Raw genomic sequence first — 70,790 nt, forward strand, 5'->3', positions numbered from 1 at the left:
AAAGGCCTCTGGCACCATAATAGTAGGAGAGTAAAGGTCCCATCTTTTTGAAGAGCAACTGGCAGGATTTAACAAAATTTAAAATATGCATAATCCTATTTCTAATAATATCCAACAAAAAAACACTAGCAAAAATAATATGTATAGGAATGTTAACTGCAGCATTATTCACTACCCATCAATGTGAAATCATTAAATTATGGTATATTGATACTCTACATCAATTTCAGGTAGCTCTCTATATAATTCCGTTTTGAAAAGAACAAATATACATGTGTCTGTGCAAGTGTGTGCGTTTGTATCTGAACAGAGGGAAAATCCGGAAGGGTATATACCTAAGTATTATTAACACTGCTTATCTCTGGGGAATAGGAATGGCTTGAAAGTTGGAGGGGGAGGACTAGAAATTTTATAAATCTCTGTTTTGTTTGAATTTCTACAAGAGGCACATATTCTTTTTATAATTAGAAAAAAACAAATAAGCTATTAAAAAAATTGAGTCGATCAGAAGGAACACAGTGGGCTGCAGAAGGGAAGCACCTAACAGCAGAATCTCAGGGATGACCTTAGAGACAGAGGCAGACAGGTTAGAGACACGCACAAATCACTGTCAAATCTGATGTACGTGTGAAGGCTGTCATGAGATAAATAGCTCCTTTGAATGTGACGAAGATTTTTCTTTAAGCTTTCAAATATATTTGAAATAGAACTTTTCAGTTTTTAAAAGCCCTTAACAATTTTCAGTATGTATGAATTTTCCTGTTTCATTACCTAAGCTTTTTTGTATCTTGCCACAGTTGGGCTCTTATAGTGGTCCCCTGAGTAAACTTGGTAACGTTCTGGGAGTAGAAAACTTCTTCCCTGCAATAACAGAGACTGCCACGAAGTGGCAGGACGGCAACACAAGCATTTCAAAGCTGGGTAGACGTACCAAAGTTTAAAAATCACTCTCTTCATTTAACATCAGACAATTGTGTGTATATAAAACTATAATAAAAGAGCAGACATTTGTACCATGAAGACATTTGCTGACTTGTGATCATGTAGTTCAAACGACATGAAACTTCAAATCAGGTCTGAGTTTCAGTCTAGACCTTCACAAACTAGCCATGGATCTGTGGTCAAGTCAGCCACACACATTTTCTGGGCCACAGCTGCCTTACCTAGAAGATGAAGACAACTAGACTAGATGGTCTTTTCTTAAACACCATCCCAGCACTTAGGTTCTGTGAATTTCAGTCACTGTAACCTCTGTATCCAATCCAAGCAGGGAGGTCTACCTCCAAAATACATATGAAATCTGCCTATCTGCCGTCCCCAGTCACCTCCTAGTTCAAGCCACCTCCTGTCTACACAACTACAATAACCTCATGACTGGGCTCCCTACTTCCAATCTTGTCCTTCTCTTATCCAGCGTCCACAGAGAAGCCAGCATAATCTTCTAAAGACCAGTCAGATCATGTCAGTCCCCTGCTTAAGATTCTCCATTGGTTTCCCGCATCACTAAGAAAATTCAAACACCTTGCGGTCCAACATAACCCCCCTCTTGTCTGCATCTCCCAGCTCGTGCTGCTTTCCCCCTTGCTCGTGATGCTCCAGGTGTACAGGTCTTTCAGTTCCATTGACAGGTCCTGCTCTTCCCAGCCTCACGGTCTTTGAATTTGCTATCCGCTGCCTGGGATGTTCTTCCCACAGTTCCTCAGATGGCTGATTCCTCATCCATCAAGTCTCAACTGAAATGTCATCTCCTCAGAGGAGGCTACCGTGTTCCCTTATTAAAGCCCGCGTCGCTTCTCTGGCATGGCACTATCCTTCTTTCACAGCACATATCATTATCTGCGGTCATTTACTTGTCCGTGGTGTGCCTCTCACCCCCACCCCAGCCAGACTGTAAGCCCCATGGTCTTTTCACCACTGTCTGCCCAGTGCTGAGTCTGGTACTGTAGTACAGCAAGTGACACAAAACAGGTGGTTCAAGAAATACTGAGTATCTGTTAAATGAGTTAATAGCAATGAAGGGATTAGCTCCCAGAGTCACAGACTAAACATTGGCTTGAGGGAAAGAAGAGCTGTGCCTGGAAGCCTCTTCCAGGCAGAGTTTGCTCCCTGAAGCTTAGGATGCTATTCTCTTTCTCTGTTCTCTTTTTCTCTCCAACCACCAATGACTCCATTAAAGACAACTTCTGCTCTGAAAGATTTTTTTGAGATTCCCTCTGTGAAGATACTAAGACGTAGGTCCATGATCCTCTATCCTATCTGTACACTAGAATCACCTAGTGAATTTTTAAACAATGCTGATGCCAAGGGCCCCACCAACTGAATCAAACACTCGCAGGGGTTGGGGGGTAGTATTGCTTAAAAGTGCTTCCAGGTGTATCCTGAGCCACTGGAGGGGCCCAAGAGGGTGAGCAGAGTGGACTAGGAATTCATCAAAGCAGGTCTCCTGGATGCAGTACTCAGGGGCTCAGATCCTCAGAAAGCATCTAGCACACTGTCTGCAGGGCTCAGGTGTGGGCATAGGATGGGGGATATTTTCCATGGATTTAGGGAACTCCAAACTTTTAAGTCACAGTGCACCCACCTGAGTATGTGCTTGCAATAGGATGGTGGAAACAGAATTGCTCCACCCAAGAGCAACTTAATGTTTTTCTAGCTAACTTGGGGTGGTGTGGAGATGGATAAACCGAGCAGCGATGAAGCAGAGGAGGTGCAGAAAAAGACAGACAACGGGCAATTGTGCCTAATGACCTGACTCCGGAACACCTGGCCAGTCAACCTCATGACATTCAACCCTCCCCAGCGTTACTCTCACCCACTCCCTACCTGTTGGCCCGTTTTTGTTTAATCCTGAAATCCCACCTCTTCCGATTAGTCTTCTCAGTTAGATTAGCTGTAGCAGAGTGACAAGTGACATGGGCTATAGGAATTAGAGGAACTCAGTCCAAGCTTAGCCACTTCCTAGCTTCTGTGACCTTGGGTAAGTGGTCTCACATCTCTGGGCCTCAGCTGCCTCATCCACAAAATGGGGGAAACAGAATCCATTCAACAGGGCTGCTATGGAAATTTAAAAATTACTATACGAAAAATGCTTAGAACTGTCAGTGATGCATAAGTAATCAACACCTGATAGCTATCATTAATATTATGATTATTGCCAAAGGTTGAAGCGTTAAGGGTTATTTTCCCCTTTCATACCTAACTACTTGCCTCAGCCCTCCCCCATAAATTTTTTTGGGGGGTCTTTTGGGGGTTTTTTTTCGGCCGTGCAGTGTAGCATGAGGGATCTTAGTTCCCAGACCAGAGATCGAACCCACGCCCCCTTCAGTGGAAGCGCAGAGTCTTAACCACTAGATCGCCAGGGAAGTCTCATCTATTTTCTCTTCCATTTCTCTGATGGGTCCTTTCAATCTCTTTTGCTGGCTACTAAGCATTGGTGTTTCCCAAGCTTCTCTTCATGCCCCTCTTTTTTTTTACCTTTTATGTGGTCCCTCCCGGAAAATCTAATCAGCTTACTTCTTCTAAGACTTCAAGGGTAGGCTGATGATTCTAATCTAAAATACTGTGTTTCTAGCTTCCTATGCCCCCTGCCTCTTGTCCCTCTTCCTTGGACTTCCTGTCACAGTTACTTTACTCTCAACATGTCCCAAATAAGCACCAGATATCCAGACTGCCGTCCTAGACTCCTCTCTCTCCCCGACCCATCAGTTCCCATTAGTCACAATGTCATTCAGCTCCAGCTCATCATAACTCCATGCCCTCCTCTTCTCCATCACCCCTGCCCTGCACTAATTCAGGCCCTTACTACCTCTTGCTTGAAGTAGTGCAACAGCAGCCCAATTGGTCTTCTCCATTCATCCCCGTGGATGCCACAATGAACTTTCTAAAACAAAAGAACTGATCGTGTCATCTCCTGCCTTAAAATCCTTCAATGATCTCCATTCCCTGGAAGAGAAAGCTCAGTCTTCTCAGTATGGTCAACAAGATCCCCCACAACATGAACCTTGCCTCTGTCCTCAGCCTCAACTCCCACCATCCTCCCTGCCATGCGCTACCCTCCTGAAGCACAGAGCGACCTCTGGTCTTCTTATTTATCACATGCTATTCCACGTTGCCACACTACTGAATATGCTGTTCCCTTGGCCTGAATATCCTCTCCCCTACCTTGCTGTACTCATCCGTCAAGAGTGGACTCACGTTCCACTCCTCTGTGAAGGCGAGCCTCACTCCTGTCTGATCACTCTAACCTCAGACCTTCTGTGTGTTGGTACAAACGTCAATAACTCTCACACACACTGAAATTACAGGACTACATGCTTATGCCCCATACAAGACAAGGCCCATGTCTTTCTCATCAATTTATGTCCAGATTCTAGAACAATGACTAGCAAACAGGAAGCACCGATAAAGGATACTGAATAAAAAACCAAATGTACACTTTCTAGTCTAACTTTGCATCTGTTTCCTGTTTGTAGTCAGCTGATAAAACTGTACAGCATTTCACAGTTTACAGTACACTTTAACTTGTATCATTAAATTCATGTTTTCAACAAGTACTTACTAGATACCAATTCAGATGGAGACCACCGGAGTGACACCGTCAGTAATGGAAGGGGGTGGGGCTACTCTGGAAAGGATGATCAAGGAAGGTCTTCAAGCTAAAGTCTAAAAGGATCTAAAGGATGGAAGGTATGAGTAGAGAGTGAACAGGCTTGAAACAAAAGCAAGAAGGCCAGTGTGGCTGGACCAGAATATGATAAACCGATTTATTTGACTGAAGCTTCTTAACCCATAAGATAAGGCAGAACAGATAATCTCCAAATTCAAACATTAAGTGATTTTCCCAACTGATGAAGGAAGCTAGTAAAATCCAGACTCATCCCTACAAGCCAGGTTTTTCCCAAATCATTAGTTGTCTATGACATCTGTAGGTATAAACCCGTACTGTCCAATACAGCATCTATTAGCCATGTGAGCTCCTGAAATGTGGATAGTCCGAACTAATGTGTGTAAATGTAAAGTACACAGATTTCAAAGACCTATCATGAAAAAAAAAAGGTAAAATATCTCATTGATCATTTTTTATATCAATCAATGTTGAATGAATGTTCATTGCAGCACTATTTACAACAGCCAGAGCATGGAAGCAACCTAAATGTCCATCAACAGAGGAACGGACAAAGATGTGGTACATACGTACAATGGACTATTACTCAGCCATAAAAAGGAACGAAATTGTGCCATTTGCAGAGGCATGGATGGACCTAGAGACTGACATACAGAGTGAAGTAAGTCAGAAAGAAAAAAATAAGTATCGTATATTATTGCATATATGTGGAATCTAGAAAAATAGTATAGATGAACTTATTTTCGAAGCAGAAATAGAGGCATAGACGTAGAGAACAAACGTATGGATACCAAGAGGGTAAGGGGGGTGGGATGAACTGAGAGATTGGAAATGACATATATACACTACTATGTATAAAATAGATAACTAATGAGAACCTACTGTATAGCACAGGGAACTCTACTCGGTGCTCTGTGGTGACCTAAATGGGAAAGAAATCCAAAAAAGAGGGGACAGATGTATCCGTATAGCTGATTCACTTTGCTGTACAGCAAAACCTAACACAACATTGTAAAGCAACTATACTCCAAAATGTATATGTGAAATCACACTATCTGTGCCCATCCAAGTCAGAGAGCAGCTGTAAGAAGAACCTGAGTTCTCCATTTTCTGATTATATTTTGTTTCATTTTCACAATAAAGAGGAAACAGAATGAGCTTTAAGAAAAAAAATCAATGTTGAATGATATTTTTGATAATTGGGTTAAATAAATTATTAAAATTAACATCACCTGTTTCTTTTTACCACTAGAAAAAATTTTAATAACATATGTGGCTCGTATTTTTGTTTCTATTGGACAGCACTGGTGTATAACCTCTCAGGATAACCGTCTTAAACTAGAAGTTCCCGGAAGCCAGTCCCTTGAAAATTCTGCGGTGATGACTGAGCCTTGCACCGGCCCTCCCAATCCCAGTTTTAACTCCAGCTCTGAGATCCGTGAGTAGCTTAACTTTTCTGAGCCTGGTGGGGATAGGATGGGGGTTCATGCTTCCAACGTGAACAGTAAACGTTCCCAGGCAATACCGGCAGCCCCGTAAGGGCCGGCTCACCCGGTAGCTCGCGAAGGCCTCGTCGACGGGGGCCATGGTGTGGGCCTGGTGCTCCTGGGACTCCCTGCACACCAAGCACACGAGCCGCTGATCGTCCTCGCAGAAGAGCCGCAGCGGCTCCCAATGGCGGCCGCATAGGCCGTGGGGCGCGGGTCCCAGGCGCCGGCGCCGCATCCTCTCCGTCAGCCTGGCCAGGGCCCAGTTGGGCCGCATCGCAGCGGGCGCCGACGGCTGCCGGCACTCGGGGCAGGGAACCGGGCTGCCGCTCTGCGCCCAGCTGCGGCGCAGGCAGCCGCGGCAGAAGTTGTGGCCGCACTCGATGGACACCGGGTCCTCGAAATAGTCCAGGCAGATGGAGCAGGTCAGCTCCTCCTGGAAGTCCTCGGCCTCCATGCTGCTCCTCGGCCCCAGAGCCGGAGTCGTGGGTGGTTGGGAGGTCTGCAGGCTGCGGGTGGTGGCCTTTGGACCCGCGGCCACCGCCTCCAGCGGGAGGGAAAAGTGCAGCCTCTTCCGGGGTTCGGCACCCAGCGGAGCCGCGCAACCGCCGGGCGGCGGCCCTTTCCCACGCGTACTGAGGCCGCCAACCCCGCGAACCTCCGGGTTTCCTCGCGAGGGCTGCGCGCTAGGCGTGACGGGACTGCGGGCTGCAACTGGACGAACAGTAGAGATGCGGAAGTCCCCCAAGAAGCCTAGAGAGGCCTCGAGGAGCCCGTAGTTCGGGGGACGCGCCGGAATGCGACGACTGCGCAGCTGCAGCAGCTGCTGGTGAAACAAAACGGTCAGGGGCTCACTAACTTCGTCTGGCCTTCAGGTTTGCGGGGTGAGGTCAATGTTCGCCGTCCGCTCCGGAAGATTTAGGCTCTGGAGTCCTAGGCGAGCTGCTGCCCAGAAGGGCGTTCCAGGCGGGCAGCAGCCTAGCGCCAGAAGGGCCAGAAGAACGAGGCGCATCTGTGCAGCCGGGCCTGGAGTGCGGTTAAGGAGGCGCTGTGCCCCATAGGCTGGCTCTTCTGGAAGTCTCTCCTTTTTCTTTCAGCCTCATTCTCCAGGAGAGGAAGCCGTTCTTGTCCTCCAACCCCAAGGTCCAGTTGAGTTTCTAGAAAGGCAGGATTTCTGGCTCCCCACACGAAGCCCACCAACTCGAAGCCCACAAGCTCTCCTGGAGTTCGAGGATTCAGGCGAACTGGAGAGCCAGTTTTCTACGAGGCGACCAGGGAAGGGAGTGTTTAGCCCCACGACCTAGTGGGGAGCTGTCTGATCACTCTGCACTCTGATTTCCCTCTCTTTCTTCCCCAGCACAAGAGACACACCAGGTAGAGGAAGCCCATTCTTAGAGCAGGGGCCTCACTCACCCAGTGCAGATAGAGGGTCTAATAATTAAGTTAGGGGAAAGAATCTAGGGTTAGATGGTCTTCCCCAGGTTTGAGACTTCCCACCAGTATTTTAGGTGATTCAGTGCGGAGGAGGACTGTGGGCTAAAGGATGCTCTAAGCCAGCTCTGGGTGATCTGCTATGAGCGGCTGTCATCCTATATGCTGGGAAGGAGCAGATCCTGTAGCTGCTGGTGCTGGAGCAGTTCCTGACCGTCCTACCTGAGAAGGTCAACACCAGGGTGTGAGAGCAGTACCTGGAGGGTGGAGTTGAAGCTGTAGTTGTTCTGAGGACATTGTGAATAAACAGATAGGACCGGGAGAGTGGTGGGAAGGAAATCAGGTGTTTTAAGTTAAGATTCAGAAGCACAGATGCATTGCTTTTTGGTACCCAACTTGAAGACGGCAACCGTTTTGCTATCCCAAGGCACATCCATTGAGGTTTTCAACAAGCAGTGTGCTTGCCTGTTTCAGGGAATTATCTGTTCCTCGTCAATGGATTTTTGAGCTTGTGTTTCTGAGGTGCTTGGTTTTTTATTCTTCCCTCTATTCCTTTTCTTATGAAAGAAATTTTTAATTCTTCCTGGGTCCCAAAATCAGATACCACCTTTCCTGTAATATGCTCTGTAAGTGGTCACTGAATGTATGATTAAATGATTTGGAAAGGGGGTTCCTGAGATCACTATTTTGGGGTTTTGGTGAAAGTTCCACAGAATGTCTTTAAATGTTTACAACAGATAGCTGCGTTTTCCTTGTACATCGGAATACTATCTTGAGAAGGAATCTGAGGGCATTCCCTGGCAGTCCAGTGGTTAGGACTCCGTGCTACCACTGCAGGGGACCCGGGTTCGATCCCTGGTCCCTGGTTGGGGGAACTAAGATCCCACGTCTCGCAAGTCACACGGTGCTGCCAAAAGAGAAAAAAAAAAAAAAAAGAGAGAGAGAGAGAAGGAATCTGAGTCTTAAATATGGACCAAGCAGAATGAGGTGCTCTTATCAGTTACTGATGTTTGCCATGAGTATCTGGGTGTGAGTGTCTATGTATCTGTATGTCTGCCTTTGTATTGAACTATATCTCCTTAATGTCTTTGTGTCTTCAATCCTGCCATACTCCTGAAATGAACATCCTTCTTTACTGAAAATATTGAGGCTCCCTGACTTACAATTTTATTCATATGGAATTCCAGGGGATCCCAATTGGCCAAACAATCTTGAAAAAGAAGAACAAACTAGGGGTACTCACACTTCCCAATTTCAAACGTTATTACAAAGCTGCAGTAATCAAAACATGGTACTGCTATAAGGATAGACACGTAGATCAATGGAATCGAATTGAGAGTACAAAAACAATGCCATACATCTACAAGCAATTGATTTTCAACAGTGGTGCCAAAACCATTATATGTAGGGAAAATAGGCCTTTCAACAAATGGTGCTGGGACAACTGGATATCTCCATGCAAAAGAATGAAGTTGGACCCTTATCTCATACCATATACAAAAATTAATTCAAAATCAAAGACCCAAATGTAAAGCTAAAACTAAAATTTTTAGAAGGAAACATAGGTCTAATCTTCATAGTCATGGATTAGGCAATGGTTTCTTAACTATAACACCAAAATCATAAGCAACAAAAGAAAAAATTGATAAACTGGATTTCATCAAAATTAAAACCTTTTGTGCATCAAAGGACACTCAATAAAGTGAAAGACCACCCACTGAATGGGAGAAAATATTTGGAATATCAGATCCTTAAGTCTGATAAGGATCTAGTATCCAGAATATATGAAGAACTCAACAATAAAAATACAAACAGCCCAATTTTAAAATGGACAAAGATTTGAGTAGACATTTCCCCAGAGAAGCTCTACAAATGGCCAATAAGCTCATGAAAAGATGCTCAACATCATTAGTCATTAGGGAAATGCAAATCAGAACCACAATGAAATATCACTTCACCCACTAGGATGGCTAGAATTTAAAAATCAAACAAACAGAGAAAAATAAAAACAAAATACTAAGTGTTGGCAAGGATGCAGATTAAATTGGAATCCATTTGTACATTGCTGCTGGGAATGTGAAATAGTAAATAGTACAGCTGCTGTGGGAAAAAGGTTGGCAGTTCCTCAAAAATTTAAAGTGTTACCATATGCCCCAGCAATTTCACTCCTAGCTATTTACCCAAGAGAACTGAAAACATAAACAGAAACTAGTACATGAATGTTCGTAGCACCATTACTCAGAATAGCCCAAAAGTGGAAACAATCCAAATGTCCAGCTGAAAAATGAGTAAATAAAATGTGGTATAGCCATACAATGAAATAATAATCATAAAAGGAATGAGGTACTGATACATGCTACAACATGGATGAACCTTGATAACATGATGCTAAGTGAAAGAAGCCAGTCACAAAAGACCACATACTGTATGATTCCATTTGTATGAAAAGCCCAACCTAGGAAAATCTGTAGAGACAGAAAGTAGGTTAGTGGTTGCTTATGTTTGGGGGCGTGGGGATTTGCGGGTAACAGCTAAGCACTATAGGGTTTCTTTTTGAATTGTTGAAAATTTTCTAAAATTGTGTCAATGGATACACAACTCTGACTATACTAAAAGCCATTGAGGGCTTCCCAGGTGGTGCAGTGGTTAAGAATCCGCCTGCCAGTGGAAGGGACACGGGTTCGAGCCCTGGCCCGGGAAGATCCCACATGCCATGGAGCAACTAAGCCCGTGTGCCACAACTACAGAGCCTGCGCTCTAGAGCCTGCATGCCACAACTACTGAAGCCCGCGCGCCTAGAGCCCATGCTCCACAACAAGAGACACTGCAATGAGAAGTCGGCACACAACGAAGAGTACCCCCTGCTCGCCACAACTAGAAAGTCCACGCACAGCAACAAAGACCCAGTGCAGCCATAAATAAATAAATTTATTAAAAGCCATTGAATTATATACTTTTAATGGGTGAATTATAGGGTGTGTGAACCATATGTCAATAAAGCTATTTTAGGGACTTCCCTGGTGGGGCAGTAGTTAAGAATCCTCCTGCCAATGCAGGGGACACGGGTTCGAGCCCTGGTCTGGGAAGATCTCACATGCCACGGAGCAACTAAGCCCGTGCGCCACAACTACTGAAGCCCGCGTGCCTAGAGCCCATGCTCCGCAACAAGAGAAGCCACCGCAATGAGAAGCCTGCGCACCACAGCAAAGAGTAGACCCCGCTCGCAGCAACTAAAGAAAGGCTGCGCACAGCAACAAAGACCCAACGCAGCTATAAATAAATAAATTTATTTAAAATAAATTAATTAAGAAATAAAGCTATTTTAAAAGGAACACCATCAAGGAGGAATTCAGAATGATGACATTTGCTTTTTTTCTGTCCTTGGTCACTTGGCTGGGCTCTGGCTATGCTAGATACAGGATTCTTTATGAAACACTGTAGCAGAAAGAAAACTGTTACTTTGGTAGTTGTTGCCAAAGTGTCTTTAGGGAATCAAGTATCTTTCCTTAGGAATGAGCCTTCCTAATTTACTTGGGGATCATCTGAGATTCAGAGGAGACAACCAAACCTGGAAACTGCTCTTTGTTGAGAATTTGAGGGCAAGGAAGAACTGAGAAGGGAAGTGTTTCTGCAGAAAAGGTGGGAGGCTGGGATGCTTTTGGACAGAAATGACTGAGAGACACAAGAAAAGAGAAGCCTGATATTCAGCATTAGATCATCTGCTGAATCACACTGTGATGTAAATGTCCCTTACTGTTAGCCCTGAATCAGCAATAAAACTCTGCTGTCTTTTCTGTGTGATACTGAGAAGTATGAGTTTAAAAAGTAACGACTTGGCCCCTCCCCCCCATATGAAACAATGGAGCAGCTGCAACGTACAAGGCAGAGAATGAGGACTGAGCAGAAATCAGATCTGTCAGTGGTCCAGGGTATGTAAGCCTCTGAATTCACAGGAATCTTCCAGAAGAGTGTGGCTGAGTGTTTGAATACATTGAATCTATATATTAAAGGACCCTGGGTTACATATGCTTGGAAAGCCAGAGTTTCTGAATATGACATATATTGCAGGGCCCAGTGCATTTATAGGTTACAAGATTTTAAACGTGGGGGGAGCACAGATGTGGACAGCAGGAAAGAGGAGTAGACTCATTGAGACAGGAAAGAGGATTGTCCTCAGCAACAGGAATGCCAGCAACAGTGGTCAATATTTATTGCGCAGGACAGAGAGGCACGGTTTTACGGAGGTCTCTGCTGGCTGACTCTGGAACCAAGCCCATGAAAATTGTGATGCTGACACCAGGGAATTCTGGTGAGGAGGCACAAGCAGGAGATCTCCAAGGAAAAGCTTCAGACACCGTGGCCCCCCAAGGCTCTTGGATACGCTTCAACAGCCTTTAATTTACCATGGAGATAGACACCCCACTCACTGGATGTTCAGACAAAGATGCAGTCAGAGGGTTTCCTTCAGAGGTGAGCCAGGTGTCTTCATAATTCTGCAAAGTAGAGGATCAAGCAGAAGCTGAGCCTTTTCCTAAGTGGGAAGAGACCTAAATGGAAGGGCAGGAGGTACGATCAACTGAGCACTTGGGTCCTGGTTCATTGGAAGGAACCATCCAGTTGATGGGGATGCAGCTGGGCGATGGGGTGGGATGAGTGGTTAGGACACATCTGCGTAGAACCTGGTTTTCTACTTTGTAACTTGTGGGAGTTGTACTTCCCGGAGGGTGAGGGGCTTGCCGTGGGGGATCATCAGGACCCATACATCAGGGACAGGTAGAAAGAGGGACATCAGTGCCCCTCTCACCTGCTTCTGCAAACCGTTCTTTTGTTTCCACCACTGGGAAGTTATCAGTCGGTTCCTTGTGTCTTTGGGCGCTCTCTGAAGTTGGGAAGTACTTAGAAGAGGGAGATTTGTGCTTCCAGATCTTCCACCATCTCCCCAGGCCCAGGAGCACAAGCTCCAAAAGCGTGAACAAGAGACAGAGCCCAGTGACCCCAAACATGGTCTTCAGGAAGATGGTCTTCTCAGAGGGGCGAGACAGATTACAGCTTATACTACCAAGGCAAGGCTCTCGACGACACGCAAAGGAGCTGGGCATCTTGAACCCGTACAGATGGTACTGCCCCCCCAAGGCTGCCCCTTCAAGGGCCAGTCGCACCCCCAGCTGTGCCACATAGGCCCAGAGCACCCTGGGGCTTCCAGGCCCCAAGGCATCTCTGCTTTTCTCCCCTTGGCGAATCAGGGTCTCCTCTTCCTTCTTCACCTTTTCAGATTCCTCCCAGTGCCAGATCACATGATACAGAATGAAACCCATGTAGAGGGCACTGGGTACAGCCACCAGGGTGACCTGGAAGGCCCAGAAGCGCAGCGGGGAGAGAGGGTGGAAGGCATCGTAGCAGGCAGCCTTGCAGCCCAGCTGCTGCGTGTGACACACGAACTCGCTCTGCTCGTCGCCGTAGACCCCTGTCCCACTGGCGGCCAGCAGCATGAGGCGGAACCCCAGGAGCACGGGAAGCAGGAGGCGCCCCACGGGGGTGGAGTGCCGGCTCTCCTCCACCACCAGCCGCCTCAGGAACCTGCCGCACATCCTGTTAGGGAGCAGAGGACAGTGGTGAGTGTAGGTGTAATGCTCACTGTCTGGTGGGAGTAGTGCCAGGCCAGCTCTTCACCCCCAATCCAACGGTGGCTAAGGCAGGCTTCCTCGCTCCTCTCCTAGGACCTGGCTGATCGAATACCACGACCTGAGGGCACCCCTTTATAGTTAACGGAATCATCTGTGTAGAATATTAATAGTGAGTGAGTGTGGGTGTGACTTTCTCTCCTGTCCCCCCTCCTGTACTGCTGGAGGGGAGAGGAACTCTCGGCCTGCGGGGAGGCCAGGGTCAGTCTCTGTCTCTCTCTTTCCCTCCCTCCCGCTCCTGCTTCCCAGAGGCTAAATAGTCAGAGACCCGAGTCCTCTGAAGACCATTGCTTCCCTAGGTGATGGCTGCTAGGTCTGGTGCTACTGTCAGTGTCACCTGAACGAAATCAGTGCTGCCCCTGGGAGGGGTGTGCATTGCCTTCTCTGGCTTCAGGCCCCCAGGTGCTCACAGGTGTGTCAGTCTGGCCCCCATCACAGTGGTGAGACTGAGGTGAGGTTAGGTTAAGGGGCTCGGTGGGGATCCAGTGAACAGAGTGAATGTCAAGGCTTGCTCTAGACTGATGTTCTTCAGACCTAACCAGCTTAGGAAAGGAGAATACTTTGAAGAAAACCCAGCAGAATCTACTGGTTAAACGTAATGGTGTTTGGGCCAAAGCCAGAGGTGACTGGATCAAAATTCAAAATTCAACTCTGCTTTGTCATTGCTCCTTGGGTTTACATCTCCCTCGTGGTGAGAGGTGACCATGGTCGAGGACAGGCTTCAGAAATTCTTCTGTTCTCTGGACAAAATGCCATCATGCTACAAGCCCAGTTTGCCATCTTCTCTGTCCTCAGCAGCCCTCCTCAACGCTAAGCTTCTCTTCCTAACCCTTCCCCTTCAGCCCAAACTCTTACATACCTGGTTCCCCTCACTCTCAGAAGACCATGCAAAGCTCTTATTCCAGAGAAAACAGACTCGTTAGTGTGAAACCCTGAAGCTCCTCCTTCTCGTATCTTCACAGTCACGTCCTGCTGTAGCATCTCAGAGAAAGAAGTGTCTTTCCACTTGTGCAAGGCTGCCCTCCCTTTCAACTCTGTGTCCCTGGGGCACAACTTCCAGCTTCTTCAAGAATTTGACCCCCTAATTATCTTTTCTGTAATTCAGACCATCCTTGTTTCTGCTCTGACCTTGAACTTGCTTAGGTTTCTTCCTGTTAAGTCTAATAATAATAACCTGAATTTCTAAGTTAACATGGCAGCGAGACAGGCCTAATTTATCTCACGTCGGCTTCCCTGTTATAATACCCAGCGAGATGCACAAAACAATCTTAAATGAGTATTAGTGTTATAAACTATAGATAAGAATGGACCACATGCCAAAACTTAGGCAGAACGGTCACTTTTGTGCAATCAAAAGAGACGGATTGAGATGCTTCCAAGGAACAGTTCTAAGGGCCTCAGTTGACCAGAGAATTATGTCACCATCCACCAACTGTGAGAAACCATATTTGAGCCACTAAGAATCAGAGCCTGAACTTCTGCCTGCCCCTCAGTCCCTGTCTTTCTTCTTCCTTCATAGACTGTGAAAACTTAGAAGTCTATCAGGCTGCTGAAAATTCTTTTCTATAAAATTGGGTTAAAATTTTTAGAAGAAACTTATTTCCAGTCTCTAGAAAGATGCAGAATTGGTCCCCTGATTAAAGATGGCATATTGAAGATAAAGATTTATCCCTTCTCATCCCTAAGACTCCTCAAAAATGAGAGTCAGTGGATCTTTACATGTGTACACCCACTATAAATAGAGTAGAAGATCATCAGCTTGATCTTTGAAGGCAATAAGAGATTCTGGGGGAAATTAGATCAGGATGCTAGAAAGCACATTGGATAATTCTCCCAGAATTCCAAGGAAGAAGATGAATAATTGAAAATAATAAAAGATAGGGCTTCCCTGGTGGCGCAGTGGTTGAGGGTCCGCCTGCCGATGCAGGGGACGCGGGTTCGTGCCCTGGTCCGGGAGGATCCCGCGTGCTGCAGAGCAGCTGGGCTCGTGGGCCGTGGCCCCTGGGCCTGAGCGTCCGGAGCCTGTGCTCCGCAGCGGGAGAGGCCGCAGCAGTGAGAGGCCCGGGTACAGGGAAAAAAAAAAAAAAAAAAAAAGATAAATAGATAAGGAACAAAATCTGTTTCTAATTTGGAAATCAAGACAACAGTAAAACAAAGTCACTAGCTTACGTATTGGTGAGAAAGCACTTAGTGAAGTGTCTAGGAAAGAAGTGGTTTCTCCATAAATGTTTCAGTTTTGTTTGGTGAAAACTGAGCTCCACAGCAAGTTTCAAGGCTGGTCCTGGGTTTCTCAACCTTGGCACTGTTGATGCTTGGGGACTGATAATTTTTGTTTAGGTGTAGCAGGGGTGCTATCCCATGCTTTGTAAGATGTTTAGCAGCGTTCCTGGCCTCTATCCACTAGATGCCAGTAGCACACTTCTCCCCTCCCACCCACAACTGTCTCCAGATACTGCTAAGTGTCCCCTGGGGTCAAAATCACCCCTGGTTGAGAACCACTGCTTTAGGGTAGCACTGGTCCATCACCTCTCCACTCTTGGCTTCAGTTGCCAGCTCTGTAAAGCAAGATGTCTGCACCAGAGCATCTCAGAGGGCTTCTGTAGGGCATGATAATCAGCCCATTTCCAGGCTGGTTGTACCTCCTCCTGTGAGGATGCCTGCAGCCTCTCCCACCTCATAAGTTCAAAGGGTCCCAGCACTTGGGGTTGGGGGAGAGCCCTGGGCTCTGGGGGTTTCTGCCCTGGCCCTCTTGGCGAGTCACCAGACTAAATGTTAACTTGGTAAATTCTCAGGTCAAGCTCTCCGCCTCGTCTCATTTCCAAGTGCAGGCCCAGCACTGTCTGCACATGTTGCCAGCCCATCCCCAGCAGACCTGGAATTTAACACAGAGCAGCCCTGGCATATTCCAAGTGTCGGGAGTTTGAGTAGCTTCCTGAAGCCCTCTCTCTGGTTCTTCTTTCCCGTGCCCACCCCAGACCTGTAGCCAGACACCCAGATGTCCTCTGAGAGACTCTCAGAACTGAACTGAGGTCTCCAGGGCTCACCACAGAGCTTCGGGGATTCGGAAGGGAGAGAACAGAAAAAGCAGGACAAGAGGGCTTGCTTGAGATCTGTTGGTTTGGAGCACCCTTCCTGCCCTTTGCCCCGCGGCCGTTATAACCAAAACAATGCTCATTCAACACACATTCCAGGGCCTCCTGGAGGGTGCAGTAGCCTGCTCCATCTCCCCAAGGCTGCAGACCAAAGGGAGTTTCCTATAAACCGAAGCTCAAACACAGCTGTCCGTCCTCCCTCCTCCCCTGCTTTCCTGGGACCCAGTGGTCTCCCCATCTGTTCCAGCCGTCCCCAGCCCGCCCCTCTCGTTCTCGGAGACCTGCGTCCTCCTCCCACAAACACGTCTGCAGCTTTGCCCACAGGGGGCCAGAGACCCCAGGCCAAACGTCGAGACCTAGGGAGCTGAGGGATCAGCATTGTTGAGAAAATTCAAGGGACCACGGTTTCTCCAAGAAAAAGAAAGAGTTCGCAAACCAATTTATCCTGGAGGGGGCTGGCAGGATCTGAGCCCTGGCCAGATTTTAGAAGCAGTTCCTATGCGCTCAAGAGTTGGGAGAAGGAGGAAAACCCAGAGTTTGAGGGGATTTTCGAATACGTAAACAGATTTTTTAAAATTCCATAGCAATTTTGTTAAGAATTTTTCTAAGCATCTCTTGTTCTTTGGGAGAAAACTTTCAGGATACTATGGGCGGCAGAATCCACCTCAGAGAGTTAAGGCGTGAAGGAAGGTTGTCCACTGAGGCCAGCACTAGAGCAGCTCCCTGCTTCCAGCTCACCCCACCTGGTCTAGAAAACATTCTAGATCTTTTACTAAAGTGCGGTCCATGGTGCAGCAGCCCTGTCATCACCAGGGGTGCAGAACCTCAGGCCACATCCCAGGCTTAGCAAGTCAAGTCTGAATTTTAATAATAATCCCCAGGCCGTGGGCGTGTGCATTAGAGTTGCAGATGCACAGCCCAGAGCCCCAGGCGGTCCCCACCACCACTACCCCAGGCCCTGTGCCAGCCCAGCTTTGCTCTGCCCTGGCACTCACCTGGCAGCTTCAAGCAGAAGCACCAACAGCTGGCGAAAGAGGCAGAGGTAAGAGCCCTCAGGCTGGAGCCCGCAAGGTCCCAGCTCTCCCCGAGGCCCTGCCTCCAAGCCTCCACCCACTCCTTCCCCCTCCCCTCATCTTTCCTGGCTGCCTTAGCGCAGGGTCAAAGAATTGCAGCCAGAGGGGCAGGCAGCCCAGCTGCTAAAGAATGGGCTCTGGAGAATAACCCTCTGTTGTCAAGGGTGAGGGCTCTGTCTTCTAAGTGAACTGAAATGGGGATTTTCAGATCATCTGAAAGGGGGGCAAAGGCTTACGGCATGTTTTCAATATAGGGACTTGCAGGCAACAACAGATAGAATTCCATACATTTATCTCTGGACATCCTCTCTTCTTGGCTGGGAGAAACGGGCTCTCTGCAGCTCAGGGAGCCCAGCCCCTCTCCACCAGGCCCAGGGAAGATTGCAGCACCTGAGTTCCAGATACTGGCCCTGTGGAGATCTGGAGTATCATTCCACCATTTTCTAGCATTTCACATTGTTGTAGAGAAGTTCAAATCCACCTCAATAGTCTTCATCTTTTAAGTGATTTGATCTTTTTAACAGTTTGCCAAATGGATGATTTTTTACCTTTGAAGCCTGTTCACTCCTCCAGGGGATACTATTCAGCTAGATGTAGAAATCTCTCACTGGCTCTTTCCTGTTCACATCTGGTACACAGGAAACAGTGATGCATCCTTAGGGCCAAGAAACTCTGGGCATACAGGCCATTTCCAACACAGCCACATCTCCTTCCAGTCATCTGCTGGATATCCTATCTCCTGCCTTTTTGATTTATCAGTCGGGAATCAACACACTGGAGCCCCTCTCACTAGGCATGAGATACAGGAGGCAGCACCCTCACCGCCTTCCCTTGGGGAGAACTAATAGCACATCTCTTTCCAAGGCAGCTTCCCTCCAGAGTTAATCCTCTCTCCCTCTAATTTCCAACAGCTCTGCCATTTTATACAACTTAGACGTGGGTGTAGAGTTTGAGCGACATAACTTATTTATTTGGTTTTCCTTTGAAATATTGCATTTTAGACTAACAAATCACTTTAGAATGTCGTATATGTTGTATTTTCTAAAATATTCCATCTTGAAATCCCCGTCCAAATTTCCAATACCTTGTTACACCAACATTTATTTAGTTGCTTAATAAATGATGGATATTCTAAGTGCTAAATGGTTATTAATTCACACTTCATAACAACTTTATGAAGTAAATACTGTTACTGCCCTCTTACAGAGGAGAGAAATGAAGAATGGAGAAGTTAAGTAACTTGTAAAAGGTTGACCAGCTAGTGAGTAAAGGAGATGGGATCTGAAAAAGCAATCTGGCTGCAGATAGCAAACCCCTAAACACTACTATACTCCTAGCCTCGTCGTATTTCAAATTACCAGCCTTTAAAGACCTTTTGATGGTAAATCCACTATAATTTCATACCTTCAAGAAAATAAAAATCCTCTGCTGGCATTTTCTCCATCTTAATGACTAGCTATGCCATCAACCCTGGATTTCAAGCAAAAACTTAGGTGTCATCACTGACAACTTCTCCTTCATTGAACACATCTTATCATTCTATTGGTTGTACAGATTTCTGTCCCATGAATTAAGAAGGTGCCTTTGTTCAAGACTGAGTTACCGGGACTTCCCTGGTGGCACAGTGGTTAAAGAATCCGCCTGCCAATGCAGGGGACATGGGTTCGAGCCCTGGTCTGGGAAGATCCCACATGCCAAGGAGCAACTAAGCCCATGTGCCACAACAACTGAGCCCGCGCTCTAGAGCCCGTGCTCCACAACAGGAGAAGCCACCGCAATGAGAAGCCCACACACTGCAATGAAGAGTAGCCCCCGCTCGCAGCAATGAAGACTGAATGCAGCCAAAAATAAAGAAAGACATTTACAAAAAAAAAAAAAAAGACTGAATTACCAAAATGTCACCCTAGTGTCGCTGTTTCTAGACTTGTCCACCTCTAATGCATTCCCTGCATTGCAGACAATACTTAATTCAATTCTTATTTAGATTTACCAACATGTTTACCAGTTTCTTTGCTCAGTGTTGCTTCTTCAATTTTATGCCTTCCTCCGGATTAAATCTTTTTCTCCTTCTTTCTCTCTCTTTTTTTTTTCTTGGTGACCGTGGTCTTAACCATTTTTGTGTTCATTTTAGTAGTGTTAAATATATTCACATTGTTGTTGTTCAGTGGATTTCCAGAACTCTTTCATCTTGCAAAACTGAAACTTTGTACCCATTTCTACCTGCCCTCAGCCCCTGGCAACCATCATTCTATTTTCTGTTTCTATGAATTTGACTACTTTAAACCTCTCACATCAGTGGAATCATAGAACATTGTGACTGACTTATTTTCCTTAGTGTGATCTCTTCAAGGTTCATTCATGTTGTAACATCTATCAGAACTTCATTCCTTTTTTAAAAAATTTATTTATTTTTGCTGTGTTGGGTCTTCGTTTCTGTGCGAGGGCTTTCTCTAGTTGTGGAAAGCGGGGGCCACTCTTCATCGCGGTGCGCAGGCCTCTCACTATCGCGGCCTCTCTTGTTGCAGAGCACAGGCTCCGGACGCACATGCTCAGTAGTTGTGGCTCTCGGGCCTAGTTGCTCCGCGGCATGTGGGATCCTCCCAAACCAGGGCTCGAACCCGTGTCCCCTGCATTAGCAGGCAGATTCTCAACCACTGCGCCACCAGGGAAGCCCAGAACTTCATTTCTTTTTAAGGTTAGATGATATTCCATTGTGTGTATGTATGTGCCACATTTTGCTTATCCATTCATCCATTGATGGACAGTTGGGGTGTTTCCACCTCTTGGCTATTGTGAATAATGGGCTATGAACATAGGTGCACTAAATTTTCTTCTTGAGGTACAACCTTTAGTATTTCTTCTACTAGGGAACTGTCTAGGGGTAAGCTCTCTTTTTTTCCTTCTTTTTTTTTTTATTGAGGTACAGTTGATGTACAATATTATACAACATAGTGATTCACAATTTTTAAAGGTTATATTCCATTTATAGTTACTATAAATATTGACTATATTCCCTGTGTTGTAAGATATATTCTTGTAGATTATTTATTTTATATGTAGTAGTTTGTGCCTCTCAATCCCCTACCCCTCTCTTGCCCCTCCACCCCTTCCCTCTCCCCACTGGTAACCACTAGTTTTTTCTCTATATCTGTGAATCTGTTTCTTTTTTGTTAGATTCACTAGTTTGTTGTATATTTTAGATTCCACATGTAAGTGATATCATACAGTATTTGTCTTTCTCTGTCTGAGTTATTTCACTTAGAATAATACCCTCCAGGTCCATCCATGTTGTTACAGATGGCAAAATCTTATTCTTTTTTAGGGCTGAGTAGTATTCCATAGTGTGTGTGTGTGTGTGTGTGTGTGTGTGTGTGTGTGTGTGTATCACATTTTCTTTGTCCATTCATCTGTTAATGGACACTTTGGTTGCTACCATATCTTGGCTATTGTAAATAATACTGCTATGAACATTGGGGTGCAAGTATCTTTTCTAATTAGTGTTTTCATTTTTTCTTTTTTTTTTTTTTACTATATATCCAGGAGTGGAATTGATAGGTCATATGGTAGTTCTATTTTTAGTTTCTTGAGAAACCTCCATACTGTTTCCATAGTGGCTGCACCAATTTACAGTCCCACCAACAGTGCAGGAGGGTTCCCTTTTCTCCACACCCTCTCCAGCATTTGTTATTTGTAGAGTTTTTAATGATGTGTTTGCCCCTTTAAAAAAATCTCCTTCTCCCAACCCTCCAGGGTATCCATCTTCCTAAAATATATATTTATCATACCTTTATCTTTCTATACTTTTAACACATATCTACTTTGTTTAAAATCTGTTTTTAATGTTGCCTGTTTTTACTTTTTATATATGTGGTAGAATTATACAGTTCTGTGATTTCCTTTTTGCCTCTATATTATATATTTTTAGACTCATACATGTTAACATGAGTATGAATGTAAGTAACGCTCATACATGCAGTTGAAGTCCATTAATTTTCACTGCTGTGTAGTTCTTCATTGTTTAAATAAACCACAGTGATTTATATGTTCTAATATTGATGATATTTGGGTTGTTTCTCAGTTTTGTTATTTCATCAATATTGTTACGCACATTTCTCATACATTTCTATATCTGCACCCATGCAAGATTTTCCTTAGAGTTTTCATCTTTGAGGAATTACCAGAATGTAGACTAATGTTAGATAGAATATACCCAATCCTATAAGGCAATGCTAACAGTTTTCTGTGATCATGACCTTTTGATTTTAAGTTACATTTTTCTGAACATTAATGATGTTGATCTACTTTTTATATGTTTGGGGGCCATTTGTGCCTCCTTTTCTTGCCTAGAGTAGACTGGGTAATGCCCCCCAAGATATGCACATCCCAATCCCCAGAACCTGTGAATGTTGCCTTATATGAAAAAGGGACTTTGCGAATGTGGTTAAGGATATCGTGGGACTTTCTTGGCCGTCCAGTGGTTAGAACTCTGCGCTTCCGCTGCAGGGGACATGGGTTCAATCCTTGATTGGGGAAATAAGATCCTGCATGCCACTAGGTGTGGCAGGAAAAAAAAAAAAAAAGTTAAGGATCTCGAGATGCGGACATTTCCACGGATTGTCTGGGTGTGCCCAATGAAATCACAGGGTTCTTTATAAGAAGGTGGCAGGCAGTCCCGCCAATAACTCACCTTAAATATAAATTCACACATAGTTTAAAAGTAAAAGGATGGGAAAATATACTTAGCTAACACTAATCAAAAGAAAGCTTGAGGGCTTCCCTGGTGGCACAGTGGTTGAGAATCTGCCTGCCAATGCAGGGAACACAGGTTTGAGCTCTGGTCCAGGAAGATCCCACATGCTGCAGAGCAACTAAACCCGTGCGCCACAACTACTGATCCTGCTCTCTAGAGCCCATGAGCCACAACTACTGACACCATGTGCCACAACTACTGAAGCCCACGCACCTAGAGCCCGTGCTCCACAACAAGAGAAGCCACCACAATGAGAAGCCCGTGCACCGCAACGAAGAGTAGCCCCCGCTCACCACAACTAGAGAAAGCCCGTGCACAACAACAAAGACCCAACACAGCCAAAAATAAACAAATAAAGTAAAATAAATTTTAAAAAAAAGAAAGCTTGAGGGACTATATTAATATCAAATTAGGTTTCATAGCAAAAATATTACCAGGGATAAAGAGGTCATTCCGGTATTATAAAGGGGTCAGTTCATCAAATCCTAAGCATTTATACACCTAATAACAGAGTTAGGTGACTAGCAACGAAACAAGTTTCAGAAAGGTTGAATCACTTGTGAAGGCCACTCAGGCAGTAAGTAGAAGAGGCAGGATGGGAACCAAGGGTGAATCTAGGGTCCAACTCTTTCCCCCTCTCAAGGAGGAGCCACTGAGTCAGGTGCCTACAGCACCTCTTTGCTGACAGGCATGTGATCACCTCCTTGGAAACAGAGAACTGTGAGCCCGCCATTCGGGGCTATGCAGACAGTCTGGCCGCAGTGACCAAAGTCCTTGACTACTTGTCTGTAATAGGGGTGGGAAGTGGGGAGATACACAGGACTCGGAGAATAGGCACATTTTTCAAAGTTGCCTGGATTTCTCCTGATTCCTCAATGGCTCCATTTATAAATGTCCACAGTGCCTGGGTCAGTGTGGGTATCAGGGCAGGAGGTTAAGGTTGGTGCTGGAGCCTGGGGGAGGGGGCTTCTGCCTAATTATTTCTAAGCTTCTGACAGGACCCTAAAACACCAAGACAAACTTCTCTTTCACAGTAAGTTTCTGAGGATTGGTGCCAGGAAAGAAGCCCCCAAGGGTCAAGAGAACTCTCCTCCCACTTCTTTATTCCACCAAACAAGGCCCTCTTTGTCTCCCCTCCTCCCAGCAGATGAGACCAGGCTCCTCCCACAGCCATATGTTGACGAAAAGTGCCAGGACCTGGAGCAGCAGGGTGCCTGGGGTGCAGGGGTCACCCAAGGCTGGGGAGCATCTCTGTACCCTCATGGTGATGGGGGGAGAAATCTTTCTTCCCTCCCTCCCTCCCTCTTTCCACAGCTGGATGTGTCTATCTGCTTCGGGAGAGAGAGACACCACCAGGAACGAGGATTGAGAAGGAGTCGTGTTGCCGAAATTGGGCATCTGTACACCAGTGCCGGGTTAAATCTCAGAGACAGAGTTTTGGGTGAAGTAGAAAAGAATAGCTTTATTGCTTTGCCAGGCAAAGGGGCCAGAGCGGGCTAATGCCCTCAAAACTGTGTCCCTCCCTGGAGGGGGTAGTGAGGAGTCTCACAGTGTTCTAGGAGCAGGGCGTGGTCAACTCGTGGACATTCTTCTGATTGGTCGGTGGTGAGGTCATGGGGAGTCAGCATCATCAACCTTCTGGTTCCAACTGGTCTAGGGTCTACCTGTGTGGTCAGCACAAGGTTAACTTCTTCCACCTGGAGGGGGTTTCAGTATCTGCAAAACAGCTCAAAGGACATGGCTCAGAATATTATCTATAGCCCTTGAGGAAGAACTAAAGGTCCTTGACTTTGTTTAATGGCTAAAGTATTATTAGTTTGTCTTGCTTGACTGTTTTTCTTTCTTTCTGCATTTTCTCACTTCTCTGATTAAATTTATTCGTTGACTAAAGTTTTTCTACAGACAAAAGGCAGGCGGAGGACATGGGGGTGGGGGCGTTATTCTGGAAACGCCTCATAGGGCCCTGCTCAGTTACAGTCAGTAGAAGGAAAGTGTCAGAACAAAAAGAAAAACAGGCTTCCCTGGTGGCGCAGTGGTTGAGAGTCCGCCTGCCGATGCAGGGGACACGGGTTCGCGCCCCGGTCCGGGAAGATCCCACATTCCGCGGAGCGGCTGGGCCCGTGAGCCATGGCCGCTAAGCCTGCGCGTCCGGAACCTGTGCTGCGCAACGGGAGAGTCCACAACAGAGAGAGACGCGCGTACGGCAAAAAAAAAAAAAAAAAAAAAAAAATCTCCCCAGAGAATCGAATTCGACAGCACTGGGCCGGGGATACTACGTGACCTGGAGAGAAGGGAGATAAGCTAGTCCTGGGCCCATCGTTGCATGACAATCTGAAGGTCACAAAAATATAAGCCAGTACTTTTTACATTAACTATATTTCAATGAAAAAAGAAAGAAAGAGATTCTATTCAGCCGACTCAGGAGTGCCCACCGAGCTGATTTCCCTCTCCCAGCCCACCGATAGGCTCCTCTTGTGGCTAAACGGGATATTACCTCTAAGAGTCTAAGAAACACCAACCCAAGTGTCAATGCCGGGTTTGGACCTTACTAAAGTGAAGGTGTGTGGTGTCCCCCACAAGAGCTCCAGGAGGCCTGCAGTGAGGGCTGGATCATCCTGACTGTTTTCCCTGGAACGGTGGACCTGGTTTCCTAAGAGTGCACTGACATATCCATGGCTGGGGTGCACTCAGGTGGGTTGATCAGCTTAGCACACAAAGTACCCCCGACACACACTGCCAGCAGAGAATCAGATGCAGGCAGGGGAGGGGCGTGAGACCATCCCCTGGGGCAGGTGTTTGTCAGACTCTGGAATTGAACTCTACTTGCAAGCCAATAAATTAGCCTGTTATGTTTCATGGATGTGACAGAAGACAGGACAGCTCCGGAACACAGACAAAGAACTGATGATTATGGCACAGCAAGCAGCATGGCTCCTAAATCCCAGACAGTGACTCCACCGGACCCAGGTGCTAGGCTTGGAGGGAACACAGAGCTTGGGGAATGACAGCGAGCTGGCACAAGCCTGATCTTTTTCCAGAGGGGATCAATACCTCATCCCTGGAGGTGGCTCCATGAAGTACCCTGAGAAACAGCCTGGGTAAAGATAACACAGGACTTTGCATTGTCGAGACGCCCAGAACGTGCAGCGAGTTCAAAACCCATGGCAGATTGCCCCTCCCAACAGCACCCTCCCCAGCTCCTTGTCCCCAACCCCCACCTCTATGCCAGATTGGCCCACTGTCCACACGAGCTGATTGCTCATGCTGGTGAGGCAGGACTGCATCATGTTAGCATGTTAGCAATGATGCTAACACACTGATCTCTGGTTGCTCTCATGGGCGTGGGACGCAGGACGGGTTCAGGATTCTGGGCTATAGCAGCCCACAGCTCTACCCTTCTGTGTGAGTTTGGAGGTGGCGGGGAGAACCTGTGAGGTGCCCCCTCCAATCCACAGCACCCCAGGGCAGTGAGGGTGGCAGCTGGTGTCCAGCAACCTGGACGCCCAGCAACCTAGACACCCCCCTCTGTTTCTCAGATCAGGCTGGGGAGCGGGGAAAGCACCTATCTTTGTAGCTGGGCTTTCCAGATGAATTAAGCAGAGGAACATCCTCACTTGCAGTGATCAGTGTGGTGACTCAGTGCTCTCCTGGCCAGGCATAGCCATGAGGGTTATTATTGACTGCTCTTCTTGCTGCCCCCTTGGCCCTCCCCCTCCTCCTCCTCAGCCATATGGTTGGTGAGGTGTGGCTCAGGGTCCCCCTGTCTCTTGGGGATCCCCCTCCACCAAGGGGAGGGAGGGTCCTCCCGTAATTGGACAGCCCCCTCCAGCCCCTCTCACTGGCCCTGGAAAGCTCCAGGTGGTCCATGAGGCACAGGAACAGAGCAATGGGTCATTCTGTTTCTGTAGCCCCTCATGGGGGGGGCGTTGAAGAAATTTCCCAGAAACTATAGTAAAAAAAAAAGAAATAGAAAGTAGGAGAAAAGAGATTTTAAAAATTAACCTGGCTGGCAGGTTCAACAGCTACACAATAGGAGTTCCCTAAAGAAAGAATTGAGGAGGAATAGACTCATATCTTGCATTCCAAAATGCTAGAGAAAAAAATCAATTTTTTTACAAGCTTCCAGAGGGGACAAAAAAAAACAGGTCACATACTAAAGAATCAGAAATCAGAATGTCTCCAGACATTTCAAGTGTACCAATGAAAGCCAGAAGATGACAGAGAGATGCCTCAACTTCTGAAGAAAATAATTTCTAACCTAAACTTCTATACCTAGCCAAACTGTCACTCAAGTGTGAGGGTATAATATAGACATTTTCAGATATACAAGCACTCTAAAAATTTACCTCCAGAAGCTTCTTGGTAATGTGCTCCATCGAAATGAAAAAGTAAACTAAGAGAAGAATATATATATGGTATAGAGGACGTAGAAGGTGCCACACAGGTAAGAGATGGAATTCCCAAGATGAGGATGATGAAGGGAGATCCCAAGTGTGGAGAGCAACCTGTCTAAACCTGAGATTTCTGAATGTCTTGTGATGAGATTAATATGACTGGTGAGAAGCTTGCAGTTGAATAAGAACATCGAAAAGTAAAAACTATTAGCTCCATTGAAAATAAAAAGTTGTGTGGGAAAGTAAAATGATTATAGTTTACTACACAGCAGAGGTGTGACTATATTACAGAGTCACAATAATGAAAATAATGACGATCTAACCTAAATTGTCATATAAGGTATTTATGTTGGGAGGATGGATGATGGGAAATGGATGTGTGTGGTGGTGGAGGCTGGGAAAGGATGAAGGTAAATCATCATCTTCCAGGAGATTGACTTTATAATGAAATATCAAGAAAGCATTTTATTTAGAGACATGGAGGTAAGTATCTACAAAATAACCAGCTAAAAGATATGAAAGATATGAAAAGATATGAAAAATAGTCACGTGAAATATAAAGAAAAAATATTTTGGAAACCATATTACTTTTTGCATAAACCAAGCATTGGAAAAAAATACTTATGGTCTTAAGCAAAGAATTTTTACTGGAACATAATTAACAGAAAAAGGAAAGAATTGTGAAAAGGTCATGTAATTGGAAGTAATTGTGTGGAAATTTATTTAAAACAAAAAATGTGGCTCACACTTTGCTGTACAGCAGAAATTAACAGAACATTGTAAAACAACTATACTCCAATAAAAATTAATTTAAAAAAACGTGGCTCAAGCCTCAACTGCTTTTATAGCTTTATAGGATAAAATGATAAAAACGAAACATTAAATTTTTTTAAAAACAGAGATGGAAGTGATGTCGTGAACGAAGCAGGAAATGAAGCCAGACCACCTGACTGTGTACGGGGTCCAGAAGGCCATACATTCAGGGTCTCACACCTTCCAGGGAATGTTGGGTTGAAAGCTCTGGAGTAAAAACACAAATAAAAAAACAAAGAAGGGTAGCACTCTGGAGGTATGCCTACAATGGACAGATTCAACACGTTCAACAAAGAAATCCCAGCCTGAGTCCCTTTGGACCCTGCAGCCCCAGACACCCATCAGAAGTGGGAATCGGAGAGCAGCTCAGTGAAGTGGCTGAGGGCTGCCTGGAGGAGGAGTGCCCTGAGATGCTCAGAGGGATCACCTACTACCTGGACTAAGTGTTCACTTCTTCTTATGTTCTACTCATCAGCATTGAGCAAAAGAAGGGCCAAGAAACCTTGAGGAAAGGGGACATAGAGGGTGCATGACTCAGTGGAAGAGAAGGAGGAAGGCTTAGAGGTGTGGAACAGTGTGCCTCAGAATCCTGCTTAACCCACCAAAAGTACTCTCAAAAGCTGTAGGTTCAGGACAAGGTTGGGGACAGGGAAGGACACTGTCAGCCCACTCCTGAGACTCAAGAAAAGGGCCTAAGTCTGGATTCTGTCCTTGTCCTGAGCTCCCCAGGGAGACACTGGCCTGGATAAGCCCCATGGTTCTATAATTCTCACTCATGGTAGTATTTTTTTCTTACCCTGTATTTGGTGGACAATACGTGGAAATGCTGTCTTTAATAATTAGTCATGGAAGAAGAACCAAATAACTCAGAAGGAAGTAACACAGCCAGTGATATTTCAAAGCAACTTCTGACCTTTGAACAAATAAAGAATAACACGTGACAGGAGAAAAGTTTCAGATCAACGAGGAGACGTAGAGTCCACTTGAACAGTCCACGTGAACAGTCCAGGGATGAGGCAATGTGAGATCTGCCCCACTTACAACAGGAGAGATGGGCAAGGGGGAGAAAACCTCAGAAGACCTGAGCCCTGGCCAGGTGTGGGGACAAGGAGAGGGCACAGAGCCACTCGGACACCTAGAGAAACTTCCTGGAGGGGCTCAGACTTCAGGGGAAGCCTAAGACAGCTTGCCAAGAAGAGGTTAAAAAGATTGTTCCTGGGCTTCCCTGGTGGCGCAGTGGTTGAGAGTCCGCCTGCCGATGCAGGGGACATGGGTTCGTGCCCCGGTCCGGGAAGATCCCACATGCCGCGGAGCGGCTGGGCCCGTGAGCCATGGCCGCTGGGCCTGCGCGTCTGGAGCCTGTGCTCCGCAACGGGAGAGGCCACAACAGTGAGAGGTCCGCGTACCGCAAAAAAAAAAAAAAAAAAAAAATTGTTCCTGACCAGTCGGGTGTGAGACAGCTGAGATGTGAAGGTGGCAAGGTCCCGACAAGGGAAGCAACCCGAGGGTGGGGCGGGGCCATGGGCATCGACTGGGCACAGCAGGGAGGAAGAAGGGGTCCAGAGAGCCAAATGTGGGTCCTGCCATGGTCACCTCCTGCCCACCTAGCAAAGACCCACCAACAGATTCCCTGCGGGCAGGACCAACTTCCAGTGCAATCTGAGGATGTCCCCCCCGCCAGGAGAGGCTCGTTGCCACAAATTATCTCCTTCTCGACAGTTCCTCAGTCCCTAAGTACTACCTCGGCTCTCTATGGAGGATTTCTCTGGGGATCGTTCACCAGGGGATTGGAGGGATGGCATGCTCCGAATTAGGCAGGAGACACCAACCGGGTATAGGACTTAAATACATTCTCTGCTAATGCTCTCTTCAATTCAGCTGAATGCTGCTTTTCAACCTCGTTTCTCACTAGAACTGGCTGTTCCAGCCAAATAGACCTTGTTGTTTGTCGTCATCACACATTTTTAGTGTTTTCACTCTCTTTCCTTTGTTCATTTAGTGGTGAATTCATTCAAGAATTCTATATTGAGTATCTGTTTTCTGCTTGGTACTCTAGTAAGCACTGGAGACCCAGTAGAACAAGGTAGGTACAGCCCCTTCCTGCGTGGAGGTTACCCCAATTCTACTTACTGAAACAACCCTCACTGTTAAGGTCCAGCTGCAATCTCACCTCCTCCCACGACCGCTTCCATGATAACCAATTCCAACATGCACTCTTTTCATGCTGAGATTTCTTTCAGATAGAAATATCAGGGGAGATTTCAAGAAGAAGTCTGAGTGAAGCCTATCTGTACATCGTCTGAGGGTGTCACAAGAGATCCCAGACCACCCATCACTGAGGCTTTTTTTTTTTTTCCTTCCCAAGTGAAAAGAAAGAGAAAGAAAAGTAAAGAAATCAAAGCTGGGACTATCTGAGGGAAGAGCATTTGGGGCAGAGGGCACAGCAAATGCCAAGTCCTGGGGAAGGAAACATCTAGGTGTTTGAAAGACAGAATAAAGACGAGTGGGGCTGGACCATTGTGAACAAGAGGAAAGCCCTAAGAGAAGATGTCGAAACCAGATCACGTCGGACTTTGTAGGCCTTGGAAAAGAGTTTCTACTGCAAATGGAACTCCTGGTGGGTTTTAGCCAAGGTGGCAATATGATTTGATTTAAGTTTTTAAAATATCCCTTCGGCTGCTGTGTGAACTGACCACAGTGATGCAAGGAGGGAGATCAGGAAAACAGATCCAGGCCCCAGTGAAGGGCTTGGACCAGAGTGGCAGCAGTGGAGAAGGTAGTAAGCAGCCAGATTAGGATATATCCTGGAGATCAAGCCTACAGGACTTGCTGATGGATCTGCGAGCACTGGGTTTGCTGATGGGCTGCATACGAGCTGTTGGGGGGAAGGGACCACTCAAGTGTGCATCCCAGGTTTTTGCTCTGAGCCACTTCCTGCAGCCCCACCTCTGCAGGCTGTCACGTTGCACACGGGCTTCCTGTCTCAACTTCCTTTGATGGAAGCCCGGGCCTGGACTGTGGCAGAGATGATGCTGTGTGTCCACCAAGCCAATCCATTGTCTTCCTGGATACACAGGATGGCCTCAGTCCCCAGGCCCCGGACATCTAGGCAGGGCCATACGTCTCGGTCACTAATTGTGAAGTAAGTGAGAAACACACCTTTATTTTAAGCCTGTGAGATGCAGAAGGGTTTTTTTTTTGATAACTCGGTTTGTCTTTCACGATTAATGCATGGACTTTCTTCTATTTTCTGTGCCCACCCTCTCCTAGGATTTTCACTCCATTTCCATGGATTTGAAGCCATCAATCTGCTGAAAGCTCTCAAATTTGTATCTTCAGCCTAGGTGGCTGGATTAATATCCCCGACAGCAGGAGAGCTCCAGGAATTGGAAATACTTTCTACCGGCGAGGTTAATAACTGCTATTGATCATTCTTAAACAAAGTGGCCCAAACTGAAGCGACCCAACTGAACTTTTCCCTGAAGCCCCCTTGGCAGGTATCTCCTCATGCCCCTGGCTTCCCCAGAAGGGGCAGAAGGAGAGAAGACAACCCCCCCTCCCAGGTAGCCTCATTTTATTTTATTTTCCTCTTCCCCATATGGAGGTTAAAGTTCATCATAACTCTGAAGTACTCAGCACAGGATCAGCCCGATGACTCAAGGCCCCTAGGGTTTTCCTTTACGCAGTTACTTCCTAAATTTTCTCACATCCTCACATTGCAGCTCCTTGGTTGTTTATAGGAGATGAGCCTCTGCCCCACACACTACCTTCTAGTGGGTTCTCTTCCCGCCGGGCAAATGAGTCAGGGTGAGCAGCCTTGGAAGCTGGGGTGAGGGGCACTTTCTACCTTTCTCTATCTCCACCCTGAGTTATGAAATCTCTACGATGTGACTCTAACTTTGGGAGATCATCGCCCCCTTGAGAATCTGATGAAATGAGTTGGCCCCTGTAGCAGATGCCTTTGGTAACCTGCCCATAACCTGTCAGCACCCGACGTTCTTGTACATGACTGTATTAGTTTCCTAGGGCCGCCGTAACAGAACACCACACGATGGGTGGCTTAAAAAACAGAAATTTATTTCTCCCAGTTCTGGAGGCGAGAAAGCTGAGATCAGGTGTTGGCAGGGTTGGTTTCTCCTGAGGCCTCTCTCCTTGGCTTGCAGACGGCCATCTCCCTGTGTTGTCACGCAGTTGTCCCCCTGTGCACGCACACCCTGGTGTCTCCTGTGTGTCCAACTTTCCTGTTCTTATAAGGGCACCAGACAAATTGGATTAGAGCCCACCCTAATGGCCTCATTTTAACTCAATTACCCCTTTAAAGGCCCTATCTCTAAGTACAGTCATATCCTGAGGTACTGGGAGTTAGGGCTTCAACACATGAATTTGGGGGAACACAACTCAGCTCATCACATTGCCCTTGGATTGCAAACTTCTGCTTCTCTGCTCTGGGCTGATGCTTATTTTACACATTGCAAAACTATAAAGGCCTTCTGGGTAACAGTATGTCTTCTTAAGGATTCCAAGAAATGGAGAATTAAGTCCTAAACATCTGCAGTTTAATATAGGAAATTAACCTATTTAAATATGTTGTGATTTCTGACACAGTTAAATTGATTGCTTTCATCTCATCTTCTGTTTCCTAGTTACTGTGTTTTCTTGTTACTTCAAATGTACCATGTGTGAGACACGCAGCTTAGGACATGATGGTCAGCGTGACAGGCACAGCCCCTGCCTTTGCAGCACCTGCAATCTTGCAGAGCTGTATTCAGGAACATTCTTCGGTGCCACTTCTCTTTAGGAACCAGGGTCAGGGCTCTCCCAGCTCTCCTGACTCCAGCTGTCAGGCATCTCCCATCTTCCTCTCCACCCCTCTGGTTAAGAGGACCAAACACTGCCAGGTTGCAGTGGCTTGAGCAGTGATGGTGGGGCAAGACCTGGAGATAGTCAGTGCTCACAGGGCTTTTTTCTGGAAGGCCTAAGAATTGAACAGTGGTAGACAGCAGGGACAAAGAGGTGACACAGAGGAAACTTAGGAAGGTAACCGGGGGCTGTGTTCCTTCCTGCCGCCCAGGGCCCCTCCATGCCCTGGGCTCTAAGACCTGCCATTGCTATGATCAGAGCCTCGCCCAGGGCACTCCTCCCAGGCATCACCTCCTTGCCTCCACACTGGCTTCGGAGTGATTCTCCAGCCCCACCCCTTGCTCAGGAAACCATGTTTCTGCTGCTTCTCAAACGCAGGCAGGAGGAGGACTGCCTCCAGCTGCTGGTCTTTCCTCCGAGGGGGAATGGAAAGCAAAGAGACAGACACAGCTGTGGCTGGAAGCAGGGCCCGGGGGAGAGCTGGGGTTCAGGTGGGCTCTGGCCAGAAGGCTCTTTTCTCTGCGCTTCTACCTGTGGACAAGCCCTTGCTGGGGCCTCCAGGTGAGTGACACGGTCAGAGAGCAGCCAGGGGAGGGTGCCCAGGACGGGGCAGTTCACCACGTAGCCGCCCCTCATTGGCATTCCTTCTCACATCTCTCACCCTCTCTCCCCATGGTCACCAGGCTTGTGAAAGGCCCTTAGTGAAGCCATGCGACAGTTTTGCAACGTTTACATATTTTAAAAATCTGTCCCCGGAGCCACCGCTGTGAGTACCCCCAACGCCACCCCATCGCTGACCTTGATTTTGCCTTTCCCCACCCTAAGGGGGGGAGGGTCCCTCTCTCTGCTCTGTAAACAGAGCCAGAGCCTCTAAATCTTGCTTTATCAACAAGTCCAGCTCCTTGGCAAGATGTCACCCTTCCTGCCTGTGCACACTCCATGTCCCCAGTGGGCCGTGGAGTATGTGGTTTCAGGCTCACACGTGACGGAGAGCCTGGGGTCCATGGCTGGGAGGGAGGAGCCTGGGTTCCCAGTGTGGGTGCGTGCCCTCGTGGCCGGGAGCACCGGGGCAGGATGCTGTCCTGGGAAGAGGGGAAGGAGGAACAAATGCTTGGGCTGCATCTGTGCAGAGAATTCACTGGGAGACCCGGAGCTCTGAGAACCAGGGGAGTGTTTAGTCTAAGGCACGGGAGGCCTCCCAATCAGGAAAAAATCGTGGTATGTTGTGCATAACAGGACAGGGGAGAGTTCTCAGAATTTACGAGAAAAGCTCAGTCTAGACTGTTTCCTGGGTTCTGTTGTGCTGCCTTCTCCCCCTTCCTTCCTCTCCTCCAAACCCCCAAGCCATGCAGCCAGCTCTGGGCACCTCAAAACTCAGATGCCGGGGATCCGGCCGGGGCTGGGTGGTTGCAGCACTTTTCCTGATGGGGGAGAGGATGGGATTTGGAGCTCCTGGGAGCTGCTCAGATGCCCGACACACAGAAGAGGCCAGGCCCCTCTGTGTTAAGTCCCAGGCCTCGGAAGAAGGTGGGATTAGGAGACGGAGTCTGCGGCAGGGGCCAGGCAGAGAAAAATGATGGAATTACAACATTGCCCTTGCCGCCCTCAAGGGACCACAGGGATGAAGGAGCTCTCACCGCCCTGGGTCTTTCTTCTCTTTGTGAGGTTCCCGGTGTGTGAATGCTTTCAAATAAACAACGGGGTTTACAGCAAAAGCATCGCACTCCTTTAAGTTAGGCGTGAACCTTCCGTATTGGTCTCCCATTTCCACTTTGCTGTCCCGCAGGTGCCTCCGAGGCTCACGGCACCTGCTGAGGGGGCGGTTAGCTTCTCTGGACCCTTGAGCACGCAATCCTCACGTGCGGGGTCTTAAAACTCGTAGTGCGGGTCAGTCACAGTTCTTTCTTAGGCTAATGGACCGCAGCTGCGGCTTTCAGGATGCTCAGCGGGAAAGGCATTTTCGTCCTAGGATGCAGGCTCAGTTGCAGGTTCAAGTTATCGCCAGGAGAGGGCACTGTGTGTCCAGCTAACGGGCTCGGAGAGGTTCTCCCAGCAGCTCTTAAGAACCTGCAGGGCTTTGGCCGGGAGCCCTGGGTGAGAGGAGAGAGGAGGGCATCTCTCTTCCACTGTATTTGTTGATTCCTTTTATAATTATGGGATCATCTCACTCCGTTTTCACACCTATTCCCCAGCATTGCCACCTGGATGTCCTGAAGACGTCTCAGAATCACGAGTCCCAGTTCCAGCATGATCTTCCCCACTCCACCCCACCCCCAAAGAAAACCAAAACTACTTTCCCTCTTCACCGTCCTCCTCCTCTTCTACCTCCTGATCCTTCTCCTCTGGGTTTCTCCTTCCAACCACCCAAGCTAAGGTTCCTGTCCCTTCCCTTTCAGCCCCGGCAGCCTAGATGTCACCAAATTATGCTCTGACTCGGGCCCTTTTCTCCCGCAGACTGCTCCTGTCTTGCTGCACCTCCATCAATTATTCACAGCCCTCACAAGTCTGTCTCCTTTCCTAACATGCTCGATGCTCTGACAACACAGGTAAGATCACGTCATTTCTCTCTTAAATGTCAAGATGAGGTGGAAACAACCCAAGTGTCCATCAAAGGGTGAACAGATAAACAAAATGTGATCTATCCAAACAATGGAACATTATTCAACTTTAGAAAGGAAGGAAATCCTTACTCATGCTGCAACGTGGATGAACCTGAGGACATTCTACTAAGGAACAGAAGAGCTCGGCTTAATCCAGAACTGGCTGTTGGACCCAGAGACTTCTTGTCTGACTTACTTCACTTAACATAATGCCCTCAAGATCCCTCTATGTTGTCAAAAATGGCAGGATGTCCTTCTTTCTCATGGCTGAATAATCCCATATACCAGAAGAAGATAGATATCGCATCGTCTTTATCCATTTATCCCTAGATGGACACTTAGGTTGTTTCGGTATTTTTACTATGGCAAATAATGCTGCAATGAACAGGAATGCAGATATCTCTTTAAGATCCTGATTTCATTTCCTCTGGATATCTACCCAGAAGTGGGATTGCTGGGTCATATCGTAGTTCTATTTTTAATTTTTTGAAAAACCTCCATACTGTTCTCCATAGTCGTACCAATTTATATTCCCACCAATAATGCACCAGGTTCCCTTTTCTCTACATCCTCACCAGCTTTTGTTATCTCTTGTCTTTTTGATAACAGCCATTATAACAAATGTGAGGTGATATCTCATTGTCTTTTTTTTTGGCTGCATTGGGTCTTCATTGCTGTGCGCGGGTTTTCTCTAGTTGCAGCAAGTGGGGGCTGCTCTTCTTTGTGCGCAGGCTTCTCATTGCAGTGGCTTCTCTTGTTGCGGAGCACGGGCTCTAGGCTTGCGGGCTTCAGTAGTTGTGGCACACGGGCTCAGTAATTGTGGCTCGCGAACTCTAGAGTGCAGGCTCAGTATTTGTGGCTCACGGGCTTAGCTGCTCCGCGGCATGTGGGATCTTCCCGGACCAGGGCTCGAACCCGTATCCCCTGCATTGGCAGGCGAATTCTTAACCTCTACGCCACCAGGGAAGCTCCTCATTGTCGTTTTGATTTGCACTTTCTGGATGATTGGTGATACTGAGCATCTCTTCAAGTACCTGTTGGCAATTGGTATGTCTTCCTTGGGAAAACGTCTATTCAGGTCCTCTGTCCATTATACAATAAACAGATTATTAGGTTTTTGATGTTAAGTTGTATTAAGTTTCTTATACATTTTGGATAGTAGCTCTTTATTAGATAGATGGTTTGCAAATATTTTCTCCCTTTCCATAGGCTGCCTTTTCATTTTGCAGATTTTTTTCCCCTGAGCAGTTCTTTATTTTGATGCAATCCTACTTATTTATCTTTGCTTTTGTTGCTTGTGCTTTTGTTGTCATCTTCAAAAAATTGTTGCCAAGACCAAAGTCATGGAGCTTTTTCCTTGTGTTTTCTTCATTAGTTTCATGGTTTCAGGTCTTATATTTAAGTCTTTAATCCATTTCAAGTTAGTTTGTGTGAGTGGTAGAAGATAGGGGTCCAGTTTCATTCTTCTGCAGGTGGTAATCCAGTTTCCCAGCACCATTTACTGAAGACACTCTCCTGTCCCTACTGAGTCTTTCTGATGAGAGGCAGCCCCGGGCAGCAGAAAGTGAACTGACTGTGGTGGCACAGGTCCAGGTTCTGAGACACTCTGTCAGTGAGAGGCCCTGAGCCCTGAGCCACGGAGAACTTTCTCCATGTTGTTTCCTCCTCCTCTGCGGGGAGCTAGGATGAAAACCCACTGTGCTCCAAACTCTTAGCTGAAACAGGCCTGAATACATTTAAGGGGAGTTTCTCTTGCACATAAAAGTTCTGGATTTGATTTCCAAGTTGTTTCTTTCGATTCACTTTGCTGCCCCTGGAGTGGGGCACACGCCCTGGGAGACGAGGTCTTGCCGGGTCTGGCCCTGGTCCTCTCCCGCCATCTGCGATTCTGGCGAACCACTGAGGTGTGGGGCCTCCTGGGTCCTAGAGAGGACGCCTCGCCAGGCTGTCGCCGACTTACTTCCGGCCTTTGTGTGCCGCAGTCGACCGCGGCCCGGGGGGTCAGTTCTCTGAGCTCCTATCTGCGGGGCTGCACGGTGAGGCGTGGCTCTGAGGCCCCCAGGATGAAGGCGTGGGTTACCGGGTTACGCGATGCCAGTCTCGGCCTGTGGGGCCCAAGAAGGCCTGGCGGCCAGTTGCAGGCACCACGTCTCCCTACCCTCGCATTTTTGGTGTTGCCCTCCTTTTGTGCTCCCAGCCAGCCCGGGTGGACATACGGAGACTTGGGGCGGGAGCGGGAGTAGGTCCGAGGTTTGACCCCTCGTTCTGGCCTCCTTGGAGCCAGACTGGCAGCGGAGTTCAGGCCGTCCCCGCCCCCTCCCAAGTCTACAGAAACTCCTTTTGAAACGACCCTGTGGGAAATCCAGGTTGTTGAACCACAGAACACACGCTGGATCCCTTGGCTTTGCATGTTCTTTATTCTTCCACATGCACTTAATCAGCCGAGCGCTGGCCTGGGTGTAGGGGGAATAAACATCAGACTAGATTTTTGCATTTCCCGAGCTGGGCGCTCTAGCAAGGGAACTGACGTGTGTTGTCGATATAATGTGAGATACGACCGAGAGATGGAGAGATACCGATAAAGAGCTGCAGCGGCTGCGATCAAATCCTGAAGATTTTGCAAAGGGGGGTTGGGGCGGGGGTGGTATTCGAAGGAGAATAAAAATTGGATCTGTGGCACTGCCCTACCAGCCAAGGATATTCCGGATAGAGCTGGTGCAAAAGCCTAAAGGTGAAAGGGTGGGGAGAACTGCAGAGAGAGCAGTAAATATTTCAATACCATTCTGGTAAATGTTTATTCTGCACTGGGTAGTGGGGATTAATGAATGTGTGGCCACAAATCCCTGCTCTAGAGATTTCTTCTAAAAATAATGAAAGTGGTCCAAAGGTACAAACTTTCAGTTATAAGACATTCTGGAAATGTAACGTACAGCATGATGACTATAGTTAATATTGTGTTATGTGTTTGAAAGTTGTTAAGAGAGTGGATCTTAAAAGCCTGCATCACAAGAAAAAAAATTGTTAACTATGTGAGGTGATGGTGTTAAGTAATTGTGGTGGTCATTTCACAATATATACATATTATCAATCGTGTTGTACACCTGAAACTAATACAATACTATATGTCAATTCTATCTCAGTAAAACCGGGGGAATTTTTTTAAATAAAAGGGGAAGGTAGCTTGATGGAAGGGCTGTGAGGAAAGCTTGAGGCTATAGAGTTAGGGAGACATGGGCTAATACACAAAGATTAGGGACAAGTGTGCATAAGCCTTTCCAAAATAGAGCATGTGGCCACCGGAGCTTACGGGGAAAGAAGGGGCGAGTACTGTTCTGGATTGCCTCGCACCTTGCTGAGTTCAGCTTCATTGGTGTGCTTTGCTTGCAGGCGCCGGTGCTTTAGCAGCTCAAAACAGTAAACGGAGAAAACTTGTATATGAAACAATAGGGCTTCACTTTATACTAATACGGTTCCCCTGTTTACCGAGTGTGCATGAGCTTACTCACATTCCAGAAACACGGAGTCTAGGTAAACAGACTATCTGGTCACTGTTTTCTTCTGGTCCTTTTGTAATGCCTCAAGCTACATTTTTCTTAATTTCTCAGGAGGGGATGTGATGGATAATAATTATGGTTCTATTGCAGAGACTCACAATTATCAGAAATTGGGAAAGCATGTGGGGGGAAAAATGGGGTGGCGTGGATGAGATTGAAATATACACGATACAGGTAGTCCTCAAGTTACGAGGGTTCCGTTTACAGATGTTCTGTATGTACAGTGGCCGGATGCACCCTACCTCCTTCTTGCTCCACCCTCCCCCACGCCACCCCACCCCTAGAATCCACCACCCCTGAAGACGCTGACCAGAACCCAGGAGTTAAGGCGGAAGGACACGTGTGATGAGGCATCTCAGGGCAACCATGACTCACTGCCTTTTCCTGCCCCTCACTGCTTACCATTAAGTTATGCCGTCTCACACCCTTTCACAAGGCTGCACAAGCTCCCTCTTTACGTCCCTGCAACAGGCCCCTATCTTTCATCGTTTGCCTTTTACCTTAAAAGACACACTGTCCTTAACACAACATTGTAAATCAATTATACCTCAGTTAAAAAAAAAAAAAAAAAGCAACACTGTCCTTTATCCCCTCACCCTCTTCATACCATTTGTGAACTTAAAAATGACAATAATCACTGCTGATTTGACTCACAATAATCCAGAGATATAAGTGTATCAAGAAAAGAGAAGGCCATAAATATTAAAGTGAAATCACATGGGTGCCACCAGCACTTCAGTTATTTGAAAGCCCAGATACCTCACTCAGAATCCCCCCAGAAGTAATCTCTTTTTTCAGTAGTTCTCTAATCCTCGAAAACTAGCATGCAAACCAATATAGCATTTCTAACCCAATTTTATTGTTTTCCTTTTGTACGTCTATGCTAGGGTTTCTACTGATTTTCACTGCAGGTACACAGGGTTTTATCTACATGCTGTTTTACCTAAACTTTTGTGAGAGCATAACTGATGTCTACAGCACTACTTATTTGGGAAAATAAGCTCCAAATTCCCAAAAGCCAATCTATAACGGGACTATTGGAATATATTGTTATATGTTAGAGATAACCATTTACATGTTAGTGTTTTAGTCTTCGGATATTTATTTATTGTTGTAAATAATTTTTCTGCATTCAATCCACATTTATTGACCTTTTGCTAATATTTTCAGAAATAACACTTTTAATCATTCTGCATGGAAATCTTTCTAAAATTTATGACACCTGCCTGTGTGTGTATGATTTAACTCATTTTTCTCTGACTTGGTCAACATTATGAGTATCCTTTACACAATGACGCCCTCAGGGTTCTTTGCCCTACACAAAACGGTCTAATGTAACTTTCTTAGCTCCACTGCACATTTCTTTTTATTATTTTTATTTATTTATTTGCTTATTTATTTATTTATGGCTGCGTTGGGTCTTCGTTGCTGCACGCAGGCTTTCTCTAGTTGCGGCGAGCGGGGACTCCTCTTCGTTGCGGTGTGCGGGCTTCTCATTGCGGTGGCTTCTCTTGTTGCGGAGCGCGGGCTCTAGGCATGCGGGCTTCAGTCGTTGTGGCGCACGGGCTCAGTAGTTGTGGTGCACGGGCTCAGTAGTTGTGGCTCGCGGGCTCTAGAGCGCAGGCTCAGTAGTTGTGGCTCACGGGCTTAGGTGCTCCGCGACATGTGGGATCTTCCCGGACCAGGGCTCGAACCCGTGTCCCCTGCTTTGGCAGGCGGATTCTTAACCACTGCGCCACCAGGGAAGTCCTGTACATTTCTTTTAAAAGAAAAAGTAAACAGAAGTCTCATATACACAGATAATTTGCGCAGACAATTAAATATGAATCCTACTCTCATGGCAGTTATTATAATAGTCTGAAGCTTTTTAAGTTATTTCTAAATGACTCGAGAAGTCTGAATTTGTTTAAAATGGCATTCTTGGCACAATCCTTCCCATTCACCATTTTAAAGACATGGTTTAACACAAATGTTTACTTAGTTATGTTCAAAGAGGAACTCTAAGCCTGCTTAAGAATAAAAGCTCTATCCTTTGCTTGGGGCTTTGTCCTTGTTATTTCTACAGACTGCCGTGATATTTCTTATCCCATCTATGTAGTAAACTTATTTACAGGAGTGAAGTGATTCGTACACACTTGTTTTCCAATTTCCTTTAGGCAATGGATAGGAAAACATTATTTCCTGGATCCACTCTGTCCTGTCATCACTTATCCCTCCTGGTCCCACTTGGAATGTCAAAACACCCTCTTTCTGGGAGCAGGTCTGTAATCACAGTCTGTTCTCAACCACATGGTCCTGCTGCTGGGAGGGTAGGATGGGAAGTAAAACCACAGCAGGGATGAATCTCTTTCAAGGAAGTCCCCTTCTCAATGGCTCTATCTGTGGTAGAGCGTTGCCCAGTGACGAGAAACGCTACGCCACCAAAGGGTCCATCCCAGAGGACTAGACTGTGCTGAGCCTTGGTTTTGTCTGTTTTTAAGTGGAGACTTCAAACTCGCCCTCCCACCTTGCCTCCCACCTCAATGAAGAGTTGATGAGAAAGGACAGATGAAAGCACTGTGGAAACTACAGAACATTAACACATGTCACAGCCACAAGGCATTAAGCGTCTCTAGGAACCACCCATGGTACTAGATGCTTTGTAGCCGTGATAGGATCTTTTTTTTTTTCTTGAAGACTATAGAGTTTTTGTTTAACTGCATCGATCTTATATATATGTTTTCTTTGTCTCATGCTGAAAATCTCAGTTCTCAAAGAAATCAATATAATCATTCATTTACTTTATTCCATGTTACACAAAAACTATGGAACACTTCACGAATTTGCGTGTCATCCTTGCTCAGGGGCCATGCTAATCTTCTCTGTATCGTTCCAATTTAAGTATATGTCCTGCCGAAGCAAGCACAGGATCATTTTTAAAAGTCAGAACAGTTGCCAAAATGCATCAGCTGCAGAGTGGCAGAGGCTAGTCTGTTCAGGTTCAAAGCTCAGGCTCTTTTCACTAAAACCCTCCAGATATAGGCTCTTACTGTGCTCACACTTTAGAACAGGCCAAAAGCCATCTGGAAAACCCATGGGCTCTATGCATTAGGGAGAGTTTGGCTGCGCAATATTCAAAAGGAAAACTGAAGTGTTTAAGACAAGAGGGTAGTATGGTCTTGTGTTCTGGAGATAGCCAGAGATGCTGGAATATTCTGTACCCCAAATTTTGTCTTCTTCATATTATCATATAGATGCACAAATGACAACCGACATGGAAAAACAGAAGGACTTGATTGGTTTTTTTTGAAAACTGCTACACAACAACAGCAAAAAGAAGTTTTTCTTTGTTTAAGAAATGCAAAGGAGTCCTTTTCCACTGGGGCTAAAATGTTTTCTTTCGGTTTTGAGAACTGTTCAATTTATCACCTGAATACAGGCATGTGTTTTACTCTATAGAAAAATTCTGGAGCTCTCGCTTCCTGCCCCAGAAATGCCCGGCTGCTTCTCAGTCACGCGTTGGTGTCACCTTGGGACCATCCCCACCCCCCATATGTTGGATTTCCTGCTTCCGGATCCCCTTTCTCTCCTGATTATTCCTCCTTTTGGTGAAGCATACCCTTCTAGAAGCATCCTGAGATAGAGTGCCTGTTGGAGTTCATATTTTGAGACCTTGCATATCTGAAAATGTCTTTTTGCTCTCCTTTAAAAAAACTCTTTTTTTTAGTTTGGGCATAAAGTTCTAGTTTGGAAATTATTTTCCCATGGAATTTTGTCTCCTAACTTCTAATATTGCGATTGAGCCACCAAGGAACATTCTGATTCTTCGTCCTTTATATGAGAACTCGTTTTGATTTCTGGAAATCTTTAGGCTCAAAAATTTCACATCTATGGTTTGTTTCTTTCCCATTCATTTTGCTGAGTATTCAGTGGGCTGTGCATGTTCTCTATTTCTGAGGAATTATCTTAAATTCTTTTACTTACAATTTCCCCCACTTCATTTTCTCTGTTCTCTCCTTGCAAAATTCCTAAAAGTCAGATGTGGGACCTCCTGGGTTGCTTCTCTCATTTTCATTTTCCAGTCATTTTCTAAAATTTCTTTGTCTTTTTTGTTCTATTTGCTGTCCTATTTCCTTAACCTTCTCTTCTGTTGAAGTTTCCATTTTTGCTCCAATAATTTCCATTTCAAAGATACTCCTTTTGTTTTCTGAGTGTTCCTTTTATAGAGCACCCTGCAATTTCCTCTCATATCTCTGAGGACGTTAACAGCAGAGGTTCTTGTTCACGATTTTCTCCTGCTCCCTCCATTGCCATGGTTTCCTGGTCTTTCTCTTGTTGTGGCTGCTGTTATTTCATGGGCTAGAGATGACCTCAGTGTTTTTTACTTCTTCACAGCAGGCTCCAAGCCCACCAGTGCTAAATTCAAATCCTCACACATCCGACTGCTTTAAATATAGCCCAAAGAAGGGTATTTTTAGCCACCTGAGCCTGCCCACTTTGAAAAACTGCACCCAGCATCAGCTTACCTTAGATAAGACAAACCCTGGGGCCATGAAAGACCCCAAATCTGCTCTTGCCCTTCAGGGGTCTCTGACCTGGAAACTCCCCACCGCACTGCTGAGTGATGCCACGGAGACACAAAAGTCCCTTCTGTGATTCCACTCTCTCCTGGGAGTTCCCTTGCCCTGTTCCTGCTCTGGGTGCCACAGCTGCCCCTGTAAGGTCTCCTGCAGCTGTCTGTAAGGTCCTTTTCATGCAGTCCCGACCCAGTAGGCCTGTTCTGTGATCCTGACACATCATGGTCCCATCTCTTCCTTGATCAGCCCTGAAATTCTCCACCTCACCAGACGTAAAGATGGGGGCTTTGCTCACATGTCTTGGCCGTCCACTCACATGTCATCGTGGGACTCTGGAAGGTCCTGGCTGTGGGCAGGGCTTGTCCACCACGAGCTTCCCTCAACTCCCAACTGTCAGCATCTAGATCTCGTCTCTTGGTCAGTTTCTCCGGGGGAAAACCCTCTAGTCTCCCTCCTGAGGAGTCCAAGCCTGGCTGCCAGTACTCCAGATGCCCGGGGAGGAAAGGACCTGACCCTTGAAGGGCAGGGGGTGAAGGACAAGGCCACTCGTCCACTGTGGGTCTGGGAGCCTGCACCCCTCAGGCTACCAACTAGACCCAGCTGGATCGAGGCCACCAGGCGCAGCTGAGGTGTGGGTGCTGTACCAAAAACAAGGGGTTAAATAAATATCTACCTCCTGAATGAGACCCTCCTCCCAAGCCCCTGTCCCAGGCACATAGTTTTTCCTAGGACAGGAGATGGCAAACTTCTTCTGTAAAGGGCCAGACAGCAAATATTTTAGGCTTTGCAGGCCACGTGGTCGATGTTACAACTCTTCAACTCTGCCATCCTAGCGCAAAGGCAACTGTGTAAACGAAGAAGAGTGGCTACCTTCCAAAGTCGCTTTATTTATGGGCTGAAATTTGAATTTAATATAATTTTCACATGTCATGAAAATGATTCTTTTGATTTTTTTCCCAAGCATTTAAAAACATAAAATTCTATATATAAAATAGATAACCAACAAGGACCTACTGTACAGCACAGGGAACCCTACTCAATGTTCTGTAATAACATATATGGGAAAAGAATCTGAAAAAGAATGACTGTATGCATATGTATAACTGAATCACTTTGCTGTACACCTGAAACTAATACAACATTGCAAATCAACTATACTCCAACAAAATTTAAAAAAATAAAAATAAAAACATAAAATTCTTAGGTCGCTAGCTCTACAAAAAATGTATCAAGCTGCAGTTGGCCCAGTGGTGGAAGTTTGCCCATCCCAGTCCTGGAACATCGTGGTCGAGGGTTTATTGTCAAAGGCCTCTGAACCTCTCTTACTCCTTCCCTTAGCAATGCTCCCAGCGCTGATTTTTACCTGTAGGTATGAGGGTTACCGGTTCTCTCTCCCTCGTGCAGCCTCCAAGACGTGCCGTGGAAATGTAGACATTTATGAACTGCCTTGGAGTGGAAAAGGTGGTGACAGCGATTCCGAGAGTTCCTGCCAAGTTCTACCCCGGGTGGAACAAGTCGCTGATTGTTCTCTTTCCCTGGATTTTACCCAAGGTGATACAGGAATGCAGTGAGAGGAGATGTCTGGGGAGGGTGGGGCCCCTGAGACAGAGCCCTGACTCCCAGGCCTTGAGCTTATGAGTCAGAACCTCTGTCTCCGGCAAGAAAGATTGTTTTCCGTAGGCCAGGACCTTCTTAGCTCAGCTTCCAAGTTGTCAAGGAAAGAAATCCTCAGTTGTGGGGGCAAAATGGGGGTTTGGCAGAGAGAAGAGCTGCTTCTGCCACTTCTTTTTATTTTTCAGTTAATTTTTATTGGAGTGTAGTTGATTTACAAGGCTGTGTTAGTTTCAGGTGTGCAGCAAAGTGAATCAGTTATACATACACATAAATCCACTCTTTTTTAGATTCTTTTCCCATATAGGTCATTACAGAGTATTGAGTAGGGTTCCCTGTGCTCTACAGTAGGTCCTTATTAGTTATCTATTTTATATATAGCAGTGTGTTTATGTCAGTCCCAATCTTCCGATTCTTAACGTGCATTTTGGGGGCAAATCAGGTCTACCTGCTAAGCCTCAATTTCTTTATCTCTAAAATGGGGATAATCATTCCCTACCTCATTGGGTAGTTGTGTGGATTAATAAAATAACATACCCCCTAAAGTCCCCATCACATCAAAGGGGCTCAACAAATGGCAGAGAGTATAGTTTTAATTTATCTGGACAAGGAAACTCAGAGAGGTTAAGGCACCATCCAAAAGACACACAGCTCATTAAGGGTGGAGGCAGGAATAGAGTTTGTTTTCTCGACTCTCCAGCGGATATTCTTTCTTCTACACTGCACTGCTGGAAGAGGAGGTTTTAGTTCTTTTTCTTACCACACCTGAAATTCTACAGTAGGGAAGGTGTCAGGGATGAAGGATATCAGGTCTGTTCCCCCCCTTTTCTCACAGCCCGCTTGGTTTCTGCTGCAGGGGACAGACCCACTCCTCCCATGGCCAGACACTGGGCAAAGCAGACCTCTCTGCATCACACGGCACAGGGAGTATTGATGGGCAACACCTCTTCTCCCCCTCCCCTCTCCCTCCTCCCTGCAGCCACCCCCATCTCTACCACCACCCGCTTCCTGATTCAAGCTCCCTTCCTCTGGACAGTTACAAAGATTCTTTGTAATGTGTTTACACAGGGAGGAGTGAGAGCAGGGGCCTGGCTGTACTCAAACCACAGGGGCCCCCAGCCCTGTTTACAGAAAGAGAGAAGGAGAGCCAAGACAGATGACCCCGTTGCCTGGGGGCCCGGATTGAAAACAGAACCCAAGTCCAGAGCCCAAGGCTCCTCGTTTCCTGGGGTTCATCACACAGAAGCAGCACTGAGGCGCTGCTACCCAGGAGGCCTGTTTACTCGGCTGGGTGAGAGCTGTTTGCACAGGGAGGGAGGTGGCAGTGCCGTCTGGCTGTTCTCTGGCTGAGCGGGGAAGCGGGCGGGGGACCTTCGCAGGTCAGGCCCGTCTGTGTTCCAGGGCCTTGGGGAAGGCAGGCCCCTGACAACAGTCTTTTGGAGACGCTCTCGTCTCTTCTTTGAGAGTGCATCTGGCGGATTTGGAAAAAATTCTCAAAACAGTGCTAATTATTTTCCCCTTTAATTCATACCCACACCAAATAAATCATCTAGGACCTTTCAAAGTGGGGAGAAATGCCATTTTCAGCACTCAAGGAATGGTGATGTTTCACACACGAGGTACGGTTGACAAAGCATTGTCATTTCCACCGTTTCACGTGACCCTCAAGACAGCAAGGAGGTGGGTAGCTGCGGCCAAAGTCATCCCTGTTTTACCAATGAGGAGCTGACACTTAGAGAGTCAAGTCACTGGCATGAAACCACACACCCAACAAGAGGCAGAGGCCCAGTGATGGCAGGTTATGAGCTTTTTCTACTCCGTCCCCTGCCTCCCACTTGGCTGTAAAGTAAGGTGTGCGGAGACCTTGTTCCGATATGTTACGTCCTTCCAGTGGCTCCTGGGAGAGAGCCTTGCATCTCAGGGACCTAGCAGAAAGCAAAGGCGGTGTGAGCTGCAGGGCGCTGTGCCTGGACCACGGGATCTGTCCATGGGTACCGCCAATGGGGCATTCCCCAGGCACCAGACAGAGCCTTATGTGGACCAGCCGGGTGAGACGACACAGAACATACACACTCTTCTACCACCAGCGGAATCATGGCGGCAGGGGAACGTGCTGTAGGACCACCGAAGCTTTCCTCCAAGTTCATTTCTCCCTGTCTCCTCTTGGGCTTCTCCCCGTGCATTCGAACCTGTGCGTGTCTACCTGAAGCTGTTACCTGAGTTCCATCTCTGTCCCTCAAGTCCAGCTGCACTGCTCCATCCAAATTGCTTTGACCTGTGAGGTCAGCTGGAACTTCTCAGCTCTGCTCCCGTCCCCACTTAGCCCAGCTCCAGCACCTGACTCAGCACCTGGCCGGCCTCACTTCCTGGTCTTTCCCGTCGCTGTCAAATCCTGTCTCCCCTCTTTTCTCACCAATCCATCCTTCAGGGACCACTTTCTTGTGACAACTAATGTGCTACCATGTCTTACAGCTTGCAAAGTCCATTTGCCTACATGCATATAGACAAACATTCATACCGACTCACATTTAAGAGTTAGCTTCTCCTCCCTGCTGGATCTCTATTCATCCCCTGCCTAAACTACCAATACTGGGTTGTTATATATATATTTTTAATATTTATTTATTTGTTTGGCTGTGCCGGGTCTTAGTTGCGACCTGTGGGATCTAGTTCCCTGACCAGGGATCGAACCCGGGCCCTCTGCGTCGGGAGTGTACAGTCTTAACCACTGGACCACCAGGGGAGTCCCTCTAACACTGGTTGTTTGTGAGTTGTTGTTGTTGTTTTTTGTCTTTGCCTTCAATGCACCTGAGTTCTGCCGCCATTTTTCTTTTAACCGACCTACGTTAAGATCTTCACTACCTTCCAGATAAATTGCTCCTTATACACTTTCAAGCATCCTTCCTAATGTGAAGATCTCACTTCCTTTCCTCCAAAAATTCTAAATAGCCCCCTCCTGTCTCTTTCTTCTCTCTCAACATTCAGAGCCTGTCATCGATTGTTAAAATGTGACTCCTGAAACCAGCAACTTTAAGGGTCAGGTGGCCATGAATGACAGTTCACCCCATGGCCAGCCACCCCGTGCTGCCTGGGTGTGTTTGCACATCCACACCTTGCTTCTACCCTGCCGGCTCCTTGCAGCAGTGACAGTCCTTTTCCTTTATAAACTACACAGATGTTTAGAGGAAGCTCTGGGTTAGTTCATCTGCTCTCTGGGTTCTATCCCGACTCAGACACGCCCTGTGTTCTATTACCTATAGGTTTGGCATTATACCGAAGGCAATCTGGGGGAGGCATCGTGAGAGGTGACTCCCGCTTGCCTGTGATTGAAACTCTGACGATCAGAGAAGTCCTAGGAACATGTCCTAAAGTTGAGTCCTAGAATTTCATAGAGGGGCATGCAAAGCCCTGTGCCAGCCCTAAATGGACCAGAGTTCTAGATAAATCCTAAACCAGGACTTCAGGCACAGGGACAAGTCAGGATTCCAGACATGGGAACTCAGATTCAAGGAGACCTGGTCTTTGGAACAAAACAGAAATTCAGGTCATAGAACTGGTGCCCAAGAGCAACCAGAGTGACCTTGTGCTGAGACCTAAGGGTCAGCTGGGTCCCCTCACATCTTCCCCTGATATGAATGGGCCTGCAAACAAGGGGGCAGCTCACCTATGAAAGGACCACCAGTGGTCCCAGCTCGGCAGAACCAAGCAGGACTTCACTTCCTCCTCCTTCTGGGTCACCTCACTGCAGTCCAGCCACTGTTCCTTCTCATTTCTGCATTTAAAACTTAAGACTAACTCAAAAATATATGCACCCCATGTCTATTGCAGCATTATTTACAATAACCAAGATATAGAAACAACCTAAGTGTCCATCAATGGGTAAGTGGATAAGGAAAATGTGGTATCGGACTTCCCTGGTGGCACAGTGTTTAGGAATCCACCTGCCAATGCAGGGGACACAGGATAGAGCCCTGGTCCAGGAAGATCTCCCATGCCGCGGAGCAACTAAGCCCATGAGCCACAACTACTGAGCCCACGTGCCACAACTACTGAAGCCGCGCACATAGAGCCCATGCTCCGCAACAAGAGAAGCCACCGCAATGAGAAGCCTGCGCACCGCAACGAAGAGTAGCCCTCGCTCGCTGCAACTAGAGAAAGCCTGCGCGCAGCAATGAAGACCCAATGCGGCCTAAATAAATAAATAAATAGAAAAATGGTACAGATGAACCGGTTTGCAGGGCAGAAATAGAGACACAGATGTAGGGAACAAACGTATGGACACCAAGGGGGGAAAGCGGTGGGGGGTGGGGGTGGTGGTGGTGTTGTGATGAATTGGGATATTGGGATTGACATGTATACACTAATATGGATAAAATAGATAACGAATAAGAGCCTGCTGTAAAAAAATAAAATAAAATTTTTAAAAAGACGTAAAATATTAATGAAGTATTTAGCGTAGTTGACATGGACATATACTAGATTGGTTGATTTGTTTTTTCTTATTTTCCCATGTCTATTTCGTTCTTAGTAGTGTGTAAATATGTAGCCCATTTGCAGTGTTCTCTTACAATAGTAAGATAGTGATTGTCATGAGGCTCCAATGAAATGTACCACCACCCTACCCCACCCCTTTGCAATCTATATATATAAGTGCATATCCCTAGAATGACTATTGGCATTGTCAGCTCAACTCTGAATTGCTTGTCTACGTGAGGTCTCTGAGAGGCCAGTGTGTCCCCTGAAAGTGGTAGGTTACTATTTCAGTCACCAAGATTACAAGTGGTGGTTCATATAGGAAATGAGACCACCAGGAGATTGACTTCAAGCAGATAGGAGAGGAAATTACTTTTCCAGCCCTTATCCTCTGAGGTTTGAACTTTGAATTGCTTGCTAGTACTGCAAGAGAAGAAAGGTGACTTCTATCATGTAGAAGCACGCTTAGAGTATTCCTTCTTGGAAGCCAAGCCACATGGAGAAGCTGTGTGGAGAACAATCAAGGCCTTCAATCAACAGCCCCAGCTGAGTTCCCAGACGACAAGCAGCACCAACTGCCCGCCCCAAGAGCCAGCCATCGTGGCTATTCCAGCCGGGTTGAGCCTTCAGAAGACTGCAGCCCTGACACATGGTATAGAATTGCACTCTTGGGTCCAGTTAACCCACATAGAAATTGTAAGAGGCTATAAATACTTGTTGATTTAAAAATAATAATAATAAAATAATAAATAAATTTATTTTAAAAAGAAGTGTGTGTGTGTGTGTGTGTGTGTACTTCAATATTATTCAATCATAAAAGAGAATGAAATCTTGCCATTTGCAGTAACATGGGTGGACCCGGAGGGCATTACGCTAAGTGAAATAAGTCAGACAGAGAAAGACAAAAACCATACAATCTCACTTATATGTGGAATCTAAAAAAAAAAGCCAAGCTCGTAGATACAGAGAACAGATTGGTGGCTGCCAGAGGCTGGAGGGTCAGGGTTAGTGGTGAAAAGAGTCAAAAGGTACAAATTCAGGCTTCCCTGGTGGCGCAGTGGTTGAGAGTCCGCCTGCCGATGCAGGGGACACGGGTTCGTGCCCTGGTCTGGGAAGATCCCACATGCCGCGGAGCGGCTGGGCCCGTGAGCCATGGCCGCTGAGCCTGCGCATCCGGAGCCTGTGCTCCACAACGGGAGAGGCCACAACAGTGAGAGGCCCGCGTAACGCCAAAAAAAAAAAAAAAAAAGGTACAAACTTCCAGTTATAAAATAAGTCCTGGGGATGCAATGTACAGCATGGCAACTATTATTAAATATATATATTTAATAATACCATATTGCATATTTGAAAGTTGCTAAGAGAGTAGGTCTGAAAAGTTCTCATCACAAGATAAAACAATTTTGTAACTATGTGTGGTGACGGATGTTAACCTGACATTGTGGTGATTGTTTTGCAATATATACAAACATTGAATCATTATGCTGTATTCCTGGAACTAATATAAGGTTATACGTCAATTATAACTCAATTTAAAAAAATTAAGTACAGAAGAAATGGTACCCCAATCCAAAACGATGACTCTCCAGGTCTGGTATTTTGTCATTAAAGGGGAACACAAGAGATATTTTTGCAATTGTGTACACTCAGCATCAAAGAACCTCAGGCTGATAGGTGCATCTTGAGGATTCATCCATTCTGCCTTTTCTCAGATACAACATTCCCAACAAGAGACTATCCACCCTCTTTTTGACCATCTTTGAAACCATCCCTTCCTAAGGCAAAGCTCTTTCTTCTTTCTTACAAAGATTTTACTATTGAGCCAGAATTGGCCTTCCTAATAATTCCTACACAGTGGTCTTTGTTTTGTCTGCTGGAATCGCAAAAGAGAAATCTACTTCCTTTTCTGCATGTGGAAACAAGAGTCAGTCATTGTTATGGGCTGAATTATGTATCATCGTCCCCACACCAAAAGTGCATGTGTTGAAGTCCTAACCCCCAGTACCTCAGAAGGTGACTGGATTTGGAGACAGGGTCTTTGAAGAGGTAATTAAATTTAAATGAGGTGGACTTCCCTGGTGGCCCAGTGGTTAAGAATCCGCCTGCCACTGCAGGGGACACGAGCCCTGGTCTGGGAAGATCCCACATGCCGCGGAGCAACTAAGCCCGTGCACCACAACTACTGAGCCTGCGCTCTAGAGCCCGCAAGCTACAACTACTGAGCCCATGAGCCACAACTACTGAAGCCCGCATGCCTAGAGACCATGGTCCGCAACAAGAGAAGCCACGGCAATGAGAAGCCCGCACACCGCAATAAAGAGTAGCCCCCGCTCGCCACAACTAGAGAAAGCCCACACGCAGCAATGAAGACCCAACACAGCCAAAAATAAATTAATTAATTAAAAATAAATAAATTCAAAAAATTTTAAAAAATAAAAAAAGAATCCGCCTGCCAATGCAGGGGACATGGGTTCGAGCCCTGGTCCGGGAAGATCCCACATGCCGCGGAGCAATTAAGCCCATGCACCACAACTACCGAGCCTGTGCTTTAGAGCTTGCGAGCCACAACTACTGAAGCCTGTCCACCTAGAGCCCCGTGCTCCTCAACAGGAGAAGCCACTGCAGTGAGAAGCCCGTGCACCGCAACGAAGACCCAATGCAGCCAAAATTAAATAAATAAATAAATTTATTTTAAAATAATGATTAAGATGGTAACTTTTAAAAAAAAATTTAAATGAGGTCCCTGGGGCAGGCCCTAATCCAGTAGGACTGGTGTCCTTAAAAGAAGAGGAGATTAGGACACAAACACACAGAGGGAAGACCAGTGAGGACACAGGGAGAAGGCCATCTGCAAACCAAGGAGGGAGGCCTCAGAAGGAACCAAGCCTCCAGATGTTAAGACAATATATTGTTATGGCGGCCACTGCAGGCTAACACAGGCTCCCAGCTAAGCCCCCTCTTCAGCCTAAGCAGACCCTGCTCTTCTTACTGAGCAGGGATCTTCCCTTGCTCCTTCCCCATGTGGCTACCTCTCCCCTCCGTGCACTCTGGTTAGTTCCAGTGCCCGGAGATGAAGCCCTGCAACCAGTTAGTTGCCTGACCACTTGTGGAGGAAGACATGCCTCTCACTTCATTGGACTCTCTGCTGCTGCTCACGGAGCCTAAGATTTATTTAACTTTGATTGACTCACCCTTGGCTCACCTTGAGCTTACAGTCCGTAAAGAAACCCAGGGCTTGTTCACTAACATTACTGTCAAAAAGCCACATCTTTCACTTCTGGGCCTTCTATACTTGTTTTTTCCAGACTGATGTTCCATCTTGGATGGTAGCCACAGGGATGTTTTGTAGACTTTTCCCCCTACAAGCAGAACACTTGGCCCTGTTATATTTTAACTCATCCATTCCCTGTCTGTGGATTGGGGTCGGGGGAGGAGGGACAGAATTTGCTTTTCTACCTTCAACACATTAGTTAACACCGTTAGCTTAGGATCATGCGCTAATCCAACTTTATGACACCAACATTCTTGAGTATGACACTGATAAAAGAGGAAACAGGTCATATAAAGCACATATAAGAGGATCCTGTTGAACGGAATAGCAGTACGGAGCCCAGTGGTAGCAGTCTCTGGAGACTCCATTTAAAGTTGATATGAATTTGTTAATAGAACTTGGGTCTGGTTATTCAACCAACTAAAAATTCCATCCAACTCTGCCCTTACCTGCCTTCCATTTATATAGCAAACAGTCATCGAGGGCCACGTTTTTCCAGCCTGTCCCCCAGGAATAAGATCCACAAAATCACTATCTTCTCTACAAAGCAATATCTCCAGGTACGCGTCCTTTGTACTTTGCACGAGCGTCTTCATTCTAGTGTTCCAAGATTTAATGATTAAGCCTATTTTACTCCAGCCATGCCACCTATAATTTTTCAGACTTACAAGTCTTACATATAATATCCTCCTGGACTTCTACTTCTGGCCATAGAGCAGCTAAGATGATTAGAGAAACTCTCCCCATAGAGCATACCGAAAAATGATGGGTTCCATGAAAAAGGCATCTTTTATTAATACTGTATGTGAAAGAGCCGGTTGGAAAGTAAGGGAATTCCCTGGAGGCCAGAAAGGACAGTCCAGAGAGATAAGCACACCCGTGAGAGACTTTTCCCTGAAGTGTCTGCTCACCTCTGGTGTCCAGAGCGTGGGTTTTGACAGGCCACACGTGACACGATGGGAGACAAAGCTGGGGACCTGAGGCCTCTGCCTAAAGCTAGGAACCTCAAAGGACAACACTCTGAGGGGTGAGTAAGAATAAGATCCACACCAAGGAAGAGGATGCTGGGAATGTGGCTCTTCGGGCCTTGGAAACTTCCCAACCACAAGACCACCCTCTGCAAGGTTTGTGGTCTGAAATCACACTATGTCAGTGACCCCAAAGATGTCTAGCTAAATTTGGTTTATAGTGACTCTAACTTCTTAATGTTCCTGGTACAAGACTGAATCAAACACAGATTCTCACTATAAACCCAGGGCTCAACAAGCCCCTGCAGAGAGAACGCTGAGGAACTCACCATGAAATACCCCCAGGGTCCCTAGTGCCTGGTGTCACCAACGCCTTCAGGGAGGCACCCCTTCAGTATCAACTCCACCAGCTTTCACAGCCCGGAAGTCAAACTTGGGAGCCTTCAGTTTCCAGAGTGCCCTACAGAAACTTTTATTGTTCAGGGCAGCCTGTCAGTCCGTAAGCACAGCATCTCTTTGTAACGGTAAACCATTACACGGAGTGGTACTCTCAGCTCTTACCTTTGAGTTCTTTCAGAGTGATGCCACCTGATCTCATTAGCTGAGTTTGTCTGCCAACAGGTCTAGAACCTTGGAGCTACCAGCACTATTTCATATAGACCCTCTGACTATTTGGGGGACCAGCAATCTCATTTCTTAGAATCTGTCCTTAAGAAATCATCAGAGATGCCTTTAGTGAGTATGCACAAAATTGTTTTGCTTTTTTCACAGCACCACTATGAAACTATCTTGATTATTTACTTGCGTCTTTTCCCCCATGTGGATGTAAGCTCCGTTATTTCCTCTTCTGATTCAGATTATGATAAGAATAACAATAATAATGATAATGATAGGTAACAGGTCTTGAGTATTAACTGTGTACCAAGCATTTTGCTATGCATTTAATACATTATTTATACATTATGTCATTTAATGCTCACAAAGACTTTATGAGGTTAGTATCATTATCACCCTTGTCAATCATTATCAATAATGATCAGTTATTAATTATCATTATTTTACATATGAAGGAACTGAAGGCTTAGAGAGGTTATTAAAAAGCCCCCAAACACAACTGTGCAGTGAGTTACAGAAGTAAGACCTGTAACAACTACGAATATTTTCTTCCTTATTTATAGTATATAGTTATATATGTATTTATATATTTTTATGTATCCACTAATCTGTCCTTTTTCTTCTGTTTCTCCTATTATTTTATATAAAGAGTGTTACTAATTTTACATCAGAAATGGTTAACTTACAATTTAGATTTTAGGTTACAGACTATACAGGTGAGATTGGAACCGAACAAGACATTAACACCCAATGGTGAATAAGTGACTGATGGGGATTTGTGGAAAGGCACAAAAGCATTTCATGTGTATGAGGAATCATTGCAACAACTTAAGTGAAAGTATAATGTGTTTTGTTGTTGCTGCTGCCACATGGAAGTTAAATCTTGATGAACAGTGAGAATGAGTGCAGTGGACTCTTCCTGTCTGCTCTCAGCTCCCAGCTTGATTCTCTCCCTTCTGGCTCCCACTCTGTATGGAAGAAGCTAGGACCGTGCAAATTACACTTTCCAGACTCCTTTGCCAGCAGGTGATTCTGGTGTCGTTTGCTTTGGGGGTAGTGGCAGCAGCAACATCTTTGATGGTGGTGATGGCAAGCTGACGGTTGATGGTGAAGCAATGGCCTGGGGATGCAGGTCCGTACGTGCCCAGGACTTGGGAGCTGGACGGACAGCCTGCAGGGAGGGTTTGAAGAATTCTTCCCCCAGGAAATTTTGGTGGGCAGAACGATCCCCCCCCCAAAAAAAATATCTATGCCGTAATCCCGAAACCTGTGAATATGTTATCTTTCATGGTGAGAAGGACTTTGCAGGACTTCCCTGGTGGTGCAGTGGTTAAGAATCCGCCTGCCAATACAGGGGACGTGGGTTCGAGCCCTGGTCCGGGAAGATCCCACAGGCCGTGAAGCAACGAAGCCCGTGCGCCACAACCACTGAGCCTGCGCTCTAGGGCCCGCGAGCCACAACTACTGAGTCCACATGCCACAAATACTGAAGCCCGTGCACCTAGAGCCTGTGCTCCACAATAAGAGAAGCCACCACAATGAGAAGCCCTCGCACCGCAATGAAGAGGAGCCCCCGCTCTCCGCAACTACAGGAAGCTCGCGCGCAGCAACGAAGACCCAGTGCAGCCGAATAGCACAGGGAGATCAGCGGGTGCTTTGTGACCACCTAGAGGGATGGGATAGGGAGGGTGGGAGGGAGACTCAAGAGGGAGGGGACATGGGGATATATGTATAGTATAGCTGATTCACTTTGTTATACAGCAGAAACTAACACACCATTGTAAAGCAATTACACTCCAATAAAGATGTTAAAAAAAACAAAACAATCAGCTACATCCCTCATCCTTCTCCCAGAGGGCCCACCCACCTCCAGGATGTACAATTTCCTCATGCAGTGCAAAGAAAAAGACTAAGGGATACGTGGGATCCTCGCAGACCGGGGCACGAACCCGTGTCCCCTGCATCGGCAGGTGCACTCTCAACCACTGCGCCACCAGGGAAGCCCCAAAAGACTATTTTTTTAAAGGGAAGGAATTGCAATAGTGCTTCCATATTGTTGGTGGAGGATCAGCATTCACTTCACAGGCGGATGGCTCTTTGTTTAGGAAAACGCCTGGAAGGGAATTGTATAAGAAAGGGAAGGTTCCTCGCCCTGGGGCTCTTTAAACGAGAGGTAGCACACACGGCCACCTGCAAATCTCTCTGCGCCCAACTCAGAGGGGGTGTATTGTGTGCATGCCCAGTGCCAGTGTGCCCCTCGTTTGTTTGCTGAGTACCAAGTAAAAATTGAGAGACTTCATCTAAAAATCCCATTTCTCTTTTCTCCTTGGAAGAATTAGCCTTTCTGGAAATTCTGAGTCCACACCTGGTTTGGCAACAATAGCCTGAAGGGTGAGTGCCTCCCTCGGCCAGGGCCTGTGCTCAACAGATGGACAGCCACCCACAGTCCCACTCCAAGCTCAGGTAACAATTAAATTTATCCCAGCCACTGGCTGCCTGGCCCCTGTGGGCACTTGGGGGTGGGGCGGATGGACGTACATAAAGAGACATCGATGTTCAATAGAATAAAAGCTCCAAGAGATTGTTAAAATCCTAGAAGGAAGAAGATGAGAGGGAAGATTTGGGTAAAGCAGAGAGCTTGGGTGCAGGGGGAGGGCTAAGCATGAGCGATCTGGGCAGGTATAAATTCCTGATGGCTGCAGTGGTTGCAAATGTTGACTATTCACCTTGAGTTTGATTCCAATCTGCATGTTATCATCTTCCTCATTGATTCAGAAACTGAGGATTAAATCTATTGTGCACAACAATCTTTTTTCTTCCCAGCATTTTATCCAGAAATATGTTTGCACAGCATATCAGAGGTAATGGAGCAGGTGAGGGGGGCGACCATGCTGGAGGAAAGCGCAGCTCAGGGGCAGAGCCACTGCACCCAGATGCGCTGACAAGGGCCAGATAGCAGGCTGGCTGCCGGTGGTGGTCTCTCTGTGGAGCCACAGGAAGCAAGAGGGGACAGGTGGGAAGGCCAGAGGCCACACACAGTGGGACAGAGGGGGGAGGCGTGAGGGCCAGGCCCTCAGTCAGCACAGAGGTGGCTGACCTGAGAAAGGTCCTCATGTGGGGACTGGTCCTTCCCTGGCCCGGCCCCTTCCACCCCGCCCTGCCCTGCTCACAGCCTCGCTGGCACAGGTGCACAACAATCTTGTGTTATGGACCTTTCATAAGTCCAGGAACTGAAGAAGAGGCCTTTCCAAGCCAGGGGACTCAGAGTAGACAACAGCAGGCAGTGGCACTTAGGTGACCTTGTCACAGCTGACCTTGTCACAGCTGACCTTGGAGCAGGCTTGAGACAACCCCTTTTTCTTTTTTTTTAAATTAATTTTTATTGGAGTATAGTTGATTTACAATGTTGTGTTAGTTTCAGGTGTACAGCAAAGTGATTCTGTTATACATATACATATATCCACTCTTTTTTAGATTCTATTCCCATATAGGTCATTACAGAGTACAGAGTAGAGTTCTCTGTGCTATGCAAGAGACAACCCCTTTTTCTACTACCAGAGAGTAACCCTTGGAAGAGGGGCCCCACAGATCCCTTAATTCTGCCCTGGGAAACCTGCAGTCAGGACAGAGAAGTGTGTTTATATGGCTCTGGATATATGCATCATTTCACTTTGTATTTTGGTGACCCATGCATTGATCTAATATCCCCACCAGACTTTAAACTTCTCAAAGACCAGTGCTATGTCACTTTTTAAAAAAATTTTTATTATTCCATATATAAGTGCTATCATACGGTATTTGTCTTTCTCTGTCTGACCTATTTCACTTAGCATAATACCCTCCAAGTCCATCCACGTTGTTGCAAATGGAAAAATTTCATTCTTTTTTATGCCTGAGTAATATTCCATTGTATACACACACCACATCTTCGTAATCCATTCATCTGTTGATGGACTCTTAGGTTGCTTCCATATCTTGGCAATTGTAAATAAGGGTAATATATATATACATATATATGTATATATATACACTTTTTTTAACTCAGTAAACTTGCTTGTCAGAATCTGTCTTATTTAAATAATCCAAAAGACATCTGCACAGAGATCTTCATTTAAATATTTCTTAACGTAGCGAAACTTTTGAAGTATTCAGCATGTCTAGAAATACAGGAATTATTAAATAATTAATGGTACAGCCGCTTGACGGAATACTATACAGCTATTAAAATGATACTTATCCATTCTGTGTAGCAAAATTTTCAATGTTAATGATATGATATTAAGCTTTTTTAAGTAGCATGCATTATTTCACATCAACCACATTGGGCTTTTCTTTGTGGCAAGGAACAAACTGAGACTCTTTTGTTGGCAAGGGATTTATTCTAAGGACACACGGACACACGGGGAAGTAGGGAGACAGGATACAAGAGCATCTGCAGCAAAGTCAAGTGGTGCAGAGAATAAAACTTTGGGACCTGAGAGTTATTCAGGCTGTCACCTCCTTATGCTGTGGGTTCTCAGCACTAGGTGGCTGGGCTCCCTTCTGTGAGCCCTGCCATGTGGTGCATCAGACCCTCTTGGTCTTTGTTTCTATAGCTCAGTTGAGTTTTCTCTACTGAAACCACTGCTTACCCATGACACTCACGGCTTTGTGGCTTCTGTCACCTAATGCCTTCTGCTGACTGATTTCTGCTTGGCCCCAGTTTTCTGTGTGTCTCACATTTAAACTCCCCAAGAAAGGAGATCTAGTTGCTTTAGTTCCCTACTGTCCCATTCATCAGAGCTCTCAGACCAGACCACCTCAGCATATAAGCTGTGCTTCCATCAAGTGCCCAAAACTGTTCCCATCAGCTGTGGTCCAAAAAGTGGCCACACAATATGAATGTGGCAAGTGCTTCAAGTACACCAGCCACATATCCAATACAATCATAGTTTTGAACCATGTTTAAAATAATAAAAACATATACATATGAAAACAGATAGGAAAGGGATACATTAAAACCATCATAGTTGGGTTACGATGGAGGGATTACAGCTGATTATTTTTCTCCATTTTGCAATTTTCATTTAATGGTACTGTAATTGCCTTTTAGTTTTCAAATATTTTTTAAAAAGTAATCTCTTCCAAGCAATAGGAGTCATGCAACCAAGCTATTAAGTTCAGTCTCTCCCCCAAACTTGCCTTGGAATATACAGCAAAGTCACAATCATTAAAGCCTGTGGTCACCCTTGTTCAGCAGGCAGAGTATTATTTCTGCTTTATCTTGCCAGGTGAAGGCCATAATTGTTGTAGGTTGTGAAAGCACCTTGAAGGCATAAGTGTCTGTTATTATTCTGAAAACTTCTTTCAAATGGCTATAATAGCATATCTCACATGAGCAGAACATAGAACCTGTAACTAGCTTGGTTGTAGAAAGACGTCCTTCATCCACACGCCAAGTATTTAAAAATACCACCCACTCAATTGTCAGACATCTTCAGGGCCCGAGAGAAACTACCACGGCAGTTTTGTGAAACCAGCCACCGCTGGCTTCACTTTGACCTTCCTCTGTGTACACCCTTCTTTCAGCTCCTCTGCCACAGACATACAATTATTAAGTATTATTATTGCTTGGTAATAACTATAATTACTACAAGGACTGCCAGAGATGAAAAAGGAGAAATCGAATTATCAGATGGACTGGTGTCAGAACTGGACAGTCTGTTTGTATCTCGAAAGGCCTGAATCCCTTCTCCTTCGTTCCCAGCCTTCACACGGGGCGCACAGGCTGAGGGCGGAGACCCCGAAGCGGGAGATGGGACCACGGCAGGGCACGGGACTGGTCCAGCGTTCGGGAACCGAGATTCCAAAACCTCCCGCGCTCCTAGAGAGGACCCGGAAGCGCGGCGCAGTCCCGGAAGACGAGGTGCTGACACACTTCCGGCCTTTGTGACTCATTGTGTCTGTGTCGAGGCGTCAAGAGGGCCTAGATCCGTGCGCGGCGCCCTTCGGCCGGCCTGAGCCCCAGAGTCAGCTCCCCTTGCTCGCCCAGCGCCCCTAGGCCGCTCCCGGGGCTCACGGTGAGAGGTGGGGCCGGCCTCTGGGGGGGGTGGGCGGGGCCGCAGGGGTGTGTGCGTGGGGGTGGGCTCTGCAACTGAGGCCCCGGGGTCCCCTCCGGGCGGCCGGGGCGCAGCGTGAAGCGAGTCCGTGCCAGCGTCCCCGCCCCAGGCCAGGCCGCCCCCTCCCCACCGCGGGCCCAGGCGGGGAGGGGTCGACGGTCCTTGGCCGGGGGTCCTGGGAGGCCGTCCGCGGGCCCCTTCCGGGCCCCTCTCCTGCAGTGTCGTCATCGTCGCTTGACGTTTCTGAGAACCGGGTCGCGAGCGAACCGACCCCTGTCTGAATGTTCTGCTCTGCTTTCGTCGCCATTTGCTTTGATTCCAGTGAGAGATTTTTTTTTTCGGGGTCCTTGCAGGACCTCGAGGTGAAAAATGCGGAAGGCTGAGAGAAATGGACACGTTTCAAGGTGCCGCATACGTGTTTCCAGATCACCTGCTTCTCCGCACCCCACCCCCACCCCCGAGCGGTGATTAAAGAGCTTTTGAAACCTAGTCAGAGTGGGTAAAGAAATGATTCGGGTCTGGTAGAGGTTATATGTACATCCCACTCTCTTTCAGCTTTATGGACTATTTCGAAGGCTTTTGAAAACGAGCTGTCCGGTAGATGAGGTGGATTTTCCACTTCTGGGTAGTAGTTATTCTGCCTGACTTGGAAGGGGTGAAGAGTGAAAGGAATTTGTGGAAATTGCGCGGGGCCGTTAGGAGACTGATTAACTGAGTGACCTTGGATAAGATAAGACACTTCCGCCAACTCAGTTTTGTCATCAATCAAATTAACTAGGTTTTCTCCAAAGGCCCTTCCAACTTTGAGATAATTTGGTCAATGTAATTGAAAAATTCAGCTACAGTTCAGCCTGACACTGACCCCCTGCCCTCCGTTTCTTGCAGTGCCTCCAGTACTCAATAAGATACTTTCATCATAGAGAGCAGCTGTTACATGGCCTGGGACCAAAGAAAGCATTTATTGTACAGACTATTGCTAGGCGGATTGGAGGTGGTCAGTAAATAGTTGTCGAATTGAATTGTGGAGGATTCATTGTAACCAGTCAACAAAGCCTTGTTACTGTATTTGCCAGCCACGTGTGGAGAAATAGCTTTATTACTTAGGGAACCATAATGATCATTTGCCCCAGAATGTTTCTCGAAGTTTGTATTGTCTCTGAATTACTATGCACGATGCTTGTTCATTATTTCAGGCAGTCTTCACCAATCTTAAAATACAAACAGGGAAGCTAGCTACTTAATATCATAGTCTTTTGCTGATTCCCTACTTGATCTAAGCATTTAAATTTTTCCTAACTTTATATTGTATCTAAATACAGATGAGTGTTATGTTAAATGTTACCTTTTCATTCTGAGTATCAGTATTCTTTGGGTAGCTAGTTGTCTTTTAAAGGTAGCTTTTTCATGTTTTAAAACATCTTAGAGCTCTGTTCAGAAATGGGTGGGAGGCAGTTTAAACTTTGAAGACTATGCCCTGGAAAAGATACTGGCCTGTTTAGAAAATAGCCTTTGGAATAAACTGAGCTTGTAACTCCAAGCCTTTTTTGTAAGAAAATCTTTCGTATTTACCTTCGGGGAGAACCAGGTACTGGGGGTAATCTTATCTAAATCGGATAGTGTGTCAGAATGGTTTTCAGCTCAAAGGGACCCCAGAGGTAGTTTTCTGCTCCTCTGTTCCCTCCCCCACCCCACCCCAATTTGACAGATAAGGATACTGGATGTCAGAGAGGTTAAATAACTCACCCAGGGAGGGACTCACTCTTATTCATGGGAGACTAGAATTCAGGTGTTCCACCCTGTGCTACTTTCACTATTACAGGATTTCTCCTGTTGCTTAATCTTTTAAGCAGGCTGAAAATTGGAAAGTATAGTTACATCTCTTAAGTTTATTGAAAAAATTTAAAACACTTCTCTAGTGCCTACTAAATGCCAGAGACTGTTTGAAGTGCTTCATATATGTTAACTCCTGTAATCCTCACAGCAGCTCTGTGAGACAAATACTGTTTTTTAACCCAGAGAAGAAACATCTGTACTTAGAGTAACTAAACCTAAAATCAGCTGGTAAGTGGTGATGCAGCTTAGTGAAACTCTTCCACGCCTGTAATTTGAGGGCAACTTTGAATGCTATGTGAATGCGCCAAAAATAGTAACATTCAGTCAAGTATTTTTTAAAAACTAGTGCTTGCAAAGAGGTCATACTAAGTGTAGGTCTAAGAGGTACAAAGACGCATACTCTTAACAATAGTCTAGTCGAAGAAGACGGCATGAAAAATTAGATTACCAAGAAAGAACTTGAATAGCAAATGCTTGGTGGAGACCATTAGGGCATAGAGTTTAGAGAGAGGAGAAAAGATTGTGTGCGCAGATCCTCTGAAACCTAAAATAAAACCCAGCCCTTCCGCCGCTGTTGTGACTTTTCTCCTGCCCAAAGTAGGAGCAGAGAAATGTTGGGGGGGGAGGGTACCTGTCAAAATTGGGGGAAGAGGGACTGTGGCCGTGCCCTCATCTCTGTCCCTTTAGGTCTCACTTCCTCCTCAGAATCCCTTCCTGTTGAGTCCCACTGACCCAAGGAGCATCCTACTCTTCAAAACTGGCTAAGATGTGGGCACAAATTAAGATTCCTTTCCTTTAGTCTCCTTAAATGCCTAAGATGGAACAGAATTTTCATAAATGAGGTTTCTGACACCAGACTAGATGCCACACTAGCTCTGCTCAGTTGTCTCTTTTGAAGGTCCCACCTGGTTAGAGTTTAGATGATTCCCACTTGCATCTCCTGCTGTGTCTCCTTAGTCACGCAGCTCTCCAGTGAAAACTGGATGGCAGGTGAGGCCCATTCCTGAGTGGTCATCCTTCGTAGGCCTTCCTCTTCAAAAGAATCCGTGTGTCCACAGAAGCCCTTCCTTACCCCACACGTTGGGACAGAATGAGTTTGGTATGATGGTTGGAGCTTGAGCTGAGGGGTCCCACAGACCTAATCTCAAATCCTCGCTCTGCCATTCAATTGCTCTGTGACCTTGGGTATGTTATTTAACATCTGTAAACCTTAGTTTTGTCATTATACAGTGAGACAACAATGGTACCTACCTCCTGAGGGTGTTGTGTGAAATGCCTGGTACATAGAAAGCACTCAGTTAACATTGGTTCTTCCTATAATGCCTACTAGAGAGAGGCCTCTTGAACAGATGAGGGGCAAGTTGCATTTTAGCTTAGCTCTGAAGGATAAGTAGGATTTGAAAAGTCAGAGAAGACTGGGAGTGAAATCCCAGGCATTATCGTGGGAGAAAAGGATGGTGTTCAAAATACAAGACATATTTAGGAAGTACTGAGTAGACTCATTTTGCTGGATGGAAAAGGTTCATGGCAGGGGAGGGAGAGAAATTCATGGGAAATGAAGCTTGATGGGGAAACTGGGACCAGGTGCTGGGGAGTATTGACTACAAGGCTCTAGAGTTTTATGAAGAAGATCTGAGAGCAAGGTGGGAGGTGAACTGTGGGGGGATGACGGCAGGGCACCAAAGAGAGGAAGCTGGCCTCCATGGAGCTAGACAGAAAAATAAGTATGAACAAAGAAATACTTCTCCCTGGTGCCTGGAGACTGAATGCATGTAAGGAGAGAGGAGTCAAGGAAGGTGAGATTCTGCGCCTGAGTGATGAGATAGATGTTCCTGGGCTGTCTGATCACTAATTGCCACTAAAGGCAATAAGACGGCAGGGGGCGCTGTAATGGCTTGAGTTGTTCTTTTTTCTTTTTCTTTTCCTTTTTTTTTTAAAAAAATATTTATTTATTTATTTGTCTGAGCTGGGTCTTAGTTGCGGCATGTGGGATCTAGTTCCCTGACCAGGAATTGAACCCGGGCCCCCTGCATTGGCAGCGTGGAGTCTTAACCACTAGACCACCACGGAAGCCGCTGAGTTGTTCTTATTTTTTCTGTGCTGTTCAACAGTCTCCCCAGTTCCCTAGAAGATAAATAAACAAAAGTCCTTGTTCTTGAGGGGTTTAGCTGGGAGGTGGAGATAGGAACTGCAGCTCAAATAATGATAATACAAGGAGAGTAGAAGTGCCTAAGACAGGAACAGAGAAAGTACCAAGGGTGTTCAAAGGAGGAAGATACCTTATTTAATTCAGAATGTCAGGAGACAGTGTACATCTTGAAGGGTGAGTGAAAATTTGGCCAGTAGAGGTGGATAAAGGTGGGAGATTGGTCCCAGCAAAGGGGTGAAGATGCAAAGTCACACCCTATGCTTGGGGAACATTAATGGGCCCAGTAGGCTGAAACATAGGGGATCACTACTAAGGAAAGTAATGGGGGTGGAAAGGTCGAGTGGGGTGTGTTGTTTGAACACTAATCGGTAGATGTCAGGGATTCATTGACAGTAACTGAGGGGAAGGAGGGAATGCCTAGAAGCATACTTTGGCAATACTAAGTTGACCTTGGTATGTTCGTATTAGAAAGGGGAGAAATGGATGCTAGAGAAAATGTATGGAGCTAAGGCCCTAGTCTCGGCAGGAGATGTGGAGCCTGGATTAGGGTGGTGGAAGACAGTTCTGGGAGGCATAGCTGGAAAAGATAGTCTTGCTTTTTACTTTTCAGAATGAAATAAAGAGACTAAGCCTTACAGGAATTATTCAGCCTCCAGCTGGGAGAAAGCTAGCCAAAGAAGTGATCTCTTGGACTCCCTACTCGCTGCCTCTTCCTCTCTGGGTCCCAGCTCCAGGGGGGCTGTTTCCTGGAAGCTGCCTTGTAGCTGTCAGTCACTCCTCAGGGCTTCTCCAGCACTCAGGTTGTAACGTCCTTAGAACTGTTGGCACATCTGCTTTGTACTGTAATTATTTGTGTAAAAATAGGAATGGTGCTTCTCATCTTTTTATTCCCATCAGTCTAGCAGGACACTTTGCATACTGTAGATTGCAGAAATGGTTAGGAAATTGAATACTCGTAACTGTAAGGACTTTCCAGGTAAAGCTGGTCTGAAGTTAAAAAACAAAATATATTTCCTGCAGCAAGGTGGGTGGAGTGCAAAACAGGTCTGAAGGAGTGGATGGGAAGGGCTAGAAGATGGTTTGCAACAGGACTTTTACCAGTTTAAAATCATTGGAGAAATGACTTAATTCCCACAGTGTTTTTACATTTATGTAGTAAGCCTTTTTGAATGTAATATTCTTTATTGTTATTATAGACTGCTATTTTAATAAGGATTTCTGGTTTTCATTAAGGACCAAAGAAAGAGGAAAAACAACTAATCCTGTGATAAATCTCAGATTAAAATCATATTCTTTGCGATTAGAACAGTCATCTCCAAACTTTTCTGGTCACACGTCCCTGTCAGTAAAAACTATTTAGAAAAATTATATACATGTACCAGTGTTTTGTATAATTAAAAAAATACATTAAGTTGTGCTATTCTAGAAAAAAATTTGTGCTTTCAACGTACATGATCCTTTTTCCATCAAAATTACTAATAATTTTTCAGTGAGAGCCATGTAATTAAAAATACTTTGCTAGTTTAAAACTCTTGGCTTATCTCTTTGTTATAGAACAATTGGATGCTCTGTCTCTAAAAGTTGAATTTGATGCTTAATTTTGATGGCCGTAGAGGTGGGGGAAAAAAGATGCTTCACAAAGATTGGTCAGTTCAGATGGAAGCGACACATTGTTGCCTCTGCTTATCAACTCATGATTGATCCTATCCACCAACCATGTTAAATTTTTGTTCTTGAAATTCAGCTACTTTCTCACTTATCGGTTGACTTCTTAAGTTTGATTTAGTTCCACATTTGTTTTTACCTTCTGACCTGGCTGAGTTAAAAATTGCTGTGCAGGGCTTCCCTGGTGGTGCAGTGGTTGAGAGTCCGCTTGTCGATGCAGGGGACACGGGTTCGTTCCCCGGTCCGGGAAGATCCCACATGCCACGGAGCGGCTGGGCCCGTGAGCCATGGCCGCTGAGCCTGCGCGTCCGGAGCCTGTGCTCCGCAACGGGAGGGGCCACAACAGTGAGAGGCCCGCGTACCGCAAAAAAAAAAAAAAAAATTGCTGTGCAGTTTTCTTGTTTGTGTGTATTTGCATCGTTAGTATTTCCCTAATTGTAGTTTCTCTGAAAGAATCTTTAAAGCTGCTTGTCTGTCTTTTTTTTTGAGATGTAATTGATATGTAACATTATACTGGTTTCAGGTGTACAACATAACGATTCAATATTTGTGTATATTCCAAAGTGATCACCACAGTAAGTCTGGTTAACATCTGTCGCCATAGTTACATTTTCTTTTTTTCATTTTTCTTTTTATTTTATTATTTATTTTTGGCTGTGTTGGGTCTTCATTGCTGCACACAGGCTTCCTCTAGTTACAGCGAGCGGGGGCTACTCTTCGGTGTGGTGCACAGACTTCTCATTGCGGTGGCTTCTCTTGTTGTGGAGCACGGGCTCTGGGAGCACAGGCTGCGGTAGTTGTGGCACACAGGCTGCGGTAGTTGTGGCACACAGGCTCAGTATTTGTGGCTCACGGGCTCTAGAGCGCAGGCTCAGTATTTGTGGCGCACGGGCTTAGTTGCTCCAAGGCACGTGGGATCTTCCCAGACCAGGGCTTGAACCTGTGTCCCCTGCATTGGCAGGCGGATTCTTAACCACTTTGCCCCCAGGAAAGTCCCCTACATTTTATTTTCTTTTGATGAGAATTTTTAAGAACTACTCTCAGCAGCTTTCAAATATGCAGTACAGTATTATTATTAACTGTAGTCACCATGCTGTACATTACATCCCCAGGACTTAACTTATTTTATAACTCGAAGTTTGTGTCATTTGACCCATTTTGCTCACACCCCCCCACACACTTGTCTCATGTGTGACATGTGGCAGTTCAGCATTTAGACCAAGTGAGTTTGGTAGTGTCCATTTGTACATTAAATATGGTTTTTTTTTTCTCACTTTTAAAATATAAATAGACATTTTGATATTTTCTTTCTCTGTCCAAAGTGGATTATCTCGTACTGACCAAGGCACCTATAAAAATAATAGAAATAGCTAGATGGTGGGTTAGTAAGTCCTGGCCTTCACGTTTGGCTTGAGTGTTGACTGCTAGGTAGGTAGCCTCCTGCTCCTGAGCAAATCACTTGAGTCGTCCGAGCCGCAGTCATGTCATCTGTGAGATGGTGCTCCAAGCGTGTTGTGGGAGGGGGTAAGATGGCTAGCATGCTGCTGAAGCGGGTGCCTGGCACCCCACTAACATTCCGCTCTCACTGGGCTTAGCGTGTAAACACATGATGTCATAGCCTGCCCTCCTCCTGGAGGGACGGTGCTCAGGCAAACACCCTGAGGGGGGAATTTGCCAGTTGGAAGTTTGTTTGCAAACCTTAATATCTAGAGTGACAGGGAAAACAGTGTGGCTCTGGAGGCTTTTTTTTCCCCCTTTGCTATTCAGAGGCATTTTTTAAAATTAATTAATTAATTTATTTTTTGGCTGTGTCGGATCTTTATTGCTGTGCGCAGGCTTTCTCTAGTTGCGGCGAGCGGGGGCTACTCTTTGTTGCTGTGCGCGGGCTTCTCATCACGGTGGCTTCTCTTGTTGTGGATCACAGGCTCTTAGGTACGCGGGCTTCAGCAGTTGTTGCACACGGGCTCAGTAGTTGTAGCTCACGGGCTCAGTAGTTATGGCGCACGGGCTTATTTGCTCCACGGCACGTGGGATCTTCCCAGACCAGGGCTCGAACCCATGTCCCCTGTGTTGGCAGGCGGATTCTTAACCACTGCACCATCAGGGAAGCCCCCAGAGGCATTTTTAATGCCTTGAGGTGTAGCCTTGTATGAAATATTAACAGCACAGGTCACTTTTCATAAAGGTACCAATAACTTTTTTTTTTTTTTTTTTTTTTTTTTTCTCCTCCAGGAATAGTACAGAAACAGATATCAGAAAACATTTCCCAGGACAGAAAGGAGAGCACAGACCCTGTTTGGATCAAGTCAGGTCCCTGAGCCTGAATGATGACTGCTGAGTCAAGGGAAGCCACCGGTCTGTCCCCCCACGCTGCCCAGGAGAAGGACGGCATCGTGATAGTGAAGGTCGAAGAGGAGGATGAGGAAGAGCACGTGTGGGGGCAGGACGCCAGTCTGCAGGAGTCTCCTCCTCCCGACCCGGAGATCTTCCGCCAGCGGTTCAGGCACTTCTGTTACCAGAACACTTTTGGGCCTCGAGAGGCCCTGAGTCGACTAAAGGAACTTTGTCACCAGTGGCTGCGACCAGAGATAAACACCAAGGAGCAGATCCTGGAGCTGCTGGTGCTGGAGCAGTTCCTTTCCATTCTGCCCAAGGAGCTCCAAGTCTGGCTGCAGGAATACCGTCCCGATAGTGGAGAGGAGGCTGTGACCCTTCTGGAAGATCTGGAGCTGGATTTATCAGGACAGCAGGTAAGAAGAGGGGAAACCTGTCATGTGTGAGCAGCACGTGGACTTTGAGACTGAAGCAGAGAGAAAGTTACTGACTTAAAGTTCGTATTAATAGTCCTTGTGGTGCTTTGATCCTCTTCTGCTTGGATATTAAAAAGTATATTTTAATATACTGGTATATTTAGTGTCTTTTTTCACTTGTTTAAATTCCTGTTTAAAAAGTGATTTACCCACAGGCCCACCCTGTTTGTCCTCAGGTCCCAGGTCAAGTTCATGGACCTGAGATGCTCGCAAGGGGGATGGTGCCTCTGGATCCAGTACAGGAGTCCTCGAGCTTTGACCTTCCTCATGAGGCCACCCAGTCCCATTTCAAGCATTCATCTCGGAAACCCCGCCTCTTACAACCACGGGGTAAGAAGCAAGGTTTCACATGGGGGGAAAGAAGCAAACTATTCAGGATGGGAGTGCCCTCTCTGTGTTGCTAAATGCCTGTAATAGAGAAACATGTTTATTTCTATTGTCGTTATTACTAAACATCAGAGGAAATACAACTTACAGGCCAATTTCAGGAGTTAAATAATGTTACCAAGGAGGTAAGTGAAATGTGCATAATGAACTTGGGTGGACATTATATTATTTGTTGAATTGTTAGTATTCTGGATGTCTAGCAGGTTTTTTTTTTTTTACAGGAAAGTCCTAGGAAGAGATGAAATATAGCCAACACCCTAGTATGTCATAAATTATCTTTAAAAGGATCATTTATCAATTCATTTTATTTAAAATGTATAAAATACTGTGTAACATCACTCTATTTCTAGGTTACTTTCAAAAATTCCAAAGAATGGGAAAAGGATGGAAAAAATATTTTGTTTTTGGTTGAGGAAAATGAGGCAAAAAAAATCACTTCAGGGTCATATAAATAAAAATCAGTTGAATTTTTTTTCCTTTGAGGGAAATATTAACAATATTTTTAACCAGTTTTAAAATCAAAATTGATACCTAGAATATCAGTAAAAGAAAAAAAAATAACATGCTAAAAGTATGGTTGTTCAGCAAGAGTTGACAAAGGCACAGTCCTTAACCAGTGTGTTTATTTATGATGACATTCAGGATAGGAATATTAGAGCTTAAGGAAGTATTGTCTTCCGTGCATTCTGCAGGATAGCCAGCGCTCGTAAGCTGGAGAAAGCCTTGTGAGCCAACCAGTGCGCTGTGATGTTTATCCACCACTGTCCACCCAGTCCCGTTAGGTCCTCGTAGGGTTTGTGAGCTCTCTCCACACTCCACCAGGTGAAGTCAGGAAACGGAGGAGGATCTTTGTGGTTTTAAGTGCCAGATTAGGGCTGATTCAGGTTACCAGAGTAACAGCTTTCCAGACCCTGGAACGTACAGTTGTTACGTCGTAAATAGTTCTTGAAGGAATTGAGGCATATGCACTTATTCTCAGTTTCTCTTTGTGCTGCTCATCTTCCAGAGCGTTTCCTAACTCTCAGCGGGTTAAAGTGCTAGGTACTTGATCTTTTTCTACATTTTGCTTTAGCTTATATTATTGCTGTATATTCTGAAATAGTTACAAGATTTACTAATTCCGTTTCAAATTAGTTTTTCTAGTATCTTTGCAGCACAGTAACATCATCTGTTCACCAGTAACATTTTCAAATCTAACATTACTTGGCACGGGAGGATTTTGATTTTGCCGCTTAAAATTTTTCCAGTTTTTCTTGCACGTCGCAGTTAATGTGACCCTATATTGTAGACGTCTTTTATTAGATGAGTGTCAACCCAGACCCTTATACATTTGTAAATGTCTCATTGACATTCGAACCATGTGTATGTTTTATCCAAAAACTGTGGCTAAGTGAGGGAGAAAAGTAGAGGGACAAAAAATGGCTGAAACTTACCCAGAAGTAAGAAGAGCCCCTTCCTTCTCTGTGTTTCAAGATATTACTACTAAAGATTTTTAAAACTGTTGCATTTTCCACAACCGAATGGGATTCTGAAGTCCTGGTATACTGTTTGTTGGACTGGAGAAAATTAAATTATGAGCCAGACTTGAATGTGGGCTGAGTGTTACCTACTTCTGTGGCTGAGAGTAGGAACCCGGGTTATAGTTCTGGCTCTGCCCTCTTAACAGGATGATGTTACGCAAGTTGTTTACCCTATCGGGGCCTCGGTTTCCCCTTCTTTAAAATGAAGGAGTTGGACCAGGTGATTTTAAGGGCCCTTTTATGACTCCTTGTTACTCCTGCTTAAGAACAGAGATCTTGGGAAGACACAGATCATGCCTTTTCTTTCTTCCATTCTCTGTAGTTCTCAGTTCTGTAGTTAAACACTGAACATTGGGCATGCTGGTACAGGAAAGAGGGTGCCCCTGGGCCCTTCTTTGAAGGGAGGCCCAGAGCAGAGCTGGCTTCACTCACAGCTCCTTTCTCCTCCCTCAGCTCTCCCTGCCACCCACGTTCC

The 70,790-nt window shown here is 46.1% G+C and overlaps 3 protein-coding genes, 2 long non-coding RNA genes and 1 other non-coding gene across 11 annotated transcripts in view; 2 read left to right on the plus strand and 4 right to left on the minus strand.

The window, feature by feature from the left end:
• Positions 1–6,932, minus strand: part of TRIM4 (tripartite motif containing 4) — a 20,424-nt gene extending 13,492 nt beyond the window's left edge. The window contains exons 1-2 of one of the 2 annotated variants that reach the window (XM_027125888.1): positions 6,176–6,932; positions 3,806–3,880 (exon numbers count right to left, since the gene is read on the minus strand). In XM_027125888.1, coding sequence (XP_026981689.1) covers positions 3,806–3,880; positions 6,176–6,568 — 468 coding nt within the window. In that variant the 5' untranslated portion in view covers positions 6,569–6,932. The remainder of the gene's footprint in view (positions 1–3,805; positions 3,881–6,175) is intronic. The other variant, XM_027125887.1, reaches the window with a different exon arrangement.
• Positions 5,830–8,211, plus strand: LOC113630472 (uncharacterized). The gene is made up of 2 exons (XR_003436990.1): positions 5,830–6,062; positions 7,209–8,211. It is a non-coding gene; the product is annotated as an uncharacterized LOC113630472 (long non-coding RNA).
• A 2,608-nt stretch (positions 8,212–10,819) lies between these two features.
• GJC3 (gap junction protein gamma 3) lies at positions 10,820–13,402 on the minus strand. The gene has a single exon (XM_027125901.1). The coding sequence runs from the start codon at positions 13,128–13,130 to the stop codon at positions 12,306–12,308; it is 825 nt and encodes a 274-aa protein (XP_026981702.1). The 5' UTR covers positions 13,131–13,402; the 3' UTR covers positions 10,820–12,305.
• Positions 13,403–24,288: 10,886 nt separating this feature from the next.
• Positions 24,289–44,448, minus strand: LOC113630469 (uncharacterized). The gene is made up of 3 exons (XR_003436987.1): positions 44,279–44,448; positions 30,292–32,320; positions 24,289–27,552 (listed from the first exon to the last, which is right to left on the minus strand). It is a non-coding gene; the product is annotated as an uncharacterized LOC113630469 (long non-coding RNA).
• Positions 41,158–41,262, minus strand: LOC113630831 (U6 spliceosomal RNA). Its single transcript, XR_003437110.1, has one exon. It is a non-coding gene; the product is annotated as a U6 spliceosomal RNA (small nuclear RNA).
• Positions 44,449–59,789: 15,341 nt separating the features above from the next.
• The window catches only part of ZKSCAN1 (zinc finger with KRAB and SCAN domains 1), a 38,258-nt gene continuing 27,257 nt past the window's right edge, over positions 59,790–70,790 (plus strand). For 3 of the 5 annotated variants that reach the window (XR_003436981.1, XM_027125865.1, XM_027125864.1), the window contains exons 1-4: positions 59,790–59,912; positions 67,831–68,348; positions 68,585–68,738; positions 70,769–70,790. The exon at positions 70,769–70,790 is cut by the window's right edge and continues 70 nt beyond it. Coding sequence is in view for 4 of the 5 variants with exons in the window: in XM_027125865.1 (XP_026981666.1) it covers positions 67,923–68,348; positions 68,585–68,738; positions 70,769–70,790 (602 nt within the window). In the remaining variant the exon portion in view is untranslated. Of the gene's footprint in view, positions 59,920–66,121; positions 66,174–67,830; positions 68,349–68,584; positions 68,739–70,768 lie in introns of those variants that run through there. The other 2 variants (XM_027125855.1, XM_027125856.1) reach the window with 2 other exon arrangements.

This window comes from Aethalodelphis obliquidens, unplaced genomic scaffold, assembly GCF_003676395.1.
Source record: "Aethalodelphis obliquidens isolate GAN/ISIS:26980383/991018 unplaced genomic scaffold, ASM367639v1 scaffold30, whole genome shotgun sequence".
Classification (NCBI taxonomy): Eukaryota; Metazoa; Chordata; class Mammalia; order Artiodactyla; family Delphinidae; genus Aethalodelphis; species Aethalodelphis obliquidens.

Excerpts from the sequence above, each read along its gene's own strand:
- GJC3 (XM_027125901.1), bottom strand. The coding sequence starts at position 13,130 with ATGTGCGGCAGGTTCCTGAGGCGGCTGGTGGTGGAGGAGAGCCGGCAC.